Source organism: Salvelinus alpinus, chromosome 12 (assembly GCF_045679555.1).
Source record: "Salvelinus alpinus chromosome 12, SLU_Salpinus.1, whole genome shotgun sequence".
In the NCBI taxonomy this organism is placed as follows: Eukaryota; Metazoa; Chordata; class Actinopteri; order Salmoniformes; family Salmonidae; genus Salvelinus; species Salvelinus alpinus.
In genome coordinates this window covers 38,518,822-38,590,910 of record NC_092097.1, presented here as the reverse complement: position 1 = coordinate 38,590,910, position 72,089 = coordinate 38,518,822, and the positions used below count along the sequence as shown (strand labels likewise).

The 72,089-nt window shown below is 43.5% G+C and overlaps 2 protein-coding genes and 1 pseudogene across 4 annotated transcripts; 2 read left to right on the top strand and 1 right to left on the bottom strand.

The window, feature by feature from the left end:
• Positions 1-4,831: 4,831 nt before the first annotated feature.
• fmoda (fibromodulin a) lies at positions 4,832-10,880 on the top strand. Of its 3 annotated transcripts, none has more exons than XM_071336180.1 (6): positions 4,832-4,955; positions 6,427-6,843; positions 6,973-7,095; positions 7,328-7,468; positions 7,640-7,907; positions 8,714-10,880. In XM_071336180.1, exons 2-6 carry the CDS (start codon positions 6,472-6,474, stop codon positions 8,863-8,865), a joined length of 1,056 nt encoding a protein of 351 aa, XP_071192281.1. In that variant the 5' UTR covers positions 4,832-4,955; positions 6,427-6,471; the 3' UTR covers positions 8,866-10,880. The 3 variants fall into 3 exon arrangements, with proteins under 3 accessions (XP_071192281.1, XP_071192282.1, XP_071192283.1); XM_071336181.1 differs by having other exon boundaries at positions 4,897-4,959; XM_071336182.1 differs by having other exon boundaries at positions 4,912-4,934.
• Positions 10,881-30,036: 19,156 nt separating this feature from the next.
• Positions 30,037-60,642, top strand: slc6a14 (solute carrier family 6 member 14). The gene is made up of 15 exons (XM_071336178.1): positions 30,037-30,168; positions 30,603-30,777; positions 41,445-41,576; positions 44,098-44,259; positions 44,493-44,631; positions 44,805-44,937; positions 46,309-46,449; positions 46,525-46,660; positions 46,801-46,893; positions 46,996-47,121; positions 52,658-52,776; positions 52,882-52,981; positions 53,576-53,685; positions 53,819-53,986; positions 60,164-60,642. Exons 1-15 carry the CDS (start codon positions 30,166-30,168, stop codon positions 60,323-60,325), a joined length of 1,899 nt encoding a protein of 632 aa, XP_071192279.1. The 5' UTR covers positions 30,037-30,165; the 3' UTR covers positions 60,326-60,642.
• A 366-nt stretch (positions 60,643-61,008) lies between these two features.
• On the bottom strand, positions 61,009-65,410 carry LOC139535294 (acidic mammalian chitinase-like; annotated as a pseudogene).
• Between the last annotated feature and the right edge of the window lie 6,679 nt (positions 65,411-72,089).

The window sequence follows — 72,089 nt, the reverse complement described above, 5'->3', positions numbered from 1 at the left end:
AGATGCCAGAGCTACGGATGATGTTAAAGAGTTTATGGTCAATTGGAATTTGTGGTCTGTATATTTTATAATTTCATTGAGGATACCATCAACCCCACAGGCCTTTTTGTGTTGGAGGGTTTGTATTTTGTCCTGTAGTTCATTCAAGGTAATTGGAGAATCCAGTGGGTTCTGGTGGTCTTTAATAGTTGATTCTAAGATTTGTATTTGATCATGTATAGGGCCAAAAAGATTGGAGAGGTGGTTTATCCACACATCTCCCTTTTGGATAGATAACTGTTCGTGTTATTGTTTATTTAAAGTTTTCCAATTTCCCCAGAAGTGGTTAGAGTCTATGGATTCTTCAATTACACTGAGCTGATTTCTGACGTGCTGTTCCTTCTTTTTCCGTAGTGTATTTCTGTATTGTTTTAGTGATTCACCATCGTGAAGGCATAGGCTCAGGTTTTCTGGGTCTCTATGTTTTTGGTTGGATAGGTTTCTCAATTTCTTTCTAAGGTTTTTGCATTCTTCATCAAACCATTTGTCATTGTTGTTCATTTTCTTCGGTTTGACATTTTTTGATTTGATAGAGAAGCTAAGAGGTCAAATATACTGTTTAGGTATACTACTGCCAAGTTTACATCTTCACTATTACAGTGAAACGTTTTCTCCAGGAAGTTGTCTAAAAGGGATTGAATTCGTTGTTGCCTAATTGTTTTTTGGTAGGTTTCCATGCTACTTTCCTTCCATCTATAGCATTTCTTAATATTATTCCATTCCTTTGGCTTTGATGCCTCATGATTGAGTTTTGCTCTGTTCAAGTAGACTGTGATTTTGCTGTGGTCTTATAGGGGTGTCAGTCGGCTGATTGTGAACGCTCTGAGAGACTCTGGGTTAAGGTCAGTGATAAAGTAGTCTACAGTACTACTGCCAAGAGATGAGCTATAGGTGTTCCTACCGTAGGAGTCCCATCGAAGCCTACCATTGACTATGTACATACCCAGCATCCGACAGAGCTGCAGGAGTTGTGACCCGTTTTTATTGGTTATGTTGTCATAGTTGTGCCGAGGGGGGCATATGGGAGGGAATGCTGTCGCCTCCAATTAGGTGTTTGTTCCCCTGTGTGCTGAGGGTGTCAGGTTCTTGTCCAGTTCTGGCATTTAGGTCACCATAGACCCTGGACATGGAAATTAGTGATTTCCCCCTCCAGGATGGAGAAGCTGTCTTCATTAAAGTATGGGGATTCTAGTGGTGGGATATAGGTAGCACACAGGAGGACATTTTTCTCGGTTGAGATCATTTCCTTTTGAATTTCTAGCCAAATGTCAAATGTTCCTGTTTTGATTAATTTAATAGCGTGAGTTAGCTCTATAGAACATTAGCATACCCCCTGAGTCCCTTCCCTGTTTCACACCTCGTAGTTTGGTGGATGGGACTACCAGCTCTCTGTAACCTAGAGGGAAACCAGTGGCTCCATCTCTTCTATATGTTTCTTGTAGGATGACTATGTCTGTATTTCTGATTTCTTTGATAAAGTCCAGGTTCCTGCTCTTCAGGCCAAAGGCAGATGACCTCAGGCCTTGGATATTTCAGGATGAGATAGTGAAGGCTTTGTTTCACAAAATGTCCAATATTGTTAGTCGTGTAGTTTGGCCTCAGTCCAGTAAGTCTGAGCAGAGCCTGCTGAGCATCTGGTACATGCCATTGGCTTGGGCTAGTGTAAGAGTGGGGGTTGGGCCTGTTTGCCTGTTCACGGTCTGGACGTATGTGTGACTTTCATATTGAGGCCCTCTTTGCAGGAGTTGGGGGCATGGGGTGGGCAGGAGGGGCATAGGTCTGATCTGAGGGAGCCTAAATGGGGTTTGGGCAAGGTTGACTTGGGAGGGGGTGTTGATTGGGTTGTGGATGTGGCTGGTGGTGCTGTGGTCTGGATATAGGTCCTCTCGACGTGGGTCCTCTATGTGTAGGTCCGGGGGGGGGGGGGGGGGGGGGTCTGGGAGAGTGTCTCGCTGGTCTGGACAGGGTGTCTGTTGATCTGTAGCTCTTGAGGTGTTGGGGCTGCGTTTGAGGTCGATGTCCTTCAGGTTCCGGGAAAAGGTGGGCACTGCTGCCTTGTATAGGTGGACCTGGTCGTAAAGGATGTTCAAGTCCAGGGTGGAATTGTGGGCCATGTAGACATTTGGTTTTGAGGCACAGTCACGGGAAATACTTGCGTTTACCTGCTGTATGGTAGCAGGGTGAGAGTGTTTTCATGGTAGCAGGGTGGAGTTAACAAGAAATTTGTGGAGTGGTTGAAAAACAAGTTTTAATGACTCCAACCTCAGTGTATGTAAACTTCCGATTTCAACTGTAACTATTTGTTCAGCACTTTTGAAATGTACAGCGATATAATTCAGAACATGGGCAATTTCCCTGTACATCAAGCCAGAACCGTAGGATAAATAAAAGGGCCATATACACAAACAACGAAAGCTCTTGCAATATTTGATGAGGACATTTCTCTAAAACAGGCTATAGGCTACATGTGCACCACCAAGTCAGAACAGTAGGCTAACTTATGAGGGGGAAGGGACAAAATTATTAGGGTGAGGCACATGGACTACTAACAGCTTAGCTACAGTATAAATATATCCCTGGCATATTACATAATTTATGCAGCAGCATAGAATACATTTTTTGACTCACAATTGTGCTGTGCAGACTCGAACAGCAAGGTGGCGCAGCAGTCCTTCTTCTGGGCAAATTTTATCACCACACTTTTTCATCAAAGTGTGGCATTCTCTGGATTTATGGTGCTTTCAAGACAAATGGAAACAAAAAAACCTAACAAGGTCGAATCATGACGTCAGTGATTTTCAATTCGGAGCTCTAGAAAGAGGCCCAAGTTCCTGACTTGGAATTCCGAGTTGGATAACCGTTCAAAATGTATTTTCCCAATAGTAGCTAGTTTTTCTCAGAGTTCTCAATTGTCTTGAACTCACTGAAGTTTGAGATTTTCCAGTTCCAAGTTTCCACGGCAGAAATCATACTGGATTAACAGCATGGCCAATGTATTCAACCTTTTCTGGCCCATGGTGTTGAATGTGAATGCTTGCAGTTAGCCACTGACTCCTTCCAAACCACTCATTGTTGAATTTGCGATGACCAGCTTGTTGTGTAATGTTTATGTCCAATGGCCGATGAGCACCGATACGTTTTATCTATAATTTCTCTTCATATGACAAGGATTGAAAAGGATTTGCCCATGGATTGCAGATTGTGATTCATGATGTTAACTGATTGTTTAGCTTGCTAGCTAAGATTTTGAAAGTATGATGTCGACATGATCAGTCCAATCAAAGCTACAGTAGATATAATGTGATTTGACATCATTTTATCTGTGGCCAATGACCTTGAGCCTTCTTGGATGGGCATCATCAGGCTGGAACACCTGCATTTTGGAGAGCTGCCTTACTCAAGAACGTAAAAAAGAGACCATGAGGGTATGCGGCTTTATTAAGTCAATAATTATTGTATTTTTTTTTACATTGTCTGCGAACTGATATGTGACATGTATTCATGTCAAAATAACATGCAAAACAGGATCATTTTTTATATATATATCCTATGTATATTGTGTCTACTGTCTGCTCTCTTCTCTCATCATCGTCTCCCTTCTCCTCATCTATCCTCCCTCTCCCTCTCCCTCTCCCTCTCCCTCTCCCTCTCTGTTTTTGATTTCCTAACAGCTGCCCATCCCATCTCCTCTCATCAAAACCAGCAGGATTCCACTGGGAAAAGAGAGATGGATAGAGAGAGGCACAGAGAAAGGCACAGATAGACAAAGAGGCAGATAGAGAGATTGACAGGGGCAGAAAGATAAAGAGAGGCAGACAGGTAAAGAGGGAAATGAAGAAAGACAGACAGGGACAAAAGAGAGACTAAGAGAGGCAGACAGGTGAAATAGAGATAAACAGAGACAGACGGTACAAGAGTGGTAAATAGAGGCAGACAGGGTAGAAGAGAGATAAACAGAGACAGACAGGGAACAAGATAGATAAAGAGAGGCTGGCAGGGGAAGAGAGAGATAAAGAGAGGCAGACAGGTGAAGAGAGAGCTAAAGAGGCAGACAGGGAAAAAGAGAGATAAAGAGAGGCATACAGGGGAAAAAGAGAGAGACTAACAGAGGCAGACAGGGTACAAGAGAGATAAAGCGAGGCTTACAGGGTAAGAGAGGCAGACAGGTGAAGTAATAGATTCAGAGAGGCATACGGGGAAGAGAGGCAGATGGGGAAAGAGAGAGATAATGTTAGCAGACAGGGAAAGAGAGAGATAAAGAGAAGGAAGACAGGTAAAGAAAGAGATAAAGAGAGGCATACAGGGTAAGAGAGGTAGACAGGTGAAGAGAGAGATTCAGAGAGGCAGACAGGGGAAGAGAGAGATAAAGAGAGCCCTGGCAGGGAAAGAGAGATATGAAGAGTGAGGAAAGTAGAGAAAGGCCAAAGAGATTCAGGAGAAGGACAATACTGTGGTCTTTTAGGAATGCTTTTACGCCAGGCTTAATTTTGTTCAGTTTCTATTGAGTTTCATGGTTGAACAGCTTTGCAGACTCAGTAGAGTACAGCATCTGAATGTGTTTTCCAAATACAGTATTCAGCTTCTTTCAGCGATCGTCTTCTTATGTTCTGAACAACCAAACACTCTGCCTGTTGAGACAAGAACAGAGACACTCAGCAGAGGAGAGGAGGGAGCAGATGGGCAGGGTTGTGTGTGGTAACAGGAAAGGGTGAGGGAGGAAAGAAAAGGCAGGGGGACGCTAGCAAAAGTAGAGTGGGGGGGGGTCGAGAGGAATGGAATGGATGGGTGGAGAGGGGGATGGAGGAGGGAAGGAAGTGAAGGAGAGAGAGGTTTTCATAAAGTGTTTGGCAAAGACCCTCTCAGTCCTGCACAGCCTCTCAAGAGGGACTCAAGAGGTACTGGTTCTCACTGGTCAGGTAGGTAGGTGTGTGTGTTTGCATGTGTGCATGAGCATTGTATGTGTGTTTTCTGTGTGTGTGTTTGTGTGTGTGTGCATGAATACTGTATGGGTGTGTGTGGACGTGTGTGTGTGTGGACTTGTTTAACTACCAGAAGTCCGCACAAGAATAGTAAACAAACAAACATTTTACCAACTGGGGACATTTTGTTGGTCCCCACAAGGTGAAATGCTATTTCTAGTGGGTTTATGGTTAAGGTTAGAATTATTGTTAGGGTTAGAATTAGGTTTAGGGTTAGGCGCTACAGTAGGGTTAGTTTTAGGGTTAGGGTTAGGAGCTAGGATTAGGGTTAGGGTTAGGAGCTAGGATTAGGGTTAGGGTTAAGATTAGGTTTTAGGGTTAGAGTTAAGATTAGGGTTAGGGTAAAAGTACGGGTTAGGGTTAGATTTAGGGTTAGGGTAAAAGTACGGGTTAGGGTTAGATTTAGGGTTAGGGGTTACAAAATATGATTTTGAATGGGACTGAATTGTGTGAAACAAGTTTAGCTGTACAAGAGTTATTTGTCTGTCCCCATCAGATAACCCTTTTTGGTTCCAGATAGAACCCTTTTTGGTTCAAGGTAGAACCCTATTGGGTTGTAGAACCCTTTTCCCAGAGGGTTCTACATGGAACCCAAAAGAGTTCTACCTGTGGGGACAGACAAATAACCCTTTTGGAACCCTTTTTTCTAAGAGTGTACATTCTTCTCTTTTTTACATTCTCCTCTGTGGATCCATTACCTGATGAAGAAAGATCCTTAAATATAGCCCCTGCAGTAACGTACAGTATTTAACATGCAGTATATCTAGTGTTGAGTCAATAGTGCCTGCTGTTTGGATGGGCAGCTGCTCTTTGGCTTGTTTTCATATCTGTTTTATGTGTGTGTGTGTGTGTGTGTGTGTGTGTGTGTGTGTGTGTGTGTGTGTGTGTGTGTGTGTGTGTGTGTGTGTGTGTGTGTGTGTGTGTGTGTGTGTGTGTGTGTGTGTGTGTGTGTGTGTGTGTGTGTGTGTGTGTGTGTGTGCTGTTCATGGAATTGATCCCCTGTAGCTCTCCTCTCTTTTTATGTGGTGATAGATTACATTTTGATAGATAACATTTGACTTGGGTTTTTCTTTGGTTATGGTGTTTTGATGTTTAGCATCTACATTTTACGGTCATTCCAGGAGTACATTATGTACTAAAGCTCTGGCAGCAGGAATGCATTATGTTGTTTTTACAAAGGGGGGCAGAGAAACGTCTTGATGGTAATTTATGAGTTTCAACTGCCAATGGGAGAGTGGGTCCTATACAATGTTCTCTCATTTCTATGGGGCCCTTTTTTATACAGTAGGGTCAGGTTGGTTGATGATTATTTTTCCACTGTCATTTGGAGTATTTCCCAGGATGTTCAGGTAGGTTTAACTCACATTTCTGAACACTGGGTAAGTCTCCTCTCTTTCTCTCCTCTTAGCTGCAGCAGATTTGTGTGTGAGTTCTTTCCTGCGTGTGTGTGACCATGCGTGGTGTGTGCGTGTTCCTTTTGGCATGCATCATGCCGCTATCCGTCGCCATGCCAGACAGGCAGGACCCGTTTCTCTGGCTGTCCGCCCTGCATGGTCGCGGTTACAACGAGGGCTCCCTATTGGCCGACACCACCGGGGGGGAGTGTCCTGATGAGTGTGACTGCCCGCCCTCCTTTCCCATCGCTATGTACTGTGACGGACGGGGGCTAACAGCCATGCCCACAGTACCCTCCAGGATGAAGTACCTGTACCTGCAGCACAACGAGATCACCGCCCTGCCAGACTCCGCCCTGGCTAACACTACTAACCTAGTCTGGGTCATGTTGCATCACAACGCGCTGTCTACAGACAAAATCGGCAAGAGGGTAGGTTACTCTATATAACATGACACGTCACTGCACGTCACAATACAGCACTAGACTACACTACACTAGGCTTCGATCAACCAATCAATACATAGATTATAACATAATTTCATCATCATTGTATTCCAGGCGTTTGCCAAGCTGCAAGGGTTGGAGCGTCTGTACCTACAACATAACAACCTGACTGGTGTTCCCCCCAACCTGCCACGCTCACTACGAGACCTCAGACTCAACAACAACAATATCAACAAGGTAACGACATCATTCAGACCCTTCATCACCGCTGCACTTTCAAACACTTGTATTCTTCTTCATCTTTATTCAGTCTTTATTTTGATTGTGAAGTGCATCCAGATGTTTTTCAATCAAGTGTCAAAGAGGCATGTAAAAAAACACACTCTTGGAAAGACCACAAGCGTTCTGGGCTTCATCACTGTTTTTATGCAATCATTTCAATAAAGTTTATTTTGTTGTGGTTGCCTAGATTACGCCAGAGGCCCTGGAGGGCATGGGCAACCTGACCATCCTGTATCTCCATGACAACGCTCTGACGGAGATGGGCACATCTCTTAGGGGGTTGAACTCACTCACACTCCTCGACGTCAGCGGCAACAAGCTGAAAAAGGTACCATAATGTAAATGGTGTGTGTGTATGTGTGTGTGTGTGTGCTTTTCACTTTTCTGTCTTCTCTTTGTGAAGCATTTAGTCAAAAATACCTTTGTAAAAACACAATATATAAATACATTTGTATTGATTGATCAAGTGATCTATTGATTGACTGACTGACCCCCCCAGGTTCCAGACAGCCTCCCAGAGCGCATCCACCAGCTGTACCTGGAGTCTAATGCCATCAGCGCTGTCCCAGAGGGATTCCTCAGCAAGTTCTCCCAGCTGCAATACATTCGCATGGGCCACAACCAGCTGACGGACAAGGGCATCCCTCCCAACACCTTCAACGTGACTGGCCTGGTGGAGCTGGACCTCAGCTTTAACCAGCTGGAGAGGATCCCCCCCGTCAGCCAGACGCTAGAGCACCTCTACCTACAGGCCAACCACATCAAAGGTGTGTGTAATTAGTGATGTCTGACAACCTAATTAAGCATAATCAAAACTAATTTATGAGTCATCTCATCATGAACTACGGAGGCCCCTGAGGATCAACAGCAACCACATATCATATCCTTAAACTGTATACAGTATGCATGTTTGCATGCAAGCAGAACATACACATGCACATGTATGAGCACACAACATCTTGGCTGTCTATTGAAGTCCATGATGACAATACTCCATTGAAGTCCATGATGACAATGCTCCATTGAAGTCCATGATGACAATGCTCCATTGAAGTCCATGATGACAATGCTCCATTGAAGTCCATGATGACAATGCTCCATTGAAGTCCATGATGACAATGCTCCATTGAAGTCCATGATGACAATGCTCCATTGAAGTCCATGATGACAATGCTCCATTGAAGTCCATGATGACAATGCTCCATTGAAGTCCATGATGACAATGCTCCATTGAAGTCCATGATGACAATGCTCCATTGAGGTTGGGGGGAAGCTAAGTTACAGTAAGGCTTCTGGTGCTTGGGACACGTCATGTGGTTGTGCAGCATAGTGTGGCTGTGGTGCACAGATGCCCTTACACTCTGCTGCAGGTAGGACACGTCCAGAGTCTAATGACGTGATTACAGCAGCACTTAGAAGTTGAAGAAACACATTTGCTCTTTGTTTGAATGCCAGAATTTGTTTGAATGCCAGAATGTAAACAATATCTCTCTCTGTCTCTACCTCTCTCGCTGGCTCTCTCCCACACTTGTCTCCTTCCCCTCTCTGTTGCTCTCTCCCTCCCTCTTTGTAGAGTTTACCCTGGGTAGTTTCTGTAGTGTCGTGGACGTGATTAACTTCTCCAAACTGAGGACGGTGCGTCTGGATGGGAATGAGATCAGCACCGGGGATGTCCCCTCCGACTCAGTCCTTTGTCTGCGCATGGCCAACACCATCGAGGTGTAACACTCCCCTCTCACCACCAGGCTACAGCACCATCAAGGTGTAACACAACCATCTCACCACCAGGCTACAGCACCATCAAGGTGTAACACTCTCCTCTCACCACCAGGCTACAGCACCATCAAGGTGTAACACTCCCCTCTCACCACCAGGCTACAGCACCATCTAGGTGTAACACTCCCCTCTCACCACCAGGCTACAGCACCATCAAAGTGTAACACTCCCCTCTCACCACCAGGCTACAGCACCATCAAGGTGTAACACTCCCCTCTCACCACCAGGCTACAGCACCATCAAGGTGTAACACTCCCCTCTCACCACCAGTCTACAGCACCATCAAGGTGTAACACAACCATCTCACCACCAGGCTACAGCACCATCAAAGTGTAACACTCCCCTCTCACCACCAGGCTACAGCACCATCAAGGTGTAACACTCCCCTCTCACCACCAGGCTACAGCACCATCAAGGTGTAACACAACCATCTCACCACCAGGCTACAGCACCATCAAGGTGTAACACAACAATCTCACCACCAGGCTACAGCACCATCTAGGTGTAACACTCCCCTCTCACCACCAGGCTACAGCACCATCAAGGTGTAACACTCCCCTCTCACCACCAGGCTACAGCACCATCAAGGTGTAACACTCCCCTCTCACCACCAGGCTACAGCACCATCAAGGTGTAACACTCCCCTCTCACCACCAGGCTACAGCACCATCTAGGTGTAACACTCCCCTCTCACCACCAGGCTACAGCACCATCAAGGTGTAACACTCCCCTCTCACCACCAGGCTACAGCACCATCAAGGTGTAACACTCCCCTCTCACCACCAGGCTACAGCACCATCTAGGTGTAACACTCCCCTCTCACCACCAGGCTACAGCACCATCAAGGTGTAACACTCCCCTCTCACCACCAGGCTACAGCAGCATCAAGGTGTAACACTCCCCTCTCACCACCAGGCTACAGCACCATCTAGGTGTAACACTCCCCTCTCACCACCAGGCTACAGCACCATCAAGGTGTAACACTCCCCTCTCACCACCAGGCTACAGCACCATCAAGGTGTAACACAACCATCTCACCACTGGAATGCAGCATTTCCAGTACACATCTGCAACTCCCCTATTTCCTGAATGGAGGGTAGCAGTTTGATCGTCACTAGTTACCAAAGCCACAAAGTCATAATTATGGCTAAACCCCACCTATTTCTATAATATATTAGCCATTCAGCAGACACTTCTATCCAGAATGACTTGCAGTCATGCATGCATACATTGGGTTGTCCTGGGAATCGTGCCAAGCGCTGCCAACTGAGCTACAATTTCTCTGCCAAAAATCTGATTTTAAATCTAACCCTAACCTTAACCACACTGCTAAACTTATGCCTAACCCTAACCTTAAATGAAGACTGAGAAGCACATTTTTGCTTTCATTAATTTTGACAATATAGCCAATTTTGACTCTGTGGCTGTGATAACTAGTGACAAAGCAGCAGTCCTAACTTTAGCATCACATTGCAATTCTCCAATCTTACCAAGAAGGGGCAGCAGAGGGTTATGAGACACAAAGGCACACCAAGTTTATTTTGGTTTAGTTTGTTCTACTAATATCATTCAAAAGGACATTATCATACATCTCCATATCAGGACAAGTTGTTTTCTAAACTTTAGAAATAGAATGTTCAAAGCATGTTCAAAGTCAACTTCATGTCAACTTTTGACGGTCAGAAAGAAATGATGGACGAATGGTGGTTCTGGCCATAATTTACGTTGTCTGACAACATATGAGCCTCAGAGAAATGCCATTGGCTCAGATCTCTGTGTTCCGGCTCTAACTCGAGTAGGCATGTAACTGTTGTGATTTATGATTGAGATTTATGATATGAAAGACATGTAGGCCTACTGCATGTATTGGTATTAGTATTGACTAAGGGCCTTGGTGTTTTGATGTCCTTTACAGGGCTTTCTTATTGACTTAATAAAGGTATTCATGTTTTACTAAGACTTAACCGGTTTTGATTTTGGATTACTGTTTTTGTTCATTCTCTTGTTTCACAAAATCAATATAGTTTTCGGGACAAAAAATGTAACTTGAGTGCCACAGTAAACCCACTGGGCCAGACGATACCCAGAAATTAGCTTTCATTGGGTAGGGTCTGCAGTTTGTATGTGATACGAGAGACAGAGGCAGCGACAAGGACAGAGACACAAACAGAGACCCGATCACCCAACTATTTCTCTATGGCGCACACACATACACTCTTACAAACACACTTTTTTTTATAGACTCACTCTTTCTGCACACACAAAATCACACACTTCCAAACATAGCCAAGGAAAGTGCTTTGAATGGTAAGGTGGGAAAACCTTGTCAACAAATGTGGGGGGGGGGTCAATGTAAATAGTCCAGGTGGCCATTTAACGAATTGTTCAGCAGTCTTATGGCTTGGGGGTAGAAGCTGTTAAGGAGCCTTTTGTTCCTAGACTTGGCGCTTGGCGCTTTGTCAGACTGGAGTCTGACAATTCTTTGGGCTTTCGTCTGACACTGCCTACAGTAGTGTATAGGTCCTGGATGAAAGGAAGCTCGGCCGCAGTGATGTACTGGGCCGTACGCTCTACCCTCTGTAGCGCCTTACGGTCAGATGCCGAGCAGTTGCCATACCAGGCGGTGATGCAACCGGTCGGGATGCTCTCGATGGTGCAGCTGTAGAACTTCTTGAGGATCTGGGAACTCATGCCAAATATTTTCAGTCTCCTGAGGGGGAAAGGTGTTGTGGTGCCCTCTTCACGACTGTCTTGGTGTGTTTGGAACATGATAGTTTGTTGGTTATATGGACACCAGGAACTTGAAACTCTCGACCCGCTCCACTACAGCCCCGTCGATATGAATGGCGGCCTCTGCCTCTGTCTATTTGGCCCGCATTTTCCTGTAGTCCACGATCAGCTCCTTTGTCTTACTCACATTGAGGGAGAGGTTGTTGTCTTGGCACCACACTGCCAGGTCACTGACCTCCTCCCTATAGGCTGTCTCATCATTGTCGGTGATCAGGCCTACCACTGTTGTGTCATCAGCAAACTTAAGGATGGTATTGGAGTTGTGTTTGGCCACGCAGTCAAGGGTGAACAGGGAGTACAGGAGGGGACTAAGCATGCACTCCTGAGGGGCCCCAGTGTTGAGGATCAGCGTGGTACACGTGTTGTTGACTACCCTTACCACCTGGGGGCAGCTCGTCAGGAAGTCCATGATCCAGTTGCAGAGGGAGGTGTTTAGTCCCAGGGTCCTTAGGTTAATGATGAGCTTTGTGGGCACTATGGTGTTGAACGCTGCTGAGCTGTAGTTAATGAACAGCATTCTCACATAGGTTTTCCCTTTGTCCAGGTGGGAAAGGGCAGTGTGGAGTGCGATTGAGACTGTGTCATATGTGGATCTGTTGGGGCGGTATGGGAATTGGAGTGGGTCTAGGGTATCCGGGAGGATGCTGTTGATGTGAGCCATGACCAGCCTTTCAAAGCACTTCATGGCTACCAAAGTGAGTGCTACGGGGCGCTAATCATTTAAGCAGGTTACCTTCGCTTCCTTGGGCCCAGGGACGTTGGCGGTCTGCTTGAAACATGTAGGTATCACAGACTCAGTCAGGCAGAGGTTGAAAATGTCAGTGAAGACACTGTAATCCTAGATTCAGATCATTCAGGCGAGAAAAAAACATCACCCAGATAGGCCAGTCATGTGAGAAACACGTCATCATGCAAGCAGTCAGACAAGTGAAAATGATGGTCATTAAAGAAAACTTTAAAATCGTCTCTCAATTCAAAAAAGCTAGTCAATACTTTTCCCATTGATAACCAGCGCACTTCTGTATGTTGTAAAAGCGTTACATGGTCGCTGCCCATGTCATTGCATAGCGCAGAAAATACAAGAGAGTTCAAGGGCCTTGCTTTAACAAAGTTAACCATTTTCACTGTAGTGTCCAAAACGTCTTTCAAGCTGTCAGGCATTTACTTGGCAGCAAGAGCCTCTCGGTGGATGCTGCAGTGTACCCAAGTGGCATCGGGAGCAACTGCTTGCACACGCGTTACCACTCCACTATGTCTCCCTGTCATGGCTTTTGTGCCATCAGTACAGATACAGACACATCTTGACCACCAGAGTCTATTTGATGTCACAAAGATGTCCAGTACTTTAAAAATATAATCTCCTATTGTCCTGGTTTCCAGAAGAGGATGTCTTCCTTAATTGACCCCCCATACACGTAACGGACATACACTAAAGAAATGTCCTTGTTTTCAAAAGAAAAGCATTTCTTTCATCCATTAAAATAAAATAAAATAGTTCAGAAATACAGTGTAGACATTGTTAATGTTTTAAATGACTATTGTAGATGGAAATGGCTGATTTTATATGAAATATCTACATAGGCGGACAGAGGCCCATTATCAGCAACAATCACTCCTTTCTTCCAATGGTACCTTGTGTTAGCTAATCCAAGTTTAGCATTTTAAAAGGCTAATTGATAATTAGAAAACTCCTTTGCAATTATGTTAGCACAGCTAAAAACTGTTGTTCTGATTAAAGAAGCAATACAACTGGCCTTCTTTAGACTTGTTGAGTATCTGGAACATCAGCATTTGTGGGTTCGATTACAGGCTCAAAATGGCGAGAAACAAAGAACTTTCTTCTGAAACTCGTCAGTCTGTTCTTGTTCTGAGAAGTGGCTATTCCATGCAAGAAATTGCCAAGGAACTGCAGATCTGGTACAACACTGTGTACTACTCCCTTCACAGAACAGTGCAAACTGGCTATAACTAGAATAGAAAGAGGAGTGGGAGGCCCCGGTGCACAACTGAGCAAGAAGACAAGTACATTAGTGACTCTGGGATGCTGGCCTTCTAGGCAGAGTTCCTCTGTCCAGTGTCTATGATATTTTGCCTTATTGGCCAGTCTGAGATATGGCTTTTGCTTTGCAACTCTGCCTAGAAGGCTATCATCCTGGAGTCGCCTCTTCACTGTTGACGTTGAGACTGGTGTTTTGCGGGTACTACTGTTCGCTGAACACTAGCTTGTTTAATTTTATTTTTGGAAGTGAAATGATGCTACTCAGGAGAGAAAAAAAACTCACCCAAATGTAAAGCCCTGTTGGAAAATATACAGTTGAAGTCGGAAGTTTACATACACTTAGGTTGGAGTCATTAAAACTAGTTTTTCAACCATCACAAATTTCTTGTTAACAAACTATAGTTTTGGCAAGTCGGTTAGGACATCTACTTTGTGCATGACACTAGTCATTTTTCCAACAATTGTTTACAGACAGATTATTTCACTTATAATTCACTGTATCACAATTCCAGTGGGTCAGAAGTTTACATACGCTAAGTTGACTGTGCCTTTAAACAGCTTGGAAAATTCCAGAAAATTATGTAATGGCTTTAGAAGCTTCTGATAGGCTCATTGACATCATTTGAGGTGTACCTGTGGATGTGTTTCAAGGCCTAACTTCAAACTCAGTGCCTGTTTACTTGACATCATGGGAAAATTAAAAGAAATAAGCCAAGAACCCAGGAAAAAAAATTGTAGACCTCCACAAGTCTGGTTCATCCTTGGGAGCAATTTCCAAACGCCTGAAGGTACCAAGTTCATCTGTACAAACAATAGTACGCAAGTATAAACACCATGGGACCACACAGCTGTCATACCGCTCAGGAAGGAGACGCGTTCTGTCTCCTGGGGAAGAATGTACTTTGGTGCGAAAAGTGCAAATCAATCCCAGAACAACAGCAAAGGACCTTGTGAATATCCTGGAGGAAACATGAACAAAAGTATCTATATCCACAGTAAAACGAGTCCTATATCAACACAACCTGAAAGTCCGCTCAGCAAGGAAGAAGCCGCTCCTCCAAAACCGCCATATAAAAGCCAGACTACGGTTTGCAACTGCACATGGGGACAAAGATTGTACTTTTTGGAGAAATGTCCTCTGGTCTGATGAAACAAAAATAGAACTGTTTGGCCATAATGACCATTGTTATGTTTGGAGGAAAAAAGGGGAAGTTTGCAAGCCGAAGAACACCATCCCAACCGTGAAGCACGGGGGTGGCAGTATCATGTTGTGGGGGATGCTTTGCTGCAGGAGGAACTGGTGCACTTCACAAAATAGATGGCTTCATGAGAAAGGAAAATTAGGTGGGTATGTTGAAGCAACATCTCAAGACATCAGTCAGGAAGTTAAAGTTTGGTCGCAAACGGGTCTTCCAAATGGACAATGACCCCAAGCATACTTCCAAAGTTGTGGCAAAATGGCTTAAGGACAACAAAGTCACTGGGTGGCCAGTCCTCTTCTTGCTGTGCCGGGTGGAGATTATAACAGAACATGGCCAATATGTTCAAATGTTCATAGATGACCAGCAGGGTCAAATAATAATAATCACAGTGGTTGTCGAGGGTGTAACAGGTCAGCACCTCATGAGTAAATGTCAGTTGGCTTTTCATAGCCGATCATTCAGAGTATCTCTACAGAGTATCTCTGCTGTCTCTAGAGAAATGAAAACAGTAGGTCTGGGACAGGTAGCACAGTTGAAACTGCAGCAGCAGCACGGCCAGGTGGACTGGGGACAGCAAGGAGTCATCATGCCAGGTAGTCCTGAGGCATGGTCCTAGGGCTCAGGTCCTCTGAGAGAGAGAAAGAAAGAAAGAAAGAAAGAAAGAAAGAAAGAAAGAAAGAAAGAAAGAAAGAAAGAAAGAAAGAAAGAAAGAAAGAAAGAAAAAAGGAGAGAAAGAGAGAAAAGGAGAGAAAGAGAGAGAATTAGAGAGAGCATACTTAAATTCACATGGGACACTGGATAAGACAGGATAAATACTGATATATAGAAATACAGATATAACAGATATACGCTAGCCCCCCGACACATAAACTACTGCAGCATAAATACTGGAGGCTGAGACAGGAAGGGTCGGGAGACACTGATACAACCGGATAGGGCCAAACAGGAAGGATATAACCCCACCCACTTTGCCAAAGCACAGCCCCCACACCACTAGAGGGATAACTTCAACAACCAACGTACCATCCTGAGACAAGGCCGAGTATAGCCCACAAAGATCTCCGCCACGGCACAACCCAAGGGGGGGTGTCAACCCAGACAGGAAGATCACGTCAGTGACTCAACCCACTCAAGTGACGCACCCCTCCTAGGGACGGCATGGAAGAGCACCAGTAAGCCAGTGACTCAGCCTCTGTAATAGGGTTAGAGGCAGAGAATCCCAGTGGAGAGAGGGGAACTGGCCAGGCAGAGACAGCAAGAGCGGTTCGTTGCTCCAGTGCCTTTCCATTCACCTTCACACTCCTGGGCCAGACTACACTCAATCATAGGACCTACTGAAGAGAGTCTTCAATAAAGACTTATAGGTTGAGACCATAGTCTGCGTTTCTCACATGGGTAGGCAGACCATTCCATAAAAATGGAGATCTATAGGAGAAAACCCTGCCTCCAGCTGTTTGCTTAGAAATTCTAGGGACAGTAAGGAGGCCTGCGTCTTCTGACCGTAGTGTACGTGTAGGTATGTACGGCAGGACCAAATCGGAAAGATAGGTTGGAGCAAGCTCATGTAATGCTTTGTAGGTTAGCAGTAAAACCTTAAAATCAGCCCTTGCCTTAACAGGAAGCCAGTGTAGAGAGGCTAGCACTGGAGTAATATGATCAAAGTTTTGGGTTCGAGTCAAGATTCTAGCAGCCATGTTTAGCACTAACTGAAGTGTATTTAGTGCGTTATCCGGGTAGCCGGAAGGTAGAGCATTGCAGTAGTCTAACCTAGAAGTGACAAAAGCAAGGATACATTTTTCTGCATAATTTTTGGACAGAAAGTTTCAGATTTTCGCAATGTTACGTAGATGAAAAAAGCTGTTGTTGAAACAGTCTTGATATGTTCGTCAAAAGAGAGATCAGAGTCCAGAGTAACGCCAAGGTCCTGCACAGTTTTATTTGAGACGTCAGATTCGACAGAAGATCTTTTTGTTTCTTGGGAGTTTAAAAGTAGTACATTTGCAGCCATCCACTTCCTTATGTCTGAAACACAGGCTTCCAGGGAGGGCAATTTTGGTGCTTCACCATGTTTCATCAAAATGTACAGCTGTGTGTCATCTGCATAGCAGTGAAAGTTAACATTATGTTTCCGAATGACATCACCAAGAGGTAAAATATATAGTGGAAACAATAGTGGTCCTAAAACGGAGCCTTGAGGAACACTGAAATTTACAGTTGATTTGTCAGAGGACAAACCATCCACAGAGACAAACTGATATCTTTCCGACAGATAAGATCTAACCCAGGCCAGAACTTGTCTGTGTAGACCAATTTGGGTTTCCAATCTCTCCAAAAGAATGTGGTGATTGATGGTATCAAAAGCAGCACTAAGGTCTAGGAGCACGACGCCATTAAAATGTAATTTACCACCTTCACAAGTGCAGTCTCAGTGCTATGATGGGGTCTAAAACCAGACTGAAGCGTTTCGTATACATTGTTTGTCTTCAGGAAGGCAGTGAGTTGCTGCGCAACAGCTTTTTTTTTTTTTTTTTTAAGGAATGGGAGATTCGATATAGGCCGATAGTTTTTTATATTTTCTGGGTCAAGGTTTGGCTTTTTCAAGAGAGGCTTTATTAATGCCACTTTTAGTGAGTTTGGTACACATCCGGTGGATAGAGAGCCGTTTATTATGTTCAACATAGGAGGGCCAAGAACAGGAAGCAGCTCTTTCAGTAGTTTAGTTGGAATAGATGCAGCTTGAAGGTTTAGAGGCCATGATTATTTTCATCAATGTGTCAAGAGATATAGTACTAAAAAACTTGAGTGTCTCCCTTGATCCTAGGTCCTGGCAGAGTTGTGCAGACTCAGGACAACTGAGCTTTGGAGGAATATGCAGATTTAAAGAGGAGTCCGTAATTTGCTTTCTAATGATTATGATCTTTTCCTCAAAGAAGTTCATGAATTTATCACTGTTGAAGTGAAAGCCATCCTCTCTTGGGGAATCCTGCTTTTTAGTTAGCTTTGCGACAGTATCAAAAATAAATGTTGGATTGTTCTTATTTTCCTCAATTAAGTTGGAAAAATAGGATGATCGAGCAGCTTCGATACTGCACGGCACTGTCTTTCAAAGCTAGTCGGAAGACTTCCAGTTTGGTGTAGCGCCATTTCCGTGCCAATTTTCTAGAAGCTTGCTTCAGAGCTCGGGTATTTTCTGTATACCAGGGAGCTAGTTTCTTATGACAAATGTTTTTTGTTTTTATGGGTGCGACTGCATCTAGGGTAATGTTCAAGGTTAAATTGAGTTCCTCAGTTAGGTGGTTAACTGATGTTTGTACTCTGACATCCTTGGGTAGACGGAGGGAGTCTGGAAGGGCATCAAGGAATCTTTATGTTGTCCGAGAATTTATAGCACGACTTTTGATGCTCCTTGGTTGGGGTCTGAGCAGATTATTTGTTGCGATTGCAAATGTAATAAAATGGTGGTCCGATAGTCCAGGATTATGAGGAAAAACATTAAGATCTACAACAGTTATTCCACGGGACAAAACTAGGTCCAGAGTATGACTGTGGCAGTGAGTAGGTCTGGAGACATGTTGGACAAAACACACTGAGTCGATGACTGTTCCGAAAGCCTTTTGGAGTGGGTCTGTGGACTTTTCCATGGGAATATTAAAGTCACCAAAAATTTGAATATGATCTGCCATAACTACAAGGTCCGATAGGAATTCAGGGAACACAGTGAGGAACGCTGTATATTGCCCAAGAGGCCTGTAAACAGTAGCTATAAAAAGTGATTGAGTAGGCTGCATAGATTTCATGACTAGAAGCTCAAAAGACGAAAACGTCGGATTTATTTTGTAAATTGAAATTTGCTATCATGAATGTTAGCAACACCTCAGCCTTTGCGGGATGCGCGGGGTATATGGTCACTAGTGTAACCAGCAGGTGAGGCCTCATTTAACACAGTAAATTCATCAGGCTTAAGCCATGTTCCATTCAGGCCAAACACATCAAGATTATGATCAGTGATTAGTTCATTGACTATAACTGCCTTGGAAGTGAGGGATCTAATATAAAGTAGCCCTATTTTGAGATGTGAGGTATCACAATCTCTTTCAATAATGTCAGGAATGGAGGAGGTCTTTATTCCAGTGAGTGTGTTAAGGCGAGCACCGCCATGTTTAGTTTTGCCCAACCTAGGTCGTGGCACAGACACGGTCTCAATTGGGATAGCTGAGCTGACTACACTGACTGTGCTAGTGGCAGACTCCACTAAGCTGGCAGGCTGGCTAACAGCCTGCTGCTTGGCCTGCACCCTATCTCCCTATACCAAATAGTAATTGAGTGTATGTAAAGTTCTGACCCACTGGGAATGTAATGAAAGATATAAAAGCTGAAATAAATAATTCTCTCTACTATTATTCTGACATTTCACATTCTTAAAATAAAGTGGTGATCCTAACTGACCAAAGACAGGGAAGTTTTACTAGGATTAAATGTCAGGAATTGTGAAAAACTGAGTTAAAATCTATTTGGCTAAGGTGTATGTAAACTTCCAACTTCAACTGTAAATGGACTGTTTGAAAATGTGAAAATAAAAGCGTATCCCAGTTTGGGAATACCTGCCATGGGCGATTAGTATGAACATTTATGCAGTTGCTCTGTGTAATAGTGTCTGCTAAAATGTAAAATGGTATTTATTTATCATGTTACCATTGATGTATTATAATGAGAGATAATGTGATGTCACCTTGTGCCCTTAATAATAAATCCAAGTGTTTGACATGGGGGAGTGGACCAATAACTTTATGATCAAATACTTTCAATCAATCAAATGTATTTATAAAGCCCTTCTTACATCAGCTGATGTCATAAAGTGCTGTACAGAAACCCAGCCTAAAATCCCAAACAGCAAGCAATGCAGGTGTAGAAGCATGGTGGCTAGGAAAAACTCCCTAGAAAGGCCAGAACCTAGGAAGAAACCTATAGAGGAACCAGGTTATGAGGGGTGGCCAATCCTCTTCTGGCTGTGCCGGTTAGAGATTATAACAGAACATGGCCAAGATGATCTGGTTTCCATGGCCAAGTTTCCATGACCAAGATGACTTTGATCTGGTTTCCTTTAAATATCATCCAATTTCATCAAAAACCTGATTTTGACTCTCAATGCACTTTAAACAAACAATATTTTGGCGCTTTTAGGGTTAAAACAGGGGGCTTTGGTGATGCGTAACATGTCTGTTGTCTTTACTAGTTTCCTGCGGTCAGGATTACCGTAAAATGACTGTTTAAGACTGAAAACATGCTGTAATCTCTGAAAACACAGTCCTGGAAAAATACAGTGTCCTGTACAATGGCAACAACATGATGTAGCCTGTGTGTATGTGTGTGTGTGTGTGTGTGTGTGTGTGTGTGTGTGTGTGTGTGTGTGTGTGTGTGTGTGTGTGTGTGTGTGTGTGTGTGTGTGTGTGTGTGTGTGTGTGTGTGTGTGTGTGTGTGTGTGTGTGTCCAACTAACCTCTAATCCTATGATGAGGGTGCTGCTACTGTAATGTGACCATCTCTCTCTGTGTCAGCAGATGCGTAATGAACTCACTTCACTCTTGCTCACATACACAACAATCATGTAGTGCAACAGTCAGTCATGACAGATAAATGAGGTAACTCAGTGCTTAACTATATTTGTCGATAGCTCAATATACATTATTCCAATTGCGTGTTTACTCTATACGTGTGTATTTGTGATGCCATAGAAACTATTGTCTATACAGCCCAGCTCTGAGAACCACCTCCAACCTGTAGGCCTACTACAGTAGACTACATCCTGTATCTCTGTATATCTGACCACATCCTCTCTGCCCCTGCCTCACCTCCTCTGCCTCTGCTGTTACTGCTACAGGTAGTCTGAGAACATCAACAATACTTCTCACCACTTCCCTGACATCGGTGGTGGCTGATAGCGATAGTGGTAGCTTAGCAGTTCAGAGTGTTTGGTCAGTAACCAAAAGGTTTCTGGTTCAAATTCCCAAACCAACTACCTGATATATTCGTTGACGTGCCCTTGAGTAAGGCACTTAACCCTAACTGCTCCTGTAAATTGCTCTGGATAAGAGTATCTGCTAAATTACTTAAATTTAAGGACAAGATGGCTGTTCTGGAGAGGTCCAAAAACTCTTCCTTAACGAGGACTACTCGGAAGCTATTTGCGCCAGAGGTGTAAAGTACTTATCACTGCCAGAGAGCGTGGGAACATTGCTTACATTCACTATGACAGGCACATTGTCCACCCTCCCTCCCAAAATACTTGTAGCAGTGAGAGAGCCTAGCTTCGGGTCAGCAGCTTCAGCCCCACATCACACATACATCAATCAATTGATACTCAAAAGTGCCTGATTGACAATGTTCTTGCCATGCTTTATGTATTTTTCTTCATATGTCTAACTCCGATAAGCTACCCAGGAAAGGGCAAAACATTGTAAATATTAAATATTACCTTAGAAATAAGGTTTATGAAATCAATAACTTGCTAAAATCAGATAATGTTCATATATTGCTCATCACAGACTCAGTTACACGTTCACCTGCCTCACCTAAAGCCTTTTCATTTGGGGTGCTACTATAGGCCATACACCTTTACATACACCTTAGCCAAATACATTTAAACTGAGTTTTTCACAAATCCTAACATTTAATCTGAGTTTTAAAAAACGGTCTTAGGTCAGTTAGAATCACCAGTATTTTAAGAATGTGAAATGTCAGAATAATAGTAGAGGGAATGACTTATTTCAGCTTTTATTTCTTTCATGACATTCCCAGTGGGTCAGAAGTTTACATACACTCAATTACTACTTGGTAGCATTGCATTGAAATTGTTTAACTTGGGTAAAATGTTTCGGGTAGCCTTCCACAAGCTTCCCACAATAAGTTGGGTGAATTTTGGCCCATTCCTCCTGACAGAGCTGGTGTAACTGAGTCAGGTTAGAAGGCCTCCTTGCTTGCACACGCTTTTTCAGTTCTGCCCACAAATGTTCTATGGGATTGAGGTCAGGGCTTTGTGATGGCCACTCCAATACCTTGACTTTGTTGCCCTTAAGCCATTTTGCCACAACTTTGGAAGTATGCTTGGGGTCATTGTCCATTTGGAAGACTGAATTGCGACAAAGCTTAACTTCCTGACTGATGTCTTGAGATGTTGCTTCAATATATCCACATAATTTTCCTGCCTCATGATGCCATCTATTTTGTGAAGTGCACCAGTCCCTCCTGCAGCAAAGCACCCCAACAACATTATACTGCCACCCCCGTGCATCACAGTTGGGATGGTGTTCTTTGGCTTGCAAACCTCCCCCTTTTTCCTCCAAACATAACGATGGTCCTTATGGCCAAACAGTTCTATTTTTGTTTCATCAGACCAGAGGACATTTCTCCAAAAAGTACGATCTTTGTCCCCATGTGCAGTATGGCGATTTTGGAGCAGTGGCTTCTTCCTTGCTGAGCGGCCTCTCAGGTTATGTCGATATAGGACTCTTTTAACTGTGGATATAGATATTTTTTGTACCTGTTTCCTCCAGCATCTTCACAAGGTCCATTGCTGTTGTTCTGGGATTGATTTGCACTTTTCACACCAAATTACGTTAATCTCTAGGAGACAGAACGCATCTCCTTCCTGAGCTGTATGACAGCTGCGTGGTCCCATGGTGTTCATACTTGCGTACTGTTGTATGTACAGATGAACGTGGTACCTTCAGGCGTTTGGAAATTGCTCCCAAGGATGAACCAGACTTGTGGAGGTCTACAATTTTTTTCTGAGGTCTTGGCTGATTTCTTTTGATATTCCCATGATGTCAAGCAAAGAGGCACTGAGTTTGAAGGTAGGCCTTGAAATACATCCACACCTCCAATTAACTCAAATGATGTCAATTAGCCTATCAGAAGCTTCTAAAGCCATGACATCATTTTCTGGAATTTTCCAAGCTCTTTAAAGGCACAGTCAAATTAGTGTATGTAAACTTCTGACCCACTGGAATTGTGATACAGTGAATTATAAGTGAAATAATCTGCCTGTAAACAATTTTTGGAAAAATGACGTGTGTCATGCACAAAGTAGATGTCCTAACCGACTTGCCAAAACTATAGTTTGTTGACAAGAAATTTGTGTAGTGGTTGAAAAACTAGTTTTAATGACTCCAACCTAAGTGTATGTAAACTTCCGACTTCAACTTTCTATGTGCTATGCTTGATAATGTGTGTGATGTTAACAGAGAGTTATATTTTCTGGGTGACCTGAATAAAGACTGCTATTCATCAAGCTGTCCGCTCAAGAGGAAGCTTCTCACTATAACCAGTCTGGTTCAAGTTGTTAATCAACCTACCCGAGTGTTTACGAACAGTACAGGAACTATATCATCCATGTGTATTGATCACATTTTTACCAATTCTGCAGAACTCTGTTCTAATGGTGTATCCATATCCATTGGATGTACTGACCATAATATAGTGGCCATATCTAGAAAAGCCAGTTCCAAAGGATGGGCCTAACATAGTGTATAAGAGATCATACAAAACGTTCTGTACTGATTCCTATATGTACTGATTCCTATATTCCTATCTTGGTTGGTCTAATGTGTGTAATGAGGAGCATCCAGATGCTGCACTTGATGAATTTATGAAATTGTTTCTTCCAGTTATTGATAAGCCTACACCTATGAAGAAATTGACTGCTAGCACTGTTAAGGCCCCGTGGATTGATAAGGAATTTAAAAGCTGTATGTTTGAGAGGGACGAGGCAAACAGAGTGGTGAATAAATCTGGCTGCACATTTGATTGGCAAATTTACTGTAAATTGAGAAATGATGTGACTAAACTGAACAAAGAGAAAGAAGACATTTTATTATGAAATCAAGACAAAGTATGATGGAAAAAAGTTTTGGAATACTTTAAAGAACATGATGGGCAGAAAGACTACTTCAACTCCATCTTTCATTGAATCAGATGGCTAATTTATCACAAAATCTTTTGATGTTGCCAATTACTTGTATTATTATTTAATTGGCAAAGTAGGCAATAAATGCCAACAACAAACTGTGTGCCTTCACATTCATGCATAAATGACCTAATAATGAAAGAAAAGCATTGTAATTTTGAATTCTGTAAAGTTAGTGTGGGTGAGGTAGAAAAATTATTGTTGGTCATCAACAAAGTAAATCACTTTTTACTGGTTCTAACAGCCGACCAATCAGCTTGCTGTTTTTGACAATGCAATTTCTCTCTAAACAAATTAACAACAGACGTTCAGCATGCTTACAGAGAAGGGCACTCAACATGTATTGCACTGACACAAATGACTGATGATTGGTGGAAATAAATTGATAACAATAAGATTGGGTGTGCTGTACTGTTTGATTTCAATGCAGCCTTTGATATTATTGACCAGAACCTGTTGTTGAGGCTTTTCAACCTCTACCATATCGTGATTTCAGAGCTATTGATCTAATAGAACACAGAGGGTTTTCTTTAATGGAGGCTTCTCTAATGTTAAAAATATATAAAGTGTGGTGTAACACACGGCCGTTCTCTAGGCCCTCTACTCTTTTCTATTTGTACTAATGACCTGCCACTGGCATTAAACAAAGCCTGTGTGTTTATGTATGCTGATGATTCAACCCTATACGAGTCAGCAACCACAGCTAGTGAAATCACTGCAACCCTAAACAAAGAATTGCAGTCAGTTTTAGAATGGGTGGCCAGTATTAAACTAGTCCTGAACATCTCTAGAACTAAGAGCATTGTATTTGGTAAAAATATTTCTTTACGTTCTAGACTTCAGCTGAATCTAATAATGAAGAACGTGGCTGTTGAGCAAGTTGAGGAGACTAAATTACTTAGTGTTACCTTGGATTGTAAACTGTCATGCTCAAAACATATTATTTCAATGGCTGTAAAGATGGGGAGACAATGACAGAGGACAAAGATATGCTCTTCTTTTTTGACACCACATTCCACAAAGAAAATCCTGCAGGCTCTAGTTTTATCTTATCTTGATTATTGCCCAGTCATATGGTTAGCTGCTGCAAAAAAAGACCAAGAAAAACTGCAGCTGGCAGAGAAGAGAGCAGCACTTCTTGCTTTTCACTGTAATCAGAGGGCTAATATCAACATTATGCATGCAAGTCTCTCTTGGCTAAAAGTAGAGGAGAGACTGACTGCATCACTTATTTTTATAAGAAACATTAATGTGTTGAAAATTCAAAATTGTTTGCATAGTCAATTTACGCACATGCACTTACCCCACCAGACACGCCACCTGGGGTATTTTCACCAGGGCCTAAAATTAACACCCGCCACCCGTCAAATGTGGTTAGATTTTGGATTTGGTGGGTAACACGTTGGCGGGTGGTCAAGGCTCCACACTGTGAGCATTTCACTCACATTTGTGAATAAAAATAGTCAAGTATTGTCACATTTATAGCTAAATAAATGCTGTAGTAGCCGTTTTCAAAGTATTTCTGCCGTTTAGTTTCATGGTTGGTCAATTCATCGCACAAAGTCAAAGAACTAGGAATCCTATAGCCTGTCCCACCTTGCATTGCAACACTGCCTGGCTGGGAGCTGTGCACATGTGAAGAGCTGAGTGAAAGACTCATTTTTAGAAGTGCTGCGCAACCCATAAAAGTTGGTCTCATTAACTTGAAATGAAAGTCTACTGAAGTGAGACTTTGTCCTGGTGTTTCTTGGCTATTTACATTGTTTTGTTCACTTCAAGCTAGGTTGTTTTTCAATGTTTGAGTTTCAACAGCTAGGGATGACAAGACAATGGGCTACTAGTCATGACTGGAGCAGTGTTACCACGGTAACCTCACGCCCTTAAAGGGGTAGGTGAACATTTTTGTATCCAATATTTTGGTTAAAAGTTTATTTAAATTAAACAATATACCACATTACTTCTTACAAGTAACACATATATTGTTTTAGAAAAATTACAAAGCATGGACATCCATTTCGGGGTGTTTTGTTGGTGTCATTTTTGCACACAAAGGATTTGTGTGCAAAATTGGATCACAAAGTATATTTTAGGCCCTGCTTTTCACAGTTCCCAAATCCAGTACAAATTCAAGAAAACTTACAGTATTATATAAAGCCATGATTACATGGGAATCCCTTCCATCTGTGATTGCTCATGTGAACAGCAAACTCAGTTTAAAAAAACAGATAAAGCAGCACCTCATGGCGCAACGCCTCTCCCCTATTTGACCTAGATATTTTGTGTGTATGTACTGATTTTTAGGCTATATGTAATGTTTTAAATATATGTAGTTCTGTTCTTGTCTATTAATGTTTTGTATTATGTCATGTTTCATGTTTTGTGTGGAACCCAGGAAGAGTACTTGCTGCTTTCGCTAATAAAATACCAAAATAGCTTTTAATGAATGTGAAAACAAATGTGCATTTGTGCACCAACTAAGTTGGTGTATTTAGTGATGGTGTAATACAGTTATACATCGCCAAAGTGATATGACATATCTTAATATTTGAGAACAGTTATATTAGACACAGATATGACACAATCCCCTAATACAATAGAATCAGTCAAAAGAGTCCAGAAAAAACACCTGCTTCTCTTATTGTTTCCAATAATGTTGCAATGCATCAATACATTATTAATAAAACACCATCAGTATGTTTTTCAAAACAGTTACCAGGAAATCAGCTAACCCGTGGCAGTCACAAAGAACACACAACCCATATTTGTTTGTGAGGCAGGTATGCTTTTACAAGATGATTCTCAACAACTATCTGATCCTGTGACATAGGCACACACTAGCTTTTGTTCAACAAAGAGGGCTCCCTCTGTGGTTCTCAGCTGAAGCATTGACGATGGTGCAGGACTGTCTACAATATTCCCAACGCTCTGTCTACATGTTAAAACCCTTGCTTGTGATACGGCTTTGGAAACCTTTGGAAATGTACTGTCATATAATCAAGAACGTTTTTCATAAAACAAAAGGTTAAATTACTACACACCTTTATATAGGGTTCCCACACGGCTATATTTCAATGTTACAGCGCTTGTTAAAGGAAGACCGATGGAAGACAGAGACAACCAACTGTTCTAATTAGCTCCGAACACCTGTGTGTATTGGAAGAAGGATGCCAGAATAGTGTTGTAATCAAAAAATACTGTCGGCTGCAACTGTGTTAAAACCGGTTAAAACAGTGTACAGTAAGTGTTTATGTTGCATTTGCTAAATTATTTTGATGTGATATGAAAATAGAGGGCTTTATGTTTTAGAACCGTATCACTATTGAGAATCGATTGACGTTTAGATGGAATATTCGGCTGTTTTTGCTGCCAGAGCCAGTTTACCTCTGAACATAACATATAAGGTCTTTGGACTTTAAAGGAGTGGGCTCGCATACACTCTTTAATAGTAACATTTTGGTCTACGACACACACACACACACACACACACACACACACACACACACACACACACACACACACACACACACACACACACACACACACACACACACACACACACACACACACACACACACACACACACACACACACGGATCCACACATGCATCCAAAACACATGCACCTGCAGACACACACATACACACACATACAGTGGGGAGAACAAGTATTTGATACACTGCCGATTTTGCAGGTTTTCCTACTTACAAAGCATGTAGAGGTCTGTAATTTTTATCATAGGTACACTTCAACTGTGAGAGACGGAATCTAAAACAAAAATCCAGAAAATCACATTGTATGATTTTTAAGTAATTCATTTGCATTTTATTGCATGACATAAGTATTTGATCACCTACCAACCAGTAAGAATTCCGGCTCTCACAGACCTGTTAGTTTTTCTTTAAGAAGCCCTCCTGTTCTCCACTCATTACCTGTATTAACTGCACCTGTTTGAACTCGTTACCTGTATAAAAGACACCTGTCCACACGCTCAATCAAACAGACTCCAACCTCTCCACAATGGCCAAGACCAGAGAGCTGTGTAAGGACATCAGGGATAAAAGGCTGGGATGGGCTACGGGACAATAGGCAAGCAGCTTGGTGAGAAGGCAACAACTGTTGGCGCAATTATTAGAAAATGGAAGAAGTTCAAGATGACGGTCAATCACCCTCGGTCTGGGGCTCCATGCAAGATATCACCTCGTGGGGCATCAATGATCATGAGGAAGGTGAGGGATCAGCCCAGAACTACACGGCAGGACCTGGTCAATGACCTGAAGAGAGCTGGGACCACAGTCTCAAAGAAAACCATTAGTAACACACTACGCCGTCATGGATTAAAATCCTGCAGCGCACGCAAGGTCCCCCTGCTCAAGCCAGCGCATGTCCAGGCCCGTCTGAAGTTTGCCAATGACCATCTGGATGATCCAGAGGAGGAATGGGAGAAGGTCATGTGGTCTGATGAGACAAAAATATAACTTTTTGGTCTAAACTCCACTCGCTGTGTTTGGAGGAAGAAGAAGGATGAGTACAACCCCAAGAACCCATCCCAAACGTGAAGCATGGAGGTGGAAACATCATTCTTTGGGGCTGCTTTTCTGCAAAGGGGACAGGACGACTGCACCGTATTGAGGGGAGGATGGATGGGGCCATGTATCGCGAGATCTTGGCCAACAACCTCCTTCCCTCAGTAAGAGCATTGAAGATGGGTCGTGGCTGGGTCTTCCAGCATGACAACGACCCGAAACACACAGCCAGGGCAACTAACGAGTGGCTCCGTAAGAAGCATCTCAAGGTCCTGGAGTGGTCTAGCCAGTCTCCAGACCTGAATCCAATAGAAAATCTTTGGAGGGAGCTGAAATTCCGTATTGCCCAGCGACAGCCCCGAAACCTGAAGGATCTGGAGAAGGTCTGTATGGAGGAGTGGGCCAAAATCCCTGCTGCAGTGTGTGCAAACCTGGTCAAGAACTACAGGAAACGTATGATCTCTGTAATTGCAAACAAAGGTTTCTGTACCAAATATTAAGTTCTGCTTTTCTGATGTATCAAATACTTATGTCATGCAATATAATGCAAAGGAATTACTTAAAAATCATACAATGTGATTTTCTGGATTTTTGTTTTAGATTCCGTCTCTCACAGTTGAAGTGTACCTATGATAAAAAATTACAGACCTCTACATGCTTTGTAAGTAGGAAAACCTGCAAAATCGGCAGTGTATCAAATACTTGTTCTCCCCACTGTAAGCACATACTCACACAAAGAAAAAACTACAAAGCACTTGACCAAAATTATAGGTAACCTGTTTTGTTTGGCATTGATAGTATAAACCCACTCGAAATAGTCAGTGGTGTAAAGTACTTAAGTAAAAATACTTTAAAGTGCTACTTACGTCGTTTTTTGGAGTATCTGTACTTTACTTTAATATTTATAGTTTTGACAACTTTTTCTTTCACTCCACTGTCTCTGACACCCGAAAGTAGTAGTTACATTTAGAATGCTTAGCAGGACAGGAAAATGGTAAATTTCACACACTTATCAAGAGAACATTCCTGGTCATTCCTACTGCCTCTGATCTGGCAGAATCACTGAACACAAATGCTTCGTTTGTAAATGATGTCTGAGTGTTGGAGTGTGCCCCTGGCTATATGTAAATAAAAATAAAAAACAAGAATATCGTGCCTTCTGGTTTTAATATAAGGAATGTGGAATAATTAATATTTTAGCAATTACATTTACTTTTGATACTTAAGTATATTTAAAACCAAACACTTTTAGACATTTACTCAAGTTGTATTTTACTGCGTGACTTTTACTTTTACATTAGTAATTTTCTATTACGATATCTTTAGTTTTACTCAAGTATGACAATTGGGTACTTTTTACACCATTGGAAATAGTTAGTCATATCTGAAAGAGGACAAAATAATGAACGATTTAGGTCTATTTACAAGAAAATACTATGGGTACAGTATGTTTTAGCACTCTGGTTGCTAAACCAGTTGGAAACACGCACGCGCAAATGCACACACACACGCATGCGGGCGCACGCGGTTTCAAACGTTTCACTCAAGCTATAATTTGGTACGCGGGTAATGCAGATGATTTCGGGATCAGAGCGGTGATTGGCTAGAGAGACGAGCGTGTCAGGCTCACGGGAGTTTAGGTAACTGTGTACCTGTCTGTCCCAAACAAACGCTTCTCATCACATCACTTCTTAATGTGACAAACAGCAGCAAAATTAGGAAATATTGGAGCAGTTTCACAGACGTAATATTTAAAAACCCCGCGGCCACTGACATGGTAGGATGATATGCAACTGTCTTGGTGTAGCAGTTAATTAAATCATGGTTGTTGGCGGGAGGAACGATATTTTGACCAAAGCAACTTCATTCTGACGACTGCCTTTTTATTTATTTAACTGGGGAGGAGGTTAGCCTACTTATAAAGATAAACGCATAAAGTGTATGAAGCGATTAATGGGTAAATATGCTATTATTTGCGCGGTCCAAATAACAAACAGGTAGAATTCAAATTAATCTGGAATTGAGAATTTAACTGTATAGCCTACTTCTCTGTCACGGTTGGGATGCTATTCACTGTAAATTAATGAAAACGAAATCCAGTGTGTTGCATGTTTGTAATAATGGCTTGACATTGGCTTCTAAACTTTATGAAATATGCTCTCACTTACTATGTGCGTGCTTGCGTTGTCTGTCTGGCTGTCTGTGATACAGGTTAAGGATGACCATGAGAAGCAGCAGCAGGACTCCCATGTGGGCAGCAAAGATGAGAATATTGACCGGGGGAACTGGACCAATAAGAGGGAATACATGTTGTCTATGATTGGCTATGCTGTGGGTCTGGGGAATGTATGGAGGTTCCCCTACCTGGCCTATAAGAATGGAGGAGGTAAGTGGACACACACACACACCAGTGGGTCTCGGTGCAGTTTAAGATTAGGGATGATGATTTTTGAGCCTATTACAGCCTATTGGATGACTGTCATTCATACTCCATTCACCCAGCTCAATGTTTAGTCTACTACATGATACTTGAATTTGCCCAATACCCATCATGAGGTTGCTACAACAGGTTGAGAGACAAATTTGACTAATCAAGGTGACGGATGGTGAAACATTCAATACCGCTTTGCACACTCTTGCCATCATCTAGCTGATCTAGGCTGTAGTCACTAGTCCAAACAGTGGCAACACGGAACATCTAAAAGTAGAGTTTCTATTGGACAAATTCTGATAGTTTCATCCCGTTTTGTTCCGTTTCCTTCTGTTTAAGAAATGTTTTGCAACAGAATGGGTGGAATGAATCCACCCCTGATCACCCGTTCACCTTCATAGCAGGCACATACAGCATCATCACTTTGCTTGTTGAATAATTCCTTCTCGGATCTACGCTCTCTCTCCTCTCACCTTTTCCCTTTGCTTGGTGTTAAGTGCACAACACAACAGCTGTCTGTGACCAGGTGAAAATATGTATCTAAGTCAAACCTTCATACCCTAACTGCTAACCACTGCACAGCCTACATCGAGTGCGGTTACATGCATACAATAATGCGACTATTGTGGATAGTCAGATTAATTTAAAAGTTTGATTTAAAAAGTTTACACGCTTTGCAAGAACAACGATTTGCCTAATAATCCTGTTTACATGGACACATCTGAAATCAGGCTACCTGATGGCACTCTGATAAATGCAAAAAATCGGTAATCAAAATAAACGTTCTACCACAGCGAACATGTTATGTTTGGGAAGCATATTTGATTTTGAGTTCGGACATGTAACGTTTTATGTGAAAACTACTTCTAAGACATACTACCGTTCAGAAGTTTGGGGTCACCTGTCCGTGTTTTTGAAAGAAAAGCAAAAAAAAATTGTCCATTAAGATAATATCAATTGATCAGAAATACAGTGTAGACATTGTTAATGTGGTAAATGACTATTGTATCTGGAAACGGCGGATTTTAATTATTATTATTATTTTACATTTTTAAATGGAATATCTACAGAGGCCAATTATCAGCAACCATCACTCCTGTGTTCCAATGGCACAATGTGTTAGCTAATCCAAGTTTAGCATTTTAAAAGGCTAATTGATCATTAGGAAACTCTTTTGCAATTATGTTAGCACAGCTGAAAACTTGTTCTGATTTAAAGAAGGAATAAAACTGGCCTTTTTTGGACTGCTTGAGTATCTGGAGCATCAGCATTTGTGGGTTCGATTACAGGCTCAAAATGGCTAGAAACAAAGAACTTTCTTCTTAAACTCAGTCTATTCTTGTTCTGAGAAATGAAGGCTATTCCATGTGAGAAATTGCCAAGAAACTGAAGATCTGGTACAGTGCTGTGTACTACTCCCTTCACAGAACAAAGCAAACTGTCTCTAACCAGAACAGTGAAGAGGCGACTCCAGGATGCTGACCTTCTAGGCAGAGTTCCTCTGTCCAGTGTCTGTGTTCTTTTGCCCATCTTAATCTTTTCTTTTTATTGGCCAGTCTGATATATGGCATTTTCTTTGCAACTCTATCTAGAAGGCCAGCATCCCGGAGTCGCCTCTTCACTGTTGACGTTGAGACAGGAACACGACTTTCCCGAAGCGGATCCTCTGTTTGGTCCACCACCCAGGACAATGGATCAAAACAAGGCTCCCTAAATTTGATCAGCATATCAAATGCGCGACCCGGGCTGGACTAATTCTGGATCATTGTTACTCTAACTTCCATGACGCATACAAAGCCCTCCCTCGCCCTCCTTCCGGCAAATCTGACCACGACTCCATTTTGTTGCTCCCAGCCTATAGACAGAAACTTAAACAGGAAACGCCCGTGCTCAGGTCTGTTCAGCGCTGGTCCAACCAATCTGATTCCACTTTTCAAGATTGCTTTGATCACGTCGAACAACATTGATGTATATGCTGATTCGGTGAGCGAGTTTATTAGCAAGTGCATCGGTGATGTTGTACCCACGGCGACAATTAAAACCTTCCCCAACCAGAAACCGTGGATTGATGGCAGCATTCGAGCAAAACTGAAAGCGCGAACCACTGCTGTTAATCAGGGCAAGGCGGCCGGAAACATGACCGAATTCAAACAGTGTAGCTATTCCCTCCAGGGCAATCAAACAAGCTAAGCGTCAGCATAGAGACAAAGTAGAGTCGCAATTCAACTGCTCAGACACGAGAGGTATGTGGCAGGGTCTACAGTCAATCACGGACTACAAAAATAAAACCAGCCCCGTCGCGGACCCCGATGTCTTGCTCCCAGGCAAACTAAACAACTTCTTTGCTCGCTTTGAGGACAATACAGTGCCACCGACACGGCCCGCTACCAAAACCTGCGGGCTCTCCTTCACCGCAGCCAACGCGAGTAAAACATTTAAACGTGTTTACCCTCGCAAGGCTGCCGGCCCAGACGGCATCCCTAGCCGCGTCCTCAGAGCATGCGCAGATCAGCTGGCTGGTGTGTTTACGGACATATTCAATCAATCCCTATCCCAGTCTGCTGTTCCCACATGCTTCAAGACGGCCACCATTGTTCCTGTTCCCAAGAAAGCTAAGGTAACTGAGCTAAACGACTATCGCCCCGCAGCACTCACTTTCATCATCATTAAGTGCTTTGAGAGACTAGTCAAGGACCATATCACCTCCACCCTACCTGACACCCTAGACCCACTCCAACTTGCTTACTGCCCCAATAGGTCCACAGACGATGCAATCGCAATCACACTGCACACTGCCCTAACCAATCTGGACAAGAGGAATACCTATGTAAGAATGCTGTTCATTGACTACAGCTCAGCATTTAACACCATAGTACCCTCCAAACTCATCATTATGCTTCTGTATACTGTATACTTCTGGCCCTTCTTTGGATACTGTGTTAACAACCCTCCAGACGAGCTTCAATGCCATACAACTCTCTTTCCGTGGCCTCCAATTGCTCTTAAATACAAGTAAAACTAAATGCATGCTCTTCAACCTATCGCTGCCTGCACCTGCCCGCCTGTCCAACATCACTTATGTGGACAACTACAAATACCTAGGTGTCTGGTTAGACTGTAAACTCTCTTTCCAGACTCACATCAAACATCTCCAATCCAAAGTTAAATCTAGAATTGGCTTCCTATTCCGCAACAAAGCATCCTTCACTCATGCTGCCAAACATACCCATGTAAAACTGACCAACCTACCAATCCTCGACTTCGGTGATGTTATTTACAAAATAGCCTCCAATACCCTACTCAATAAATTGGATGCAGTCTATCACAGTGCCATCCGTTTTGTCACCAAAGCCCCATATTCTACCCACCACTGCGACCTGTACGCTCTCGTTGGCTGGCCCTCGCTTCATACTCGTCGCCAAACCCACTGGCTCCAGGTCATCTACAAGACCCTGCTAGGTAAAGTCCCCCCTTATCTCAGCGTTCCAGCAGGTATATCTCTCTGGTCACCCCCAAAACCAATTCTTCCTTTGGCCGCCTCTCCTTCCAGTTCTCTGCTGCCAATGACTGGAACGAACTACAAAAATCTCGGAAACTGGAAACACTTATCTCCCTCACTAGCTTTAAGCACCAACTGTCAGAGCAGCTCACAGATTACTGCACCTGTACATAGCCCATCTATAATTTAGCCCAAACAACTACCTCTTTCCCTACTGTATTTATTTATTTTGCTCCTTTGCACCCCATTATTTCTATCTCTACTTTGCACATTCTTCCACTGCAAATCAACCATTCCAGTGTTTTACTTGCTATATTGTATTTACTTTGCCACCATGGCCTTTTTTGTCTACACCTCCCTTATCTCAACTCACTTGCTCACATTGTATATAGACTTATTTTTCTACTGTATTATTGACTGTATGTTTGTTTTACTCCATGTGTAACTCTGTGTTGTTGTATGTGTCGAACTGCTTTGCTTTATCTTGGCCAGGTCGCAATTGTAAATGAGAACGTGTTCTCAACTTGCCTACCTGGTTAAATAAAGGTGAAATAAAAAATAAATTTAAAAAATGCTTGAGGCCCTGGGTTTCAACCCCGCCCTGTGCAACTGGGTCCTGGACTTTCTGATGGGCCGCCCCCAGGTGGTGAGTGTAGGTAACAATATCTCCACCCCGCTGATCCTCAACACTGGTGCACCACAAGGGTGCGTTCTCAGCCCTCTCCTGTACTCCCTGTTCACCCATGACTGCGTGGCCATGTACGCCTCCAACTCAATCATCAAGTTTGCAGACGACAGTACAGTGGTAGGCTTCATTACCAACAACGACGAGACGGACTACAGGGAGGTGAGGGCCCTCGGAGTGTGGTGTCAGGACAATAACCTTACACTCAACATCAACAAAACAAAGGAGATGATCGTGGACTTCAGGAAACAGCAGAGGGAGCACCCTCCTATCCACATCAACGGGACAGTAGTGGAGAAGGTGGAACGTTTTTAAGTTCCTCTGAATACACATCACGGACAAACTGAAATGGTCCACCCACACAGACAGCGTGGTGATGAATCTTCAACCTCAGGAGGCTGAAGAAATTTGGCTTGTCACCAAAAACACAAACTTTTACAGAGGCACAATCGAGAGCATCCTGTCGGGCTGTATCACCGCCTGGTACGGCAACTGCTCCACCCACAACCGCAAGGCTCTCCAGAGGGTAGTGAGGTCTGCACAATGCATCACCGGGGACAAACTACCTGCCCTCCAGGACACCTACACCACCCGATATCACAGGAAGGCAGAAAAGATCATCAAGGACAACAACCACCCGAGCCACTGCCTGCTCACCCCGCTATCATCCAGAAGGCGAGGTCAGTACAGGTGCATCAAAGCTGGGACCGAGAGACTGAAAAACAGCTTATATCTCAAGGCCATCAGACTGTTATATAGCCATCACTAATATTGAGTGGCTGCTGCCAACATATTGACTCAAATCTCTAGCCACTTTAATAATAAAAATTGGATGTAATAAATGTATCACTAGTGACTTTAAACAATGCCACTTTATATAATGTTTACATTACTCATCTCATATGTATGTACTGTATTCTATACCATCTACTGCATCTTTCCTATGCCGTTCGGCCATCGCTCACCCATGTATTTATATGTACATATTCTCATTAATTCCTTTACACTTGTGTGTATAAGGTAGTTGTTGTGAAATTGTTAGATTACTTGTTAGATATTACTGCATGGTCGGAACTAGAAGCACAAGCATTTCGCTACACTCGCATTAACATCTGCTAACCATGTACAGTGGGGAGAACAAGTATTTGATACACTGCCGATTTTGCAGGTTTTCCTACTTACAAAGCATGTAGAGGTCTGTCATTTTTATCATAGGTACACTTCAACTGTGAGAGACGGAATCTAAAACAAAAATCCAGAAAATCACATTGTATGATTTTTAAGTAATTAATTTGCATTTTATTGCATGACATAAGTATTTGATCACCTACCAACCAGTAAGAATTCCGGCTCTCACAGACCTGTTAGTTTTTCTTTAAGAAGCCCTCCTGTTCTCCACTCATTACCTGTATTAACTGCACCTGTTTGAACTCGTTACCTGTATAAAAGACACCTGTCCACACACTCAATCAAACAGACTCCAACCTCTCCACAATGGCCAAGACCAGAGAGCTGTGTAAGGACATCAGGGATAAATTGTAGACCTGTACAAGGCTGGGATGGGCTACAGGACAATAGCCAAGCAGCTTGGTGAGAAGGCAACAACTGTTGGCACAATTATTAGAAAATGGAAGAAGTTCAAGATGACGGTCAATCACCCTCGGTCTGGGGCTCCATGCAAGATCTCACCTCGTGGGGCATCAATGATCATGAGGAATGTGAGGGATCAGCCCAGAACTACACGGCAGGACCTGGTCAATGACCTGAAGAGAGCTGGGACCACAGTCTCAAAGAAAACCATTAGTAACACACTACGCCGTCATGGATTAAAATCCTGCAGCGCACGCAAGGTCCCCCTGCTCAAGCCAGCGCATGTCCAGGCCCGTCTGAAGTTTGCCAATGACTATCTGGATGATCCAGAGGAGGAATGGGAGAAGGTCATGTGGTCTGATGAGACAAAAATAGAGCTTTTTGCTCTAAACTCCACTCGCCGTGTTTGGAGGAATAGAAGGATGAGTACAACCCCAAGAACACCATCCCAACCGTGAAGCATGGAGGTGGAAACATCATTCTTTGGGGATGCTTTTCTGCAAAGGGGACAGGACGACTGCACCGTATTGAGGGGATGATGGATGGGGCCATGTATCGCGAGATCTTGACCAACAACCTCCTTCCCTCAGTAAGAGCATTGAAGATGGGTCGTGGCTGGGTCTTCCAGCATGACAACGACCCGAAACACACAGCCAGGGCAACTAAGGAGTGGCTCCGTAAGAAGCATCTCAAGGTCCTGGAGTGGCCTAGCCAGTCTCCAGACCTGAACCCAATAGAAAATCTTTGGAGGGAGCCGAAAGTCCGTATTGCCCAGCGACAGCCCCGAAACCTGAAGGATCTGGAGAAGGTCTGTATGGAGGAGTGGGCCAAAATCCCTGCTGCAGTGTGTGCAAACCTGGTCAAGAACTACAGGAAACGTATGATCTCTGTAATTGCAAACTAAGGTTTCTGTACCAAATATTCAGTTCTGCTTTTCTGATGTATCAAATACTTATGTCATGCAATAAAATGCAAATTAATTAATTAAAAATCATACAATGTGATTTTCTGGATTTTTGTTTTAGATTCCTTCTCTCACAGTTGAAGTGTACCTATGATAAAAATTACAGACCTCTACATGCTTTGTAAGTAGGAAAACCTGCAAAATTGTCAGTGTATCAAATACTTGTTCTCCCCACTGTATATGTGACCAATAAAATTTGATTGGATTTGAGGGTACTATTTAATGAAGTTGCCAGTTGAGGACTTGTGAGGCATCTGTTTCTCAAGCTAGACACGAATGTACTTGTCCTCTTGCTCAGTTGTGCACCGGGGCCTCCCACTCTTTCTATTCTGGTTTGTCAGTTTGCGCTGTTCTGTGAAGGGCGTAGTACACAGCACTGTACCAGATCTTCAGTTTCTTGGCAATTTCTTGCATGGAATAGCCTTCAATTCTCAGAACAAGAACAGACTGAGTTTCAGAAGAAAGTTATTTGTTTCTGGCCATTTTGAGCCTGTAATCAAACCCACAAATGCTGATGCTCCAGATACTCCACGAGTCTAAAGAAGGCCAGTTTTATTGCCAGTTTCCAGCTACAATAGTCATTTACAACATAAAAAATGTCTACACTTTATTTCTGATCATTTTGATGTTATTTTAATGGACAAAATACATTTGCTTTTCTTTCAAAAACAAGGACATTTCTAATTGACCCCAAACCTTTGTACAGTATTGTACATTGTTGCGCCCAACACACTTCACTCGCCCTAAAGAGGGCAGTGTGCTTGGCAGGTGCAAGCACACGCACAGAACAAATACACTGCTGGAATGCTTTTTTTCTTCTTTTTTAAAGATATTTTTACATGTCCTACTCATTTCAAAGATTACTTAGCAAACCAGTTTTAATCGGTTTTAATCGGCATTTATTTACTTAGATTTTTACCTTACGCCGATTTAAGATAAGCAGAGTAAAGTTGTGTGTGTATATGACTATTGCATAATCTGCCTAGTGCCATAATCAGTTTAATATGAAATTATTAGTGTGCATGTAAACGTACCATATTTGCTATTGTCATAGTCAACATAGCTAGGCCTACTAGAACTAATGCATTAGTAAACCCACAATCCAATCTATGTGTACAGCTAGCAGTTAGACTGGCAGGCACTGGCGGCAATACATTACTAAAACCGAAAGCTTACCTTGACTTGGAAGAGTTGCAGTGTTGGGTTGCCTTAGCCAGCTGGCTAACATAAATGGCATTCCTCGCTGTTTGAGTCAGGTTGTTGAGTAGGCTAAATTAGCTGCCTTAGCTAGCTAAGTGAGTGAAAGGTAATGAACTGCTTATCCTTAATTTAAGAAATGAATTTGTTTAAAACTGTTCAACTATTGTCTTTCTGAGTCAACAACACACCACACTTGATGCACTGCTGTGCTAGCTAGCTAGCTGTAGCTTATGCTTTCACTACCAGATTAATTCTCTGATCTTTTGATTGGATGGACATGTCAATTCATGCTGCAAGAGCTCTGAGATTGGAGGACGTCCTCCGGAAGTCATCATAATTACTGTGTACGTCTATGGAAGTGGGTGAGAACCGTGAGCCTCCTAGGTTTTGTATTGAAGTCAATGTACCCAGAGGAGGATGGAAAATATATTTTTCCTCCACCTACACTATTATTCTACCCTAGAAGGTGCTGTTGATGCTACTGTAGACCCTCATTGCAAAACAGTGTTTTAATCATTTTGGTAACATTAATATATTTAGTATAGTTTTTCTTATGTTGACATTAGGTTTTTCTGAAATTCACTGAGTAGGATGGTCCTCCCCTTCATCTGAGAAGGAGCCTCCACTGACACACACATACACAGTGACCTAAGCTTGCTTAGTGTGCACTAATGACACACCTGTTCAATAGTAACGCAATACCGTATAACGGGTCCCCAGTTGCATTCAGCCGTGTGCCGATTTTTTTTAATTATTTTTTTCCTTGAGCAGATGGTCGGGGGCCGGAACATAGTTATAAACTCAGCAAAAAAAGAAACGTCCTCTCCCTATCAACTGTTTATTTTCAGCAAACTTAACATGTGTAAATATTTGTATGAACATACGATTCAACAACTGAGACAAACTGAACAAGTTCCACAGACATGTGACTAACAGAAATTGAATAATGTGACCCTGAACAAAGGGGGGGGCTCAAAATCAAAAGTAACAGTCAGTATCTGGTGTGGCCACCAGCTGCATTAGGTACTGCAGTGCATCTTCTCCTCATGGACTGCACCAGATTTGCCAGTTCTTGCTGTGAGATGTTACCCCACTCTTCCACCAAGGCACCTGCAAGTTCCCGGACATTTCTGGGGGGAATGGCCCTAGCCCTCACCCTCTGATCCAACAGGTTCCAGATGTGCTCAATGGGATTGAGATCCAGGCTCTTCGCTGGCCATGGCAGAACACTGACATTCCTGTCTTGCAGGAAATCACGCACAGAACAAGCAGTACGGCTGGTGCAATTGTCATGCTGGAGGGACATGTCAGGATGAGCCTGCAGGAGGGTACCAAATGAGGGAGGAGGATGTCTTCCCTGTAATGCACAGCGTTGAGATTGCCTGCAATGACGACAAGCTGAGTCCGATGCTGCGACACACTGCCCCAGACCATGACGGACCCTCCACCTCCAAAATGATCCCGCTACAGAGTACAGGCCTTGGTGTAACGCTCATTCCTTTGACGATAAACGCAAATCCGACCATCACCCCTGGTGAGACAAAACCGCGACTCGTCAGTGAAGAGCAGTTTTGCCAGTCCTGTCTGGTCCAGCGACGGTGGGTTTGTGCCCAATGGTGACGTTGTTGCCGGTGATGACTGGTGAGGACCTGCCTTACAACAGGCCTACAAGCCCTCAGTTCAGCCTCTCTGTGCGCAATAGGCTGAGTCTGAGCACTGATGGAGGGATTGTGCGTTCTTGGTGTAACTCGGACTGTTGTTGCCATGCTGTACCTGTCCCGCAGGTGTGATGTTTGGATGTAACGATCCTGTGCAGGTGTTGTTACACGTGGGAGACAGTGTTGTTACACTGTCTCCCTGTAGCGCTGTCTTGGGCGTCTCACAGTATGGACATTGCAATTTATTGCCCTGACCACATTTGCAGTCCTCATGCCTCCTTGCAGCATGCCTAAGCCACGTTCACGGAGATGAGCAGGGACCCTGGGTATCTTTCTTTTGGTATTTTTCAGAGTCAGTAGAAAGGCCTCTTTGTCCTAAGTTTTCCTAACTGACCTTAATTGCCTACCGTCTGTAAGCTGTTAGTGTCTTAACGACTGTTCCACAGGTGCATGTTCATTAATTGTTTATGGTTCATTGAACAAGCATTGGAAACAGTGTTTTAAACCATTTACAATGAAGATCTGTGAAGTTATTTGGATTTTTACGAATTATCTTTGAAAGACAGGGTCCTGAAAAGGGAAGTTTCTTCTTTTGCTGAGTTTAAATTTGAACATTGCAAATTGACCGCAGAAATCCTAACCGATCACGTATTTGACAAAAACGGAATCATTTAAAACCTAGATAAGCTCACATGCCTCTATTTATGCGTGGGTTTACATGGCAACAGATTTCCTAAATTAAAATCACTTGAAGCTTATTTCCTGGTGATTTTAGTCTTATGTCCCAAAATAATTTTAAGTGTCAGAACTTGGGGGGCCAAATAAAATCACCTACTGGCCGACTTTGTCCCGCTATTTGGGAATCCTACCCTATAATCACTTATAAGCTAGACCATGGCAGAACATTCTTAAAGATTCATTTCAGATTATTGGAGTTAAGCCCATATACGCTCCCACCATCCACTGGCTACCTCATATTCCTGCATTTGTTATTAGTGTCAAGTTTTCTGTCCTCTCTGTCTCTAGGTGCTTTCCTCATCCCGTATGTCATAATGCTGGCTGTTGCTGGTATACCTCTGTTCTTCCTGGAGAGTTCCTTTGGTCAGTTCTGCAGCCAAGGCCCTGTCAATGTGTGGCGGGCTCTGCCCATATTTCAGGGTAAGACTAACCCTTCTACCCCTAATTTACCACCTAAGCCCAAACCGGTCCCAATTCAATGTCTACCCATTACTCTTGGTCTCAACCCTTCGATGTTTGCAGATACAGTATGTAAGATATAAGCTATGTTTTTGGAACCTTCACCACTACACTGCTTATACCTAGCCAGACTCTTCAGATCTGCAGACATTGAAGGGTAAGGGCCAAAGGGAATGGTTAAGGAGTGAATTGGGACCAGCTGTATGACTTTTCTTTCCACTTCTAGGAACTCATCCATTCACTTCACCACTCAGACATTTTGGGAGTGTTTGCTACTACTCTCTGTTTGAATGTTGTGTGAGCAGCCAGCCCATTACACCACGGGATCAGCTTTATTGACCTTAGAGGACAATTGTCTCAAGTTTGTTTGAGCAGTGTATTAATGGTTAACCATATGACCTGAATCTAAACTCTATGTATGAGCTGGAGGAACTATCAGTCTAGCCCCAGGGCTAACCCTATAAGGCTGCTAGTCCATTTACTGTATGTACCCAGCCCCTGAGCAAACCTATAACCCTACCAAGCCCAATGGGTTACTGTGTCACTCTGTCAGACTGGCCTCTAGCTGCTGAATGTGCCAAAACACAGAACACATTCATGGTGCGTATTGGACCAAGTCCTTCTCTACTGCTATTGGTTAGTTATAAAACTGTCAAGGGTAGTGTTTCCAAATCCTGGTTTTTGTTTTATACCCTAGCACTACGCAACGCACCTGATTCACATTTGTTGTTTATTTCAATCCGGTGTGTAGTGCTAGGTCAAAAACAAAAATGTGCACCCCTTTTGGATCCCCAGAACCAGGATTAAGAAACACTGCTCTAGGATGTGCATGTAAGCAATTTCTTAGTAATACTTGTTTGTGAGCTGAAATAAAAGATCCTAGAAATGTTCCATAAGCACATCTAATTTTGTTATTATGTTTAGCACAAAGTTGTTTACATCCCCGTTAGTGATAATTTCTCCTTTGGCAAGATAATCCATCCACCTGATAAGTGTGGTATATCATTACACAGGTGAACTTTGTGCTGGGGACAAAAAGCCACAAATGTTTTGTCACATAACACAATGCCACAGATGTTTTGACGGAGTGTTCAATTGGCATGCTGACTGCAGGAATGTCCACCAGAACTGTTGCCAGAGAATTTAATGTTTTAGAGAATTTGGCAGTACGTCCAACCGGCCTCACAACCGCAGACCGCCTGCAACCACGCCAGCCCAGGACCTCCACATCCGGCTTTTTCACTTCCACCCATACTGCTGATGAAACTATGAGTTTGCACAAGTGAAGAATTTCAGCACAACCTGTCAAACCGTGTCATGGAAGCTCATCAGCTTGCTCGTTGACTTTACTGCTGTTTGGCGTTTTAACCGACTTCAGTGGGCAAATGCTCATCTTCGATGGCCACGCTGGAAAAGTGTGCTCTTCACGAATGATTCCCTGTTTCAACTGTACCGGGCACATGGTGATGAGTGCTTCTATACCTGCATTGCTTGCTGTTTGGGGTTTTAGCCTGGGTTTCTGTACAGCATTTTGAGATATCAGCTGATGTAAGAAGGGCTTTATAAATACATTTGATGAGTGTTGTGTGGTGGCAGGCATAAGGTACGGGCAACAAACACAATTGCATTTTATCAATGGCAATTTGAATGCACAGAGATTAAAATGAAATCACCCATTGATCATGTTTGGGATGCTCTGGATCGACATTTACGACAGCGTGTTCCAGTTCCCACCAATATCCAGGAACTTCGCACAGCCATTGAAGAGGAGTGGGACAATATTCCACAGGCCACAATCAACAGCCTGATCAACTCTATACAAAGGATATGTGTCGCACTGCATGAGGCAAATGGTGGTCACACCAGATACTGACTGGTTTTCTGATCCATGCACCTACTTTTTTTTAAGGTATCTGTGACCAACAGATGCATATCTGTATTCCCTGTCATGTGAAATCCATAGATTAGGGCCTAATGAATTTATTTAAAGTGACTGAGTTTCTTATATGAACTGTAACTCAGTAAAATCTTTAGAATTGTGTATTTGTGGTCAGTGTAATTTTTGTACATTGCCACTGTAGTTATTCTTTCGCGTGCTTTGGCGGATACATCCTACCATAGAATGTCTCACTTATCATGTGTTCTCTGTTATGTCTTCCTTGGAAAAGATCATGTTTTCCTCAATGGGACTTCCTTGATTAGATAAATCTTAAGATGAGGAACTACAATGTGACCGGTTGACCAGTATACCAGTAAGCACTGGTTCTGGCTGTTTGCCTTCGGCTGAATCAGTATGTGATAAAGATGGAACTTCACAGAACTTGTCAATAAAGTGACTGCTATCAGGGATGGTGACGATTCAATCTATTCAGGAAGTGAATTGAAATTCAAATATTGAAGATTCCGCCTTGATTTACATCTAACTCAATTCCTGCTCCCTCTCTCCTTCTCTCCTCACTCTCCCTTTCCCTATCCTCTCCAGGTGTGGGTGTAGCTATGGTTTTGGTCAGTACGTTAGTAGGCATCTACTACAACGTCATCATTGCCTACAGTCTCTACTACATGTTTGCCTCATTCCAGTCCCCTCTGCCATGGAGTGACTGTTTCTACTGGTCCAACAGCAACTGTAGCCTCACACCTAGAGGTACCTGTTTTATAATGTAGTGTCACATCTAAAGATGTAGTGAAGTTTCCCTGTTGTACAGCTTTTACTCTTCTATCATGTTAATTAGGCTCCAAACAAAATAACCTTGACCAATATTTTCCATTACCTGACATTAATGTTTTCCATGATATGCTTTAATGAACATGACCTAGGTGAACCTGAACAGAGTGCCATGTAACTTTACCACTGACAATGGCTTCTGACCTCTATAGAAGTGTGCAACATTACCCTAGCTGCCAACTGGAGTGAACCAGTAATTGCAGCCAACATGACGCTGTGGGAGAATGAGACTTGCCCAAAGGAAAACCTCATCAGCATCCCAGTACAGAGCCCCAGCGAACAGTATTGGGAGTGAGTAGCACACACACACTTTATTCTATTTGAATTTCACTCAGTTGAAAATACTTCAGAGGTTGCACAGGTTGTGTTGAATGCCAGGTTGTCTTTATAATGCTATGTTGAAACTGATCCTGTCTGTAAAATTGACCACCTTACAGTCAGACAATCTCTTTGTCTATCCCCAGCCTGGTGGCCTTACAAAGGTCTAGTGGTCTGGATGAGACCGGTCCGGTGGTCTGGCATCTGGCTCTCTGTCTGCTACTGGGATGGCTGCTCATCGCTGCTGCCCTTTACAAAGGCATCAAGTCTTCAGGGAAAGTCTGTATTACCCATTTCCTGTTTGTGTGTGTGATAGTGATGTGCGGGTTGACTCATAACCAACCCACATTCGCCGCGGTTATATCCACGAGGCGGGCAGGTTTAGGGTCATGAAATATTGAATAAAGGGAAAACGATACCTTTCATTATTTTAGGCTAGCTGGCATTAGTGCATAAGCTGTAGGGCCTAACTGTACGTGCACCAAATAGCTTACATGCCAGTCGCCAAATGCATTTGGAACGGGCAGGACAAGTTAACGTCGTTCCACGGAGGGAAAAAAAGGACAATGTCTGAGTTTAGAGAAAAGCTGCGAAATGGAGAGTTGAAAATAAAGACAAGGGAGGGCCAGAAAAGTCATATTTGAAGTGGTAAAAGAGGATGATAGCAGTGCTGGTTATGTTATGTGTGATTGTCAAATTTGTACAGTGCCTCACAGTCACAAGACGGGGACTTCAAATAGGCCTATGGCATGTCAAGGGAATTGTAGCCTGCTGTTGATGGGTTAAATGGAAAGTGAAATCTGGACACTGACTGTAGGTCTATAACCTCTCACTTAGCCTTAATATTAACTCCTGCAGAATTTAAGCATTTCTTGCAGTAAAATGATACAGCAAATGTAGGCAACATTTATACTCACAGGAGTGGAGAAATATGATTTCTTTCTTTCAGCATCTTGAGAGAATGCAAATCTGCAGTTAGATACTGTCTGTCGCGGTGCTATCTTTATCAGCATCATAAAAGCTGATAGTATTTCAACCACAAAATATGCATCCAAGCTGAACTGAAATCTTATCAGAAACACGTTGGGTTGTTTTCACAGCTTTCTATTTCCTTACAACCGGTCAAACTGATATTATTTGGAAATTTTACACATCTTTTAAGTTTTAGTTATTTCATTTTCTTGCTGGTCCCTAAACGTCTTTGCTCCATGGAAGTATCAGAGATGACTGAAAACTTTACCAATGTCAATTAGATTTTTGTAAGCAAGGGTTTATTTAGTCTTGGACAACATAATGACAGAAGAGATGCTGCACATATCTAATTATAGACAAGTTGACTTACAAATAGCCTACCAAAACATTGGAAGTTACAAGCAAAAACATATCTGAAATCAGGCAAACGTAGTACCAAAAAAAAAAACCTTACGGTAACCTACAACATTTTCTATATTAGAGGGTTAGGGTCGGGTGCGGGCCTCCGATTTAAACTTATCACATATAGTCGGGTGGTTGTGGATGGGTTATTAGCAATTGCGGGCGAACAAAGAGCTGACCTGCTCACCACTAGTGTTTGAGTTGGTCCTGTCTTTGTAATGTGTGTCTTTCGGATGTGCGTGTGTCTCTAATATTTTTATGTGTGTCTGTCCCCAGGTGGTATATTTCACCGCTACGTTTCCCTATGTGGTGTTGCTGATCCTGCTGATCCGGGGAGTTACACTAGAGGGCGCCAGAGACGGGATCGAGTTCTACATTGGCTCCCAGTCCAACCTCACAAAACTGGGCGAGGCAGAGGTTAGAGCCTCTTACCTGTCAACTCAAAATACACATGCCTTACTGAAGTAACTAAATAGTAGGTCTTTCTGGCAGGTGTGGAGAGATGCAGCCACACAGATCTTCTATTCTCTGTCAGTAGCGTGGGGTGGTGTCACGGCCCTGTCTTCATATAACAAGTTCCACAACAATGTGTTCAAGGACGCACTGACCGTCTGCCTCACCAACTGTGGTACGACTCAAACACCACACACGCACCAGATGGATGCTAATGGTATCATAAAGAAGAAAATATACATTGAAGATCACTTTCAACGTTTCATTGTGTTCCAGTACATTGTTTTTCCTTTCCTGTTTAATGTCACTCTATAGGTACCAGTGTGTTTGCAGGCTTCGCCATCTTCTCCATCTTAGGTCACATGGCTCATGTCTATGGAAAGCCTGTATCAGAAGTGGCCCAGGCAGGTGAGTAGTACACCACTTTACACCACTGTACTGTGTTTAACTTTACCTTACTGACACAATAGCCACTTAACAAACACTAACAAAGTGTGCGCATGCGTGTAGGTTTTGGCCTAGCATTTATTGCGTACCCTGATGCCCTGTCCAAGCTGCCCATTTCTCCTCTTTGGTCCATCCTCTTCTTCTTCATGCTGCTCACCCTTGGACTGGACTCGCAGTTCGCTGGCATAGGTCAGTCAGACAAACACACACCCATGCACATGGGACACACACACCAGGGTATTTCAGTTACTGCTAACTATTTGGGGTATTTCAATTACTTTCAAAAACATTTGGAAGTAAGTATTTAGATATTTTTTTTATTTGAAAAGACCAGTAGTTGAATATTGGAATGTATTTGGAAATACACTTGGAAAGTTTTTGAAAATACTCATACACTACCATGCATTTAAAGATGCACTATGCAGAAATTGCACTGCCACTTCCTGACTGCTAAAATTTGAATAGTTCACCTAATTTCAGTTTGTGACAAAACAAGCAAGTATAGTGTAAAGTCATTGTAGCATCTAAAACGCTGTGAAATATATTTTCCATAACAAAAAATATTGTATTTTCAGCTGTTTGACATTGGTGTACAAAATACTAAAATGCACAGAAAAATAAGTATTTAAACAACAAATAATAAAATGTGCATGCATTTTAACCCAGGGCTGAGATATATACATACATACATACATACATACATACATACATACATTTACATTTTACATTTAAGTCATTTAGCAGACGCTCTTATCCAGAGCGACTTACAAGTTGGTGCATTCACCTTATGATGTCCAGTGGAACAACCACTTTACAATAGTGCATCTAACTCTAAGGGGGGGGGGGGGGTTAGAAGGATTACTTTATCCTATCCTAGGTATTCCTTAAAGAGGTGGGGTTTCAGGTGTCTCCGGAAGGTGGTGATTGATTCCGCTGACCTGGCGTCGTGGGGGAGTTTGTTCCACCATTGGGGTGCCAGAGCAGCGAACAGTTTTGACTGGGCTGAGCGGGAGCTGTACTTCCTCAGAGGTAGGGAGGCGAGCAGGCCAGAGGTGGATGAACGCAGTGCCCTTGTTTGGGTGTAGGGCCTGATCAGAGCCTGAAGGTACGGAGGTGCCGTTCCCCTCACAGCTCCGTAGGCAAGCACCATGGTCTTGTAGCGGATGCGAGCTTCAACTGGAAGCCAGTGGAGAGAGCGGAGGAGCGGGGTGACGTGAGAGAACTTGGGAAGGTTGAACACCAGACGGGCTGCGGCGTTCTGGATGAGTTGTAGGGGTTTAATCGCACAGGCAGGGAGCCCAGCCAACAGCGAGTTGCAGTAATCCAGACGGGAGATGACAAGTGCCTGGATTAGGACCTGCGCCGCTTCCTGTGTGAGGCAGGGTCGTACTCTGCGAATGTTGTAGAGCATGAACCTACAGGAACGGGTCACCGCCTTGATGTTGGTTGAGAACGACAGGGTGTTGTCCAGGATCACGCCAAGGTTCTTAGCGCTCTGGGAGGAGGACACAATGGAGTTGTCAAGCGTGATGGCAAGATCATGGAACGGGCAGTCCTTCCCCGGGAGGAAGAGCAGCTCCGTCTTGCCGAGGTTCAGCTTGAGGTGGTGATCCGTCATCCACACTGATATGTCTGCCAGACATGCAGAGATGCGATTCGCCACCTGGTTATCAGAAGGGGGAAAGGAGAAGATTAATTGTGTGTCGTCTGCATAGCAATGATAGGAGAGACCATGTGAGGATATGACAGAGCCAAGTGACTTGGTGTATAGCGAGAATAGGAGAGGGCCTAGAACAGAGCCCTGGGGGACACCAGTGGTGAGAGCACGTGGTGCGGAGACAGATTCTCGCCACGCCACCTGGTAGGAGCGACCTGTCAGGTAGGACGCAATCCAAGCGTGGGCCGCGCCGGAGATGCCCAACTCGGAGAGGGTGGAGAGGAGGATCTGATGGTTCACAGTATCAAAGGCAGCCGATAGGTCTAGAAGGATGAGAGCAGAGGAGAGAGAGTTAGCTTTAGCAGTGCGGAGCACCTCCGTGACACAGAGAAGAGCAGTCTCAGTTGAATGACTAGTCTTGAAACCTGACTGATTTGGATCAAGAAGGTCAAGAAGGTCATTCTGAGAGAGATAGCAGGAGAGCTGGCCAAGGACGGCACGTTCAAGAGTTTTGGAGAGAAAAGAAAGAAGGGATACTGGTCTGTAGTTGTTGACATCAGAGGGATCGAGTGTAGGTTTTTTCAGAAGGGGTGCAACTCTCGCTCTCTTGAAGGCGGAAGGGACGTAGCCAGCGGTCAAGGATGAGTTGATGAGCGAGGTGAGGTAGGGGAGAAGGTCTCCGGAAATACATACATACATACATACATACATACATACATACATACATACATACATACATACATACATACATACATACATACATACATACATACATACATACATACATACATATACACACACATGGCACAAGTGAAAAGTTTGGACACCTACTCATTCCAGGATTTTTCTTTATTCTACATTGTAGAATAATAGTGAAGACATGAAAACTATGAAATAACACATGGAATCGTGTAGTAACCAAAAAAGTGTTAAACAAAAAATATATTTGAGATATTTCAAAGTAGCCACTATTTGCATTCATGACAGCTTTGCACACTCTTGACATTCTCTCCACCAGCTTCAGGAGGTTGCCACCTGGAATACTTAAGACCCACCCATAAGACCCATCAGTCTTGAAGGAGTTCCCACATTTGCTGAGCTCTTGTTGGCTGCTTTTCCTTCACTCTGCGGTCCAACTCATCCCAAACCATCTCAATTGGGTTGAGGTCGGGGGATTGTGGAGGCCAGGTCATCTGATGCAGCACTCCATCACTCTCCTTCTTGGTCAAATAGCCCTTACACAGCCTGGAGGTCTGTTGGGTCATTGTCCTGTTGAAAAACAAATGATAGTACCACTAAGCGCAAACCAGATGGGATGGTGTATCGCTGCAGAATGCTGTGGTAGCCATGCTGGTTAAGTGTGCCTTGAATTCTAAATAAATCAGTGTCACCAGCAAAGCACCATCACACCACCACCTCCATGCTTCACGGTGGGAACCACACATGCGGAGATCATCCGTTCACCTACTCTGCGTCTCAAAGACATGGCAGTTGGAACCAAAAATCTCCAATTTCCACCGGTCTAAAGTCCATTGCTTGTATTTCTTGGCCCAAGCAAGTCTCTTTTTCTTATTGGTGTTCTTTAGTAGTGGTTTCTTTGCAGCAATTCAACCACAAAGGCCTGATTCACACAGTCTCCTCTGAATAGTAGATGTCTGTTACTTGAAGCATTTATTTGGGCTGGTTACTAATGAACTTATTCTCTGCAGCAGAGGAATCTCTGGGTCTTCCTTTCCTGGGGCGGTCCTCATGAGAGCCAGTTTCATCATAGCGCTTGATGGATTTGCGACTACACTTGAAGAAACTTTCAAAGTTCTTAATTTTCCGGATTGACTGACCATCATGTGTTAAAGTTATGATAGACTGTTTCTCTTTGCTTATTTGAGCTGTTCTTGCCATGATATAGACTTGGTATTTTACCAAATAGGGCTTTCTTCTGTAAACCACCCCTACCATGTCACAACACAACTGATTGGCTCAAATGCATTAAGAAGGAAAGAAATTCAACAAATTCACTTTTAACAAGGCACACCTGTTAATTGAAATGTATTCCAGGTGACTACCTCATGAAGCTGGTTTAGAGAATGCCAAGAGTGTGCAAGGGTGGATACTTTGAAGAATCTCAAGTGTGAAATATATTTGGATTTGTTTAACACTATTTGTTTGGTTACTACATGATTCCATATGTGTTATTACTTAGGTTTGATGTATTTTACAATGTAGAAAATAATTAAAAATACAGAAGCCCTTGAGTGAGTGTCCAAACTTTTGACTGGTACTGTAATTATTCAGACTCTTTACTCAGTACTTTGTTGAAGCGCCTTTGGCAGTGAATACAGCCTCAAATATGCTTTGGGTATAACGCTACAAGCTTGGCACACCTGTATTTGGGGAGTTTCTCCCATTCTACTCTGCAGATCCTTTCATGCTCTGTCAGGTTGGATGGGGAGCGTTGCTGCACAGATATTTTCAGGTCTCTCCAGAGATGTTCCATCATGTTCAAGTCCGGGCTCTGGCTGGGCCACTCAAGAATATTCAGAGATGTGTGCCAAAGCCGCTCCTGCTTTGTCTTGGCTGTGTGCTTAAGGTCGTTGTCCTGTTGGAAGGTGAAACTTTGCCCCAATCTGAGGTCCTGATCGCTCTAGAGCAGGTTTTCATCAAGGATCTCTCTGTACTTTGCTCTGTTCAGGTGAGACTTGAAATTGAGCTCAGGCGCATCCTCTTTCCATTGATCATCCTTGATGTTTCCACAACTTGATTTGGAGTCCACCTGTGGTAAATTTAATTGATTGGACATGATTTGGAAAGGCGCACACACCTGTTATGTAAGGTCCCACAGTTGACAGTGAATGTCAGAGCATAAACCAAGCCATGAGGTTGAAGGAATTGTCCGTAGAGATCTGAGACAGGATTGTGTCGAGGCACAGATCTGGGGAAGGGTACCAAAACCTTTCTGCAGCATTGAAGGTCCCCAACAACACAGTGGCCTCCATGATTCTTAAGTGGAAGAAGTTTGGAACCACCAAGATTCTTCCCGAGAGCTGGCCGCATGGCAAAACTGAGCAATCGGGGGAGAAGGGCCTTGGAGGTGACCAAGAACCCGATGGTCACTCTGACAGAGCCCCAGAGTTCATCTGTGGAGATGGGAGAACCTTCCAGAACGACAACATCTCTACAGCACCACCAATCAGGCCTTTATGGTAGAGTGGCCAGACGGAAGCCACTCCTCAGTGAAAGGCGCCTGACAGCTCGCTTGTAATTATCCAAAAGGCACCTAAAGGACTCTGACCATGAGAAACAAGATTCCTTGGTCTGACGAAACCAAGATTGAACTCTTTGGCCTGAATGCCAAATGTCACGTCTGGAGGAAATCTGGCAGTATCATGCTGTGTGAATTTTTTGAGTTTTTTCTCAGTAGTAGGACTGGGAAACTAGTCAAGATCGAGGGAAAGACAAACACTGGAAAGTGCATATATCCTTGCTGAAAACCTGCTCAGGACTTCAGAATGGGGAGAAGGTTCACCTTCCAACATAACAACCCTAATTACACAGCCAAGACAACGCAGGAGTGGCTTCGGGACAAGTCTCTGAATGTCCTTGAGTGGCCCAGCCAGACCCCGGACTTTAACCCAATCTCTGGAGAGACCAGAAAATAGCTGTGCAGCGATGCTCCCCATCCAACCTGACCGAGCTTGAGAGGATCTGCAGAGTAAAATGGGAGAAACTCCCCAAATACAGGTGTGCCAAGCTTGTAGTATCATAGTCAAGAAGACTCAAGGCTGTAATCGCTGCCAATGGTGCTTCAACGAAGTACTGAGTTAAGGGTCTGAATACATATGAAAATAGGATATTTCAGGTTACATGTGTTCAAATAAACTGTTTGTGCTTTGTCGTTATGGGGTATTGTGTAGATTGATGGGGAAAAAAGTTTTGATCCATTTTAGAATAAGGCTGTACCGTGAAATAGTAAAGGGGTCTGAATACTTTCCGAAGGCACTGTGTGTGTGTGTACAAACACACACACTACTAACTAGACCTGGACAGTGACCTCTTGCCGTGTTCCCTCAGAGGTCATCTCCACCTGCCTACAGGATGCCTTCCCTGAAAGGTTCAAATCAAAACGCTCTATCATCTCTGTGGGAACCTGTGCCATCCTTTTCCTGCTCGGCCTGCCGTGCGTAACCCAGGTAAGTCCTTAGTTACCATAACTAAAATAGGTCCTTAGATACCATAATTTCGTTCACATTAATTTATTGCGAGTGCGTGTGATTACTGTGTGTGTGTCACTCCAGGCAGGGATATATTGGGTGACTCTGATGGATCAGTTCTGTGCTGGCTTTGTTCTACTGATCGCTGCTCTGCTGGAGCTTGTTGGGGTATTCTACTTCTACGGTAAATGGAAGTATATTACATGTTATAGCTACATCTACAGCATATATTATGTGATGGGTACATGTAGAGGATATTTTATGTTATAGCTACATACAGTGAGTATACCAAACATTTAGGGTGCCCCCCCCCCCCCCCCCCCCCGTTTTCCCCCTCAGAACAGCCTCAATTCATTGGGGCACGGACTCTACAAGGTGTCGAAAGCGGTCCACATGGATGCTGCCCCATGTTGATTCCAATGCCTCCCACAGTTGTCAAGTTGGCTAGATGTCCTTTGGGTGGTGGATGAAACCCCAGCAGCATTGCAGTTATTGTCTTGCCCATTCACCCTCTGAATGGCACACATACACAATCATGTCTCAAGGCTTAAAAATCCTTAATCCTGTCTCTTCACCTTCATCTATACTGATTTTGAAGTGGATTTAACAAGTGACATCAATGAGGGATCATAGTTTTCACCTGGATTAACCTGGCCAGTAGAAAGAGCAGGTGTTCTCAATGTTTTGTATACTCAGTGTATATATTGCATGTTATGTTATAGCTATATACAGTATAGTACATTTTATAGAGTATGGCACATTCTGTGTTTGTTTGAAGGAGGAAATCGTTTCATTAAGGACATAGAGATGATGATTGGGACGAGGAGCTCTCTCTTCTGGCTGTGGTGGAGAGCATGCTGGTTTTTCATTACTCCTGCTGTCATCACTGTGAGTACTCTCTGTCTTTCTCTTTAACTTAGATTCTATCCTACCTGGCTGTCTGTTCCAGGGTCCTCATTTCTTTAACCGCTTTTCTCTGGCACGCATACACACTTCTCTAATGCCTGTGTGTGTTGTGTAGGTGATCTTGGTGTGGTCGTTGTTGACTTTCCGTCCGCCATCCTACGGTACGGTGCAGTACCCTGTGTGGGGCGTGGCTCTGGGATGGTGTATGATCGCCTTCTGTCTCATCTGGATACCCCTCGTCGCCATCTGGAAAATACTCTGTGCCCAAGGAAACCCTTGGCAGGTAGGTGTGTCTGGCAGAGATGTGGATGCTTAGGACTTCTGAGAGTGTTTGGAACTTCTCCTGGAATTGTCAATCCATTTCTAGCCAGGTATCAAACCCAGGTCCTGGAAAGTTCAGGTCAAAATGCATGCAGTATATCAAATCAAACTCTCCAAATACAGGTGTGCCAAGTTTGTAGTGTCATACCCAAGAAGACTCTAGGCTGTAATTGCTGCCAAAGTTGCTTCAACTAAGTACTGCGTAAATGGTCTGAATACTTATGTAAATGTGACATTTCTGTTTTTTTTATTTGAATACATTTGCAAAAATTAATACGAACCAGTTTTTTTTTTTCTTAGTGATTACAGGGTATTATGTTTAGATTGAGGGATTAAAACAAATTCAATTTTAGAAGGCTGTAACGTAACAATGTGGAAAGTCAAGAGTTCTGAATTCTTTCCTAATGCCCTGTATACAGGGAGTGCCAGTACCAAGTCGATGTGCACAGGTAATTGAGGTTGCTATGTACATGTATGTAGGGGTAAAGTGACTAGGCAACAGGATAGATAATAGACAGTAGCGCGTGTGTGTGGCATGTACTTCCGGCGCCGAAAAGAGATGGCCGCCTCGCTTCGCGTTCCTTGGAAAATATGCAGTATTCTGTTTTTTTATGTGTTATTTCTTACATCGGTACCCCAGGTAATCTTAGGTTTCATTACATACAGTCGGGAGGAACTACTGAATATACGATTAACGTCAACTCATCATCGTTCCTACCAGGAATATGACTTTCCCGAAACGGATCCAGTGTTTTGCCTTCCACCCAATACAATGGATCTGATCCCAGCCGGCGACCCTGTGCGACGCCGAAAAAGGGGCAAACGAGGCGGTCTCGTGGTCAGGCTTCGGAGACGGGCACATCGCGCTCCACTCCCTAGCATACTACTCGCCAATGTCCAGTCTCTTGACAATAAGGTTGATGAAATCCGAGCACGGGTAGCATTCCAGAGAGACATCAGGGATTGCAACGTGCTCTGCTTCACGGAAACATGGCTAACTCAAGGGACGCTAACGGAGTCGGTGCAGCCAGCTGGTTTCTTCATGCATCGCGCCGACAGAAACAAACATCTTTCCGGTAAGAAGAGGGGCGGGGGGGTATGCCTTGTGATTAACGAGAAGTGGTGTGATCATCATAACAACACACAGGAACTCAAGTCATTCTGTTCACCTGATCTAGAACTCCTCACAATCAAATGTCGACCGCATTATCTACCAAGGGAATTCTCTTCAATCATAATCACAGCCGTATATATTCCCCCCCAAGCAGACACATCGATGGCCCTGAACGAACTTTATCTGACTCTTTGTAAACTGGAAACCACACACCCTGAGGCTGCATTCATCGTAGCTGGGGATTTTAACAAGGCTAATCTAAAAACAAAACTCCCTAAATTCTATCAGCATATCGATTGTGCTACCAGGGCTGGAAAAACCCTAGATCATTGTTATACTAATTTCCGCGACGCATATAAGGCCCTCCCCCGCCCCCCTTTCGGAAAAGCTGACCACGACTCCATTTTGTTGATTCCAGCCTACAAACAGAAACTCAAACAACAAGCTCCCGCGCTCAGGTCTGTTCAACGCTGGTCCGACCAATCTGAATCCACGCTTCAAGACTGCTTCGATCACGCGGATTGGAATATGTTCCGCATCGCGTCCAACAACAATATTGACGAATATGCTGATTCGGTGAGCGAGTTCATTAGGAAGTGCATTGACGATGTCGTACCCACAGCAACGATTAAAACATTCCCAAACCAGAAACCGTGGATTGACGGCAGCATTCGCGTGAAACTGAAAGCGCGAACCACTGCTTTTAACCAGGGCAAGGTGACCGGAAGCATGACCGAATACAAACAGTGTAGCTATTCTCTCCGCAAGGCAATCAAACAGGCTAAGTCCCAGTACAGAGACAAAATCGAGTCGCAATTCAACAGCTCAGACACAAGAGGTATGTGGCAGGGTCTACAGTCAATCACGGATTACAAAAAGAAAACCAGCCCCGTCGCGGACCAGGATGTCTTGCTCCCAGACAGGCTAAACAACTTTTTTGCCCGCTTTGAGGACAATACAGTGCCACTGACACGGCCCCCTACCAAAACCTGCGGGCTCTCCTTCACTGCAGCCGAGGTGAGTAAAACATTTAAACGTGTTAACCCTCGCAAGGCTGCAGGCCCAGACGGCATTCCCAGCCGCGTCCTCAGAGCATGCGCAGACCAGCTGGCTGGTGTGTTTACGGACATATTCAATCAATCCTTATCCCAGTCTGCTGTTCCCACATGCTTCAAGAGGGCCACCATTGTTCCTGTTCCCAAGAAAGCTAAGGTAACTGAGCTAAACGACTACCGCCCCGTAGCACTCACTTCCGTCATCATGAAGTGCTTTGAGAGACTAGTCAAGGACCATATCACCTCCACCCTACCGGACACCCTAGACCCACTCCAATTTGCTTACCGACCCAATAGGTCCACAGACGACGCAATCGCAACCACACTGCACACTGCCCTAACCCATCTGGACAAGAGGAATACCCATGTGAGAATGCTGTTCATCGATTACAGCTCAGCATTTAACACCATAGTACCCTCCAAACTCGTCATCAAGCTCGAGACCCTGGGTCTCGACCCCGCCCTGTGCAACTGGGTCCTGGACTTCCTGACGGGCCGCCCCCAGGTGGTGAGGGTAGGTAACAACATCTCCACCCCGCTGATCCTCAACACTGGGGCCCCACAAGGGTGCGTTCTGAGCCCTCTCCTGTACTCCCTGTTCACCCACGACTGCGTGGCCATGCACGCCTCCAACTCAATCATCAAGTTTGCGGATGACACTACAGTGGTAGGCTTGATTACCAACAACAACGAGACGGCCTACAGGGAGGAGGTGAGGGCCCTCGGAGTGTGGTGTCAGGAAAATAACCTCACACTCAACGTCAACAAAACAAAGGAGATGATTGTGGACTTCAGGAAACAGCAGAGGGAGCACCCCCCTATCCACATCGACGGGTCAGTAGTGGAGAAGGTGGAAAGTTTTAAGTTCCTCGGTGTACACATCACGGACAAACTGAATTGGTCCACCCACACAGACAGCGTTGTGAAGAAGGCGCAGCAGCGCCTCTTCAACCTCAGGAGGCTGAAGAAATTCGGCTTGTCACCAAAAGCACTCACAAACTTCTACAGATGCACAATCGAGAGCATCCTGTCGGGCTGTATCACCGCCTGGTACGGCAACTGCTCCGCCCACAACCGTAAGGCTCTCCAGAGGGTAGTGAGGTCTGCAGAACGCATCACCGGGGGCAAACTACCTGCCCTCCAGGACACCTACACCACCCGATGTCACAGGAAGGCCATAAAGATCATCAAGGACAACAACCACCCAAGCCACTGCCTGTTCACCCCGCTATCATCCAGAAGGCGAGGTCAGTACAGGTGCATCAAAGCAGGGACCGAGAGACTGAAAAACAGCTTCTATCTCAAGGCCATCAGACTGTTAAACAGCCACCACTAACATTTAGCGGCCGCTGCCAACATACTGACTCAACTCCAGCCACTTTAAAAATGGGAATTGATGGAAATTATGTAAAAATGTACCACTAGCCACTTTAAACAATGCCACTTAATATAATGTTTACATACCCTACATTACCCATCTCATATGTATATACTGTACTCTATATCATCTACTGCATCTTGCCATCTTCATGTAATACATGTACCACTAGCCACTTTAAACTATGCCACTTTATGTTTACATACCCTACAGTACTCATCTCATATGTATATACCGTACTCTATACCATCTACTGCATCTGCCATGCCGTTCTGTACCACCACTCATTCATATATCTTTATGTACATATTCTTTATCCCTTTACACTTGTGTGTGTGTGTAAGGTAGTAGTTGTGGAATTGTTAGGTTAGATTACTTGTTGGTTATTACTGCATTGTCGGAACTAGAAGCACAAGCATTTCGCTACACTCGCATTAACATCTGCTAACCATGTGTATGTGACTAATAAAATTTGATTTGATTTGATTTGATTTATGAGGTGTAGATTCAGGCTGAGGGTCAGCATCAGATATGTCATGATTAATTTCTTCCCCACCATCTGAGTCGTTTTCATTCAGATCTCGTAGCAGCGTTAACGCAGCATGTGCATCCAATCGTCTTGGTCTTCTTGCCATTGTAAATTACGCACGATCTCACTGTGTACTCCAGGTAGGCCAGAGTAGACTGATAAGACTGCTTGGATTCAGTGGACTGATATAAGGTACATCATTTTTTAATTTTATTTCACCTTTATTTAACCAGGTAGGCAAATTGAGAACACGTTCTCATTTACAATTGCGACCTGGCCAAGATAAAGCAAAGCAGTTCGACACATACAACAACACATAGTTACACATGGATATGTCAGGCAGACATATCAGTGTGGATGACGGATCACCACCTCAAGCTGAACCTCGGCAAGACGGAGCTGCTCTTCCTCCCGGGGAAGGACTGCCCGTTCCATGATCTCGCCATCACGGTTGACAACTCCATTGTGTCCTCCTCCCAGAGTGCTAAGAACCTTGGCGTGATCCTGGACAACACGCTGCCGTTCTCAACTAACATCAAGGCGGTGACCCGTTCCTGTAGATTCATGCTCTACAACATTCGCAGAGTACGACCCTGCCTCACACAGGAAGCGGCGCAGGTCCTAATCCAGGCACTTGTCATCTCCCGTCTGGACTACTGCAACTCGCTGTTGGCTGGGCTCCCTGCCTGTGCCATTAAACCCCTACAACTCATCCAGAACGCCGCAGCCCATCTGGTGTTCAACCTTCCCAAGTTCTCTCACGTCACCCCGCTCCTCCGCTCTCTCCACTGGCTTCCAGTTGAAGCTCGCATCCGCTACAAGACCATGGTGCTTGCCTACGGAGCTGTGAGGGGAACGGCACCTCCGTACCTTCAGGCTCTGATCAGGCCCTACACCCAAACAAGGGCACTGCGTTCATCCACCTCTGGCCTGCTCGCCTCCCTACCTCTGAGGAAGTACAGCTCCCGCTCAGCCCAGTCAAAACTGTTCGCTGCTCTGGCACCCCAATGGTGGAACAAACTCCCCCACGACGCCAGGTCAGCGGAGTCAATCACCACCTTCCGGAAACACCTGAAACACCACCTCTTTAAGGAATACCTAGGATAGGATAAAGTAATCCTTCTAACCCCCCCCCCCCTTAAAAGAGTTAGATGCACTATCGTAAAGTGGTTGTTCCACTGGATATCATAAGGTGAATGCACCAACTTGTAAGTCGCTCTGGATAAGAGCGTCTGCTAAATGACTTAAATGTAAATGTAAATGAGTAAAACAAACATACAGTCAATAATACAGTGAAAAAGTCTATATACAATGTGAGCAAGTGAGGTGAGATAAGAGAGGTGAAGGCAAACAAAATATATATATAAATAAATAAAAATATAAAAAAGGCCATGGTGGCGAAGTAAATACAATATAGCAAGTAAAAACACTGGAATGGTTGGTTTGCAGTGGAAGAATGTGCAAAGTAGAGATAGAAATAATGGGGTGCAAAGGAGCAAAATAAATAAATAAATACAGTAGGTAAAGAGGTAGTTGTTTGGGCTAAATTATAGATGGGCTATGTACAGGTGCAGTAATCTATGAGCTGCTCTGACAGCTGGTGCTTAAAGCTAGTGAGGGAGATAAGTGTTTCCAGTTTCAGAGTTTCCAGTTTACATACCATATTGAGATTATAATTAGAATATACCAATGCAATAGAATGGCCCACCCTGTTCTTAATTATGCATTATTCGCTTCCCCTCGCTCATCAACGCACCCTTTCTCCCCATCATAACTTACTGCAAAACCATAAGAAAAATGACATTCCCTTCTAAAACTGGTTACAACTCCGGTTCTGTTTGCGATATTAAGATTCTAACAACTGCAGTGTGTTATATAGACTTATTTAGGAAAAATCAAGGACGGCGGGGGGCTTGACTTAAATGGTGGAGTAATAAAAAAAGAATAAAATGGAGCCAATGTTACTTCTTTAGCATTTCTAGTGTTAATGTCTCCCTACTAAATTCTGCCTGTGTCTCTCCAAGCATCCTCTCTCTTACAGTGCATTGTGTCTCTGTCTGCAGCGTATGTGTGCTGTGTGTTCTCCTGTGGAGGGTTGGGGTCCATACCTGGAGGTCCACCGGCAAGAGCGTTATGCAGACGGACAACGGTACTATAGGAAGAACTCTCTCCACCTGCCAGACAACAATGTAAACCACATCTCCAACCACCTCACACGCCTCTAACCCCCTGGGGTGTGTGTGTGGTGTCAACATTTGTCATCACCACTTTTCATACTATTTTTATAAGCGTTGTATACCACTCTCTGATCACAATGATTAATGCTTAGTTTCACTTTGCACTGTGGTGTGGTCAGTTTTTTAGTTCATAACGTCACAGTTTTTAAATGTTTTTTTGTGTACATGTTTTCTACGTGTTAAATGTCAATGCCTTAACTTAAACTGTCATGTTAATGACCACTTAGTCTAAGCTCTGTGTGCTTTGTATTGTGTCTGTCAGCCTGGTAACGTTTGACCGCAATAAAGGACTACTCTCTCTGCTATTCGCTGTTTGTTAAATGGATTCTATTGAAACTAAACTGACAGAGGGTGTTTGAGGCAATCCGTTTGAGCAAGGTTGGCCGTCATTGTAAATAAGAATTTGTTCTTGACTTGTTTAGTTGAATAGTTAAACTTTTTTATTTTTTTTTATTAAAGTTGAGGTCAGAGTTGCTAATATTGATCACATACTGAGTAGTTATGTGGGATGCAAGGTGATTTGTAGATCAGTGATTCTGCACAGTTCAAGGGCAATGTAGTTGACCTCAAAGGAAGTGACAGACAGCAGGATGCATTCATATTTTGGGAGTTTATTAGAGTGGGTTAGACATTACATGGTGCTGATGTTAGAATGGGCCATGACAACTGGCCCTAACAACACAGCCTTTAGACCCAGCTCCTTCATGACATACTTAGGGGTCGGAACTATTTAATGAAGCTGATGAAATGACCTGGGAGAGATGAGATGGGGTTGATATCATTTCAACTACTATTTGAACCCAGATCTGGTTGAGAAAGTGATGGAGAGGGTTGTGAATGTAACAGAGTAGTTTGCTACTCCATTACCCTCTAGTCATATATTTCCCCTCACAGATACAAACACAGATCTTGTTATGGAAGCTCTTGATGTTATCGTATCTGACCGACACGTTCTGCTTGTTGTAGGGCACCATCTGGGTAGAGTCCCAGACCTCGATCTCTCCCTGCTTCAGGAAGGTGCAGATCTAAAGACACACTTACGTTAGGGTTGGAAGTTTACATCATCTTCAAAGGGAAGCCTGCTTCAGGAAGCTGCAGATGTAATCTCACACACACACACACTGTGTTTGAGTCCAAAATGGCACCCTGTTCCCCATATAGTACACTACCTTTGACCAGAGCACACAAGTAGGGCACTGTGTAAGGAATAGGGTGTCATTTCACACCTACTGTGTCCCGTGTCAGTTACTTCGTAGTAGGCCAAGAAGCCAGCCTGTCTGGTGAAGAGTCCGGCAGGGCCAAGGCCAATGGTGGGAGCGCCCACAGCAGTGTTAGAGCCACTGGCCAGCTGAAAGGGGTGGCAAATCCAGCCAGGAGCTTCTCGGCATGGGCACTGTTGCTTTTCCAGTACTTCATAGCATAGTCCTTAGAACACACAGTATCTGGTACTGAGAACACTAAAGAGCGAAGGTTGGAAAAATAAAGATGTTACTCACGCTCAACTGGAACCTAGACAGGCAGGAAGAGACTGATTTGATAAGCAGGGGAAGAGATGGGTAGAGAGAAATATGAGGGGGAGATAGAGGGAAGTAGAGTGAAAGTGTCTCTCCACATTGTAGTAGATATGGTTTCCCTGACCAGCCGGTCCTTGGTAGAGGGCTGTTTTCTCCCGTGTTAAATTCCCAAGATCCATGGAAGTCATAGGTCATCACATTCAGAAGGCCAACAGCCTGAGTGTTAGGTAGAGAGATACAAATATATATTTAGTGGCTTGAATAAACAAACCATTTCCAATATGCAAGGTATTATTTGATAGATCATGCATGTTTTTGTGCACACATTTTGCATGAGAATTGATATCATTGAGGCTCAGTGTGTATGTACTGATCGTCCAATCTTGGGGATCTGGTATGCAGTGTCAATGGTCCTCTTTCCGGACACAGCTGCAGTCAGAATCAGACGAGGACGGTTGGTCATCTTTTCCTCAACCTCGAAGGCAGCCATCAGCTCCTAGAGGGAGACAGTACACAGATGGGTGTGTGATGACTAGCCTGTTCGGGTCAGGTTACCGTGGACCACACTCCTACAAGAGACATCTCACACCCGCCAGAGGGGGAGAGATCGAGATGTATGGAGGTGGGGACTTTTGACACCTCATGCCCATTGTAAATCTTAAGGCAGCAGACAAAATTCATTTGTCCTCTCACTGTGAAGGAATGGAATGTATGATGGGCCTATGGCCTACCTAAGGACAGTAACATGCAATAAATGGACTTTGGGACAATATGTTTTGCCAGCCAAAATGGTAGTAATGACGATAGATGGAATATGAAAATGAATGTCGTTTTTGTTATGTTATTAAAAGTTAAACAACGACATAATGAAAACATTGTAACTTGAAGAGTTTTCACAATATGTACCTGATGTTTGCATAATGTACGTTGTGTGGAAAATGTCCAGATCAAAGAGAATGTTTTTGTAAAGATGAAATGTGAAGTTGTCTAAATTGGATCTGAGTAAAATCCAGACCTTGCCTCGTAACTAGTTATGCCAAGAGAACTTGACCTAAAGGCGGAAACACCCATTTCTGACCCGAGGGTGACCACGAGCTGCAGCCAAAGTTCAATTAGTTGTAACTCCAAAACGCAACACGAGGTTGAAGAAGGCAAAGGAACCTTTTAACAATCTATGCTACAGATAAGTAGCTGTGTAAGAGGTTGAATTCAAGCAGGACCACCCGGTTATTCTCTCCAAGCAATCGTGTGTCTACACTGCTTTCATTCCCACACTGGAACCCCCTATATGGCTGATTAGCCGTCCTTAGAAGACCCCTCTTTCAGAACAAGTGCGAGGAAACAGACTACTAAGAGAAAGGACACTGACATCGTGAGTACAATCAGAGAGTTACACCCGGTAACCGAAGAAGTGCCGTCATCAGAGGAGAAGACGAACCCGGTCCATGAAGAGACACCCCATTGGAGCCTTTCGACACGTAATTACATCATTATATTCTGACCCATTAGAGCGGCAGTTCGGGTCAAGGTTAGGGTTAAACTAAGCATAGTTTAGAAATGTACCCAAGTGTGCTTTTCTCTCGTACTCTCTCCCTCTTTCTCTCTCTTTTGAAATCCCCATTTTGTGTAACGTGTCATATTGTGTTGGTACGCTAGGGACCTGTTTCAGTGTACTAAGTTCTATTCAATAGCCTAGACTGTGTGTTTGTGTATGTATACCTTATATTATCATTTTAGCTTGTTCGTAAATAAATACTCAACTCAATTGGTGTGGTACGGACTTATTTAGTGTGACTCGGGTTTGTGCAGATTCCCGGATTATGCAACGTTCAGAATGAGACTAGAGGAAATTAATTAATTAGCGACTGTTGTAAAATCGATATTCTGATATTCTTTGAGTTAATTTGGGAAATAGAAACGTAATAAAGCCAAACTTTCCCATGGTGCCCCAGGTTACTGAATTAATAATTACCTGATTCATTTAATCACGTAATTATAAACAGTTAATCATTTGATGAACAGCAGTCATCACATTAATCAATCCAACATTACAACAGGTGTGTGTGTTCATTCGTGTTTGTTCATTCATGTGTGTGTGTGTATATGTGTGTGTGAGTCTGACCTGCACCAAGATGGTGAATCTGTACTTGTCTGCGGGCCTTTGGAACTCCCAGTCAAAGTCCAGGCCATCAAACTGATACTGCTTCAGAAACTTAATCGCACCGTTGATGAACTTCTGGTGGTTGGCTGTACTGGACACTATCTCTGTGAACCTTGGGACACACACTGCTCAGACACTGTGTGTGCGTGCGTGCGTCTGATTCAGGCACGTACACACACATACCTAAACCAGGACTAAGCCTAACTCTTGTATTTGCTTACAAGAACAGCAACCTAAAGGCCTTGCTGGCAATTGGAGGGAACTTTGGCACTCGGCCGCAAGTGGACGTCCGTCCGTCCGTCCGTCCGAATGTGCGTACCTGCTTTAGTGTGTGTATGTGCGTGCGTGCGAGCGTGCCTGCGTGCAAGAGTGTGTGTTTGTCTGTGTGTTTGTGCATGTGTGTCTCTCTCACTGGTTCTTGAGGGCCTGGAACTATTCCGAAGAGTATCTCATCGTTCCATTCGGAGGTCTTGATCTCGTTGTTGGCCATGCAGATGAAGGTATAGATCAGATGGTCACAGAGGAAGGGGTCCAAGTCAGCGATCAAATACTTTCCTGCTCCTGGACGGTACTGGCCCCAGTTTGTGAAATAACAGGACAGGATGTAGGAGGATCCTATGGAAGGGTATTAGTAATGGTAGAGTTGGGAGTCAGGCAGTTTCAGAGTCAGGGTTGACAGACTCTGTAAGTCACATTATTGTTTTCTGATTTGCTACATGTAAATCTCAAATGTACGTAAAATGGCCTCCCAGCAGCCTAAGGTGCAGAGTTACTCATGTACTTTTTACTCATACATTTTCCCTAACACCGAAAAGTACTCGTTTCATGTTGAATGCTTAGCAGGACACAAAAATGGTCCAATTCACGCACTTATCAAAAAAATATCACTGGTCATCCCTACTACCTCTGCACTGGCTGACTTTGTCTGTAAATTATGTCTGAGTTTTGGAGTGTGCCCCTGGCTATCCATAAATTCAAAACCCAAGAAAATGTTGCCGTCTGGTTTTCTTAATGTAAGGAATTTAAAAGAATTTATACCTTTGATACTTGTTTATATTTTAGCATTTACATTTACTTTTGATACTTAAGTATATTTAAAACCAAATACTTTTAGAATTTTACTTAAGTAGTATTTTACTGGGTGACTTTAATTTTTACTTGAGACATTTTCTATTGAGGTATTTTTACTTTTACTCAAGTATGAAAATGTGGTACTTTTTCCACCACTGCTTGTAATGACCTCGCCTTCTGGATGATAGCGGGGTGAACAGGCAGTGGCTCGGGTGGTTATTGTCCTTGATTATCTTTTTAGCCTTCCTGTGACATCGTGTGCTGTAAGGTGTCCAGGAGGGCAGATAGTTTGCGTTGGGCAAACTGCACCACCCTCTGGAGAGCCATGCGGTTGCGGGCGGTGGAGTTGCTGTACCAGGCGTTGATACAGCCCGACATGATGCTCTCAATTGTGCATCTGTAAAAGTTTGTGAGGGTTTTAGGTGCCAAGCCAAATTTCTTCCGCCTCCTGAGGTTGAAGAGGCACTGTTGCGCCTTCTTCACCACACTGTCTGTGTGAGTGGACCATTTCAGATGGTCAGTGATGTGTACGCCGAGGAACTTGAAGCTTTCCACCTGCTCCACTGCGTTCCCGTCGATGTGGATAGGGGCGTGCTCCCTCTGCTGTTTCCTGAAGTCCACAATCATCTCCTTTGTTGTCAACATTGAGTGAGAGGTTATTTTCCTGGCACCACACTCCCAGAGCCCTTACCTCCTTTCTGTAGGCTGTCTTGTCATTGTTGGTAATCAGGCCTACTACTGTTGTGTCATCTGCAAACCTGATGATTGAGTTGGAGACGTGCGTGGCCATGCAGTCATGAGTGAACAAGGAGTACAGGAGGGGGCTGAGCACGCACCCTTGTGGGGCCCTTGTGTTGAGGATGAGCGAAGTGGAGGTGTTGTTTCCTACCTTCACCACCTGAGGGCGACCCGTCAGGAAGTCCAGGACCCAGTTGCACAGGGCGGGGTTCAGACGAGCTTAATGATGAGTTTGGAGGGTTTGGTTTTGAATGCTGAGCTGTAGTCAATGAACAGCGTTCTTACATAGGTATTCCTCTTGTCCAGATGGGATAGGGCAGCGTGCAGTGCAATGGCATTCTAGTTTGCTCAGTTTTTTTGTAAATTCTTTCCAATGTGTCAAGTAATATACATATTTTTTTTTTTCATGATTTGGTTGGGTCTAATTGTGTTGTTGTCCTGGGGCTCTGTGGGGTCTGTTTGTGTTTGTGAACAGAGCCCCAGGACCAGCTTGCTTAGGGGGCTCTTCTACAGGTTAATTTCTCTGTAGGTGAAGGCTTTGTTATGGAAGTTTTGGGAATTGCTTCCTTTTAGGTGGTTGTAGAATTTAACGGCTCTTTTCTGGATTTTGATAATTAGCTGGTATCGGCCTAATTCTGCTCTTCATGCATTATTGATTGTTTTACATTGTACGCAGTGGATATTTTTGCAGAATTCTGCATGCAGAATCTCAATTTGGTGTTTATCCCATTTTGTGAATTCTTGGTTGGTGAGCGGACCCCAGTATTTTTTGCCAGATCCTAATTGGTATGTCGAATTTGATGTTCCTTTTGATGGCGTAGAAGGCCCTTCTTGCCTTGTGTCAAGAGAATTTTCAATCCCAATGATAATAACTAACAATTATTAAAGCTTTGACTATTTCCTGAGGTTTGTAAGACCCTGGGTTTAATAAAAATTAGGCAAAGACTCAGCTTATGCAAAAGGTCCGTACAATTTATTCAGAGAACGTTCTGAAGTCCATAATACAAAGACATCCATTTTATAACTCACTCCCTATTTACGCACATACCTTCACACAAACAGTAGATATCCTACGCACATACATACACATGAACAGTAGATGAGTTGTATCTTTTCCCCATAGTTCTCACCACTGTTTATCACTACCAAGCCGACAGTTCCATTCCCCCGAGTTTAGAGGAACCTTGAAAGGACTTGTAAGGACTCCCTGTTCTATCATAAGTTTCTCAGAGTTCTAGCCAGGTCGGGTCAAACACAGTTGAATTGTCCTCTGTATTTTCTTAGACACACACACACACACCTTTCTCTCCCTCACATGTCTCTACCGAACGTTATTGGACTTATGTTTAGTACTTTAATCATTCATTATACATGCTACATAAATTAATAATCACTAATAGTTACATTTCAGGGTGGAATACTTTAATCATTACCTTTAAGCATATAATTCCCTTATCACCTTGTCTCTCAGATCGTTCACAGCTTTGTGTTTAGGCCGAGGTATGTATCGTTTTTGTGTGCTCTATGGCAACGGTGTCTAGATGGATTTTGAATTCGTTTTTTTGGAATTCAGAACTGCAAGAATAATGAACTAATGTGCCGTTGTTCTACTACTCCTTCCCCTCAGACATGAAAATACACACTGTGGCAGACCAGGGGGTTTGATCTAAATGTTTACACAGTGTGACACCTCAGTGTGACACCTCAGTTTCAAGGGTGTTTTTTTAAAACAATAAAGAAAAATTCAATAAACTGTTCTCCCCCAGGAGACCTCTTCCGGGTTACCGTCTTCTGGGCTCCACAGAATGCTGTCTCCTCTGGGAACCCCTTGGTTCTAGCAGACCGTGAGGTCGTCTATCTGGTAGCAACCTCTCACTACCTCAAATATAATCAAATAAATACAAAAATGTCACATGCGCCAAATACAACAGGTGAAAAACTTACCGTGAAATGCTTACTTACAAGCCCTTAACCAACAATGCAGTTCAAGAAATAGAGTCAAGAAAATATTTACTAAATAAACTAAAGTTAAAAAAAATCTAATAACAGGTTAGTCGAGGTAATTTGTAAAGTGACTATGCATATATAATAAACAGCGAGTAGCAAATATGTAAAACAAAGCGGGGGGTCAATGTTAATAGTCCGGGTGGCCAATTGATTAATTGTTCAGCTGTCTTATGGCTTGGGGGTAGAAGCTGTTAAGGAGCCTTTTGGTCCTAGACTTGTAGCTCCGGTACCGCTTGCCGTGCGGTAGCAGAGATAAGTTAATGACCTTTCCCGTGAGCTGCCCTCCTGGCAGCTTTATTGGCCCCGTACGATGGTGAGCAATCAGCCCCTTGATTAGTCACCAGCCCCAATTCGTCCTGGCCGGAGGACACGTCGAGACCTGGCACGTCCAACAGAGGGAGCCCCCACCAGGCCGCGGTACGCCGCAACTCTTAGAAAGAAAGGTGCTATCTAGAATCTACATGGGTTCTTCGGCTGTCCCCATATATTAACCCTTTGAAGAACCCTTTTTGGTTCTAGGTAGCACCCTTTTGAGGTCCATGTAGAACCCTTTATACAGAGGCTTCTACATGGAACCCAAAAGAGTTATACTGGAACCAAAAAGGGTTGTCCTATGGGGACAGCCAAAGAACCCTTTTAGAACCCTTTTTTCTAAGAGTGTAGGCTGGTCATGGGGCTGGCAACCTCAGTCCTTAGAAACAGACTTTGACCACAGCAGCATTGACAAAATGCATAGCTAGAGGACATTTGCCAGTGGCCTATTCCCTCCCCAGGGAGCCAGCGCCTTAGTATAGAGCCTTGTATGTTTGAATGTCGGGGATTGTCATTACAATTAAAATATAAATAAAATGTTAGCTTTGGTACAGTTAGTTATAAGCTAAATAAGCCAGAAAGTGCTTCTACTTACCAATGCCAATGAGTAGTTTGCCCATGGTTGCTCTGTACTTTGCTCCATGGGCTGCTGAACCCTTTTATACTCTCAGCGACTTCTCCTATCTCTCTCATATCTCAATGGCTTTTCCATTATGCAACAAAACTCAATAAGCCTCATTCACCTGTTTGAACAAGGGTTTCTGCTGCCTTCACTAAAACTCTGATAAACTTCATACATCCTTGTTTTAAGATATTATTAGCTGACAATTAAAAAGTAAGTCTGTTTTCAGTTGTAATAATTTGCAGAAAAGTACAACCATAGGGACGGGGATCATTAATAACCCCTTAGCCTCTTCAGTACACCCTAGCCCCTACGACTAGCCCTTGCACCTTAGCTAGCCCCCTTCTCCTACCACCAAACCCCCATATATACTTATACAAATTTACCTTGAAATGGGATAGATGTAAATGATATGGTGAACATTCCACCAAGTCCAGCTCAAGGTTGAGCTCAGCCCATATACCTATCTTATGTTTCAGTTCTACTTGCAGTGGGCTGGAGGTTGGGTTAGGGAAGTGCCTCTGGGATAGGGATATGAGGAGTGACTAAAGGGTAAGGGGCAAGGGGTCGATTTAAAAATGAACGTCAGGCTTAAGACAGACCTGTGTAACCTCATGATCTGCCTGGCAAAATTTTGGTACTTGCCAAATAGTTAGGTTGGTTTATCTGGCTGTAGTGTAATTGTAATAATGTATTACAATGCAGCCATATATAAAGTGCAAAATAACAGATATCTCTAGCTTAAATTGACACATTTTGATGGGGATTTTGTTATTATGTTAAATAGGTTGACGCACCAGTGTGTCAATCAACTATAGGGGGTTAAATGAGAAGTAGCTGTTCTGGAAACAAGAAATCCCGGTCTCCCTTATCTGGTTTAGAGAAGCCGGATATGTTCAGGGAATCCTGAATTTTTTAAACCATCTTTCAGGGAATACCTTGCTGGCTAGGGATAGAAGCTATTGCCTTTTCCCATTTGTTCGGCTCATTTCCACCCCTGATCATAGCTAGCTAGAAAGATTTTTGGTAAACTATCTAGAAAACATAGGCTAATAAGCAAGCATTTAAGCCTGTAAGCTATAGCTAATAAGAAAGCTAACTAAGCTAGCTAGTGAATATGCTTCATCATATTAATCTATCTAGCTAAATAGTTGTAATTTTATCCACAGTAAGCTGTATAATGGTATAGCTAATACACCCAGCTATCGAGATGGATAATGTGTAATTCAATTATCCTAAACTGCCTCTCAGTAGCTGTCATTGCCGGTGGAATGTATTCATGGATGCCAATGGAAGCCAGGCTTCCGCAAATTATTTTACCCACACTACTGATCACTACAAGTTATCTTGTTCCCTCTTCTGTTTACCTGGCTATGCAAATGAGATGACATCATCAGTCTAGGTAGGTGAATGAGGAAAGAGATGTGAAATTTGTGAACATTTGTGGGAGATTTGATATCTTTCTTCTGAATAGGATGGTTTACTACAGTTTAGTCGTTGATGTCATATCACGACACATGGAGAAAAATTATGTTATGTAGTCAAAACTGGCTTTTTAATGTCGGTAGCACCATACGATATTAGTGTTTTTCAAATGCGCGGACAAAAGTATTTAAAAGAAAATTATTCCTTCCTATCTGTCACACCCTGATCTGTTTCACCTGTCTTGTGATGGTCTCAAACCCCCACCAGGTGTCTCCCATTACCTCATGTGCATTTATACCTGTGTTTCCTGTTTGTCTGTTGCCAGTTCGTCTTGTCCCATCAAGTCCTACCAGCGTGTTCCCGTGGTTCCTGTGCTCTAGTTTTTGTTTTTCTTAGTCTTCCTAGTATTGACCTTTTTGCCTGTCCTCCTAACCTTGATCCTGCCTGCCGTCCTGTACCTGCCTGGCTCTGATTTGGATTACGACTCTTTGCCTGCACCTACTGATTGCCTGCCGTCCTGTACCTGCCTGACTCTGATTTGGATTACGACCCTTTGCCTGCACCTACTGATTGCCTGCCGTCCTGTACCTGCCTGACTCTGATTTGGATTACGACCCTTTGCCTGCACCTACTGATTGCCTGCCGTCCTGTACCTGCCTGACTCTGATTTGGATTACGACCCTTTGCCTGCACCTACTGATTGCCTGCCGTCCTGTACCTGCCTGACTCTGATTTGGATTACGACCCTTTGCCTGCACCTACTGATTGCCTGCCGTCCTGTACCTGCCTGACTCTGATTTGGATTACGACCCTTTGCCTGCACCTACTGATTGCCTGCTGTCCTGTACCTGCCTGACTCTGATTTGGATTACGACCCTTTGCCTGCACCTACTGATTGCCTGCTGTCCTGTACCTGCCTGACTCTGATTTGGATTACGACCCTTTGCCTGCACCTACTGATTGCCTGCTGTCCTGTACCTGCCTGACTCTGATTTGGATTATGACCCTTTGCCTGCCTTGACTTACCTTTTGCCTGCCCCTTGTACTGTAATAAACTATGAGACCCCTGTGTCTGCATCTGGGTCTTAGCCTGAGTCCTGATCATCTCAATATTTGGACAATATTTAATTATATAATCACATAGTTAAATATGTGCAGTTTTCTTAGGGGTTACAACAATTTCACAACACTTTTTCTGTTGAAATTCAACCTCGGACGGTTCCACCACATTACATTTTTACAGTTTGACATGCCATAACTGTAAAAATGTATCATTCCTTGTGATAAATTGATGCAGTGCCAAACAGAATGTACATGTAGAAATGTACTGTAAGAAGATTCTTTGTATTTATAGTTTTTTTATATAAAATATTATCATTGGACACAAATAACAGGCCAAATCAATTGCCCACGAATGTATAGCCACACCAAGTCAAAGCTCTATAATGGAAGGTCACAATGTTGAAGATGATAACTTAGGAGTAACCCAAAGTTACTAAGTTAACCAACTTAATTCTCTGCATATCTGCAATATTGTAACAAATCATAACAATTAGACTGTCCCCATTGCCTAGATCTTTCCATATATTGTACATGATATGACACTGCTGGTGTGATTAAACATTTTATGCAGTAGTCTAGTATTTACTGTTTGCCAGAAACAGTGAACACAATAGCACACATTTCTCTGATGACATTCTGTGAACAAAACACTTCACAGTGAATTTTGCATTCACTGATAACATTTGTATTTAAAGTTTTGCAAAATGTGGTCTAAGATATGCAAGTCAGGTACAAAGAAAGTAAAATAATCAGAAGTACAAAGAAAGTACTGTAAATGTATTTGAGCATTTGCCCATTGCTGTTCTGCCATAGATACGTTTCAGCACAGATCCAGAAATT

What these genes read in the sequence shown, in the direction of transcription:
- fmoda (XM_071336180.1), top strand. Translation starts at nt 6,472, where the DNA reads ATGCGTGGTGTGTGCGTGTTCCTTTTGGCATGCATCATGCCGCTATCC. An exon ending in CAGACAAAATCGGCAAGAGG is followed by an intron (nt 6,844 to 6,972) that starts GTAGGTTACTCT and finishes ATTGTATTCCAG; the next exon opens with GCGTTTGCCAAGCTGCAAGG. An exon ending in ACAGGCCAACCACATCAAAG is followed by an intron (nt 7,908 to 8,713) that starts GTGTGTGTAATT and finishes CCCTCTTTGTAG; the next exon opens with AGTTTACCCTGGGTAGTTTC.
- slc6a14 (XM_071336178.1), top strand. An exon ending in ATCAGAAGTGGCCCAGGCAG is followed by an intron (nt 46,894 to 46,995) that starts GTGAGTAGTACA and finishes GCATGCGTGTAG; the next exon opens with GTTTTGGCCTAGCATTTATT. An exon ending in TTACTCCTGCTGTCATCACT is followed by an intron (nt 53,686 to 53,818) that starts GTGAGTACTCTC and finishes TGTGTTGTGTAG; the next exon opens with GTGATCTTGGTGTGGTCGTT.